Source organism: Phodopus roborovskii, unplaced genomic scaffold (genome assembly GCF_943737965.1).
Source record: "Phodopus roborovskii unplaced genomic scaffold, PHOROB, whole genome shotgun sequence".
Lineage (NCBI taxonomy): Eukaryota > Metazoa > Chordata > Mammalia > Rodentia > Cricetidae > Phodopus > Phodopus roborovskii.
The window spans coordinates 5,125,459-5,195,463 of record NW_026126599.1 but is presented as its reverse complement, the minus strand read 5'-3'; the positions used below and the strand labels follow the sequence as shown (position 1 = coordinate 5,195,463).

Genomic DNA, 70,005 nt, shown 5'->3' with positions numbered 1-70,005 from the left:
TCAATTATTTATGTGTGTGGTGTGTGTGTGTGTGTGTGGTGTGTGCACTTGTGTGTGTGCATGTGTGTGCTCACAAGCATGCACCATGGTAGGTATGTGGACAGCAGGGGACAACTTACAGGAGTCAGTTCTCTCCACTGTGTGGGTTCCAGAAGTCAAACTGAGGTTAGTAGTCCTGGCAGCAAGCATCTTGTCGGGCAGCCAAAGCTGCCCTCCAAGCCCTCACCCTTCTCCCTCCTCCTCTCAAATGTTGGGAGTTCAGGCATTCACAATCACTTCCAGATTCCCAGTTTTTGTTTGTATGTTTAGAAATTATCAGTGGCACCTCAACCAGGCAAACTGTGAAAAGAAAGAACCATGTGTCATGTCATTAGGACACAGGCAGGTCTGGAGAGATGTCTCAGTGGGTAAGAACACTTGTGGCTCAAGCATGAAGACCTGAGTTCAAATCCCAAGCACCCAAGTAAATAACCACAATGTTGTAGAGACAGGAGAACTCTGGTGCCTGCTGGCTCAGTAGATGTCCTTATCTGGCCTCCATCCTGTACACACACACACACACACACACACAAACACACACACACACACACACACACACACACACCATCACCATTCAGGAACTAGCTCCAGGCCTCCTGTAGGTCAAGTGTAATAACACAATTACAACAAAAGAAACTGTTGCAGGACACTCACTCTAACCAAGAGTTTGGGACATTGGGGCAGAAGGATTACCATGAGTTCTGTGCCAGTATAGGCTACAGAGGCTCTAAAACCAGGAAACTAAGGAGCTGGGGCTGTAGCTCAATTGGAGGAGTGTTTGCTACCATGCACAAGGCTCCCACATCCTTCTCAATGTGGTGCACACCTGTTATCTCGGCACTTGGGGAGTGGAGGCAAGAGGATCATATGTTCTTGTGAGTTCCAGGCCAGCCTAGACCCTGTATCCAAAACAAAACCAAAAAGAGATGACTTAGTTCATGGGTGCTGCCTGCACTATGGGGCACCTGGGGGCGTGGCTTGGTGAAGTGGGTGTGTGTCAAAGCTTGTTACTCTCTTCGTGCCAGTTGTGGGTGGGACCTAGGGAGATGGACCAATCTGAAGAGTCCCAGGCTCTGGATGGGCGTGGGGGAACCGCAGAAATAGCTAAGGACATGTGTGTGGGCGGAGCTCGAAGTGGAAGCTGGAGGGTCTCAGGCCTGCAGACTCAGACTCCTGGTTTTCTCTCTGGCCCCATTTCCTTTGTTATGAGTCCTATCTATCTCCACCCTTTGTGTCCCGGTGCAGAGGCCTCTGGGAGTTCAGCAGATTGGAAGTGGCTGCTGTCTGGTTAGGACATGGATGGCTTCTGTGGAATTTGCTTTTCTAAATCCAGTGAGATCCAGAGAAACAAGATTCTCCAACTCCTACAGGCAGGCCGGAGCAGCCACAGTCCCTTCCCTGTGCCAGCATGGTGCGTGGGAGCTCAGAGAAGCTGCAAACTTGTAAAATCACACAGCATTCAAGTAGACTCAGAGCCTCTTAACCCAAAGCAGAGAAAATGGAGTGGGTGTCTTGGGATACATTTGGAGGTAAAAATTAATGAGGAGGAGGCCGAATCAGCTGAAAGATGTATTATCTCTGCACTTAGGAGGGAGGAGGAATGATTATACCAGTTTGAGGCCAGCCTGGGCTACCTGACAATCCCAAGTACACGAGTACACGCCTGTAACTCCAGCACTAGGGAGGTAGAGGCAAGTGGATCTCTGTGAGTTCAAGGTCAGCCTGGTCTACATAGGGAGTTCAGGACAGCAAGGACTACATAGAGAAACCTTGTCTCAAAGAAAACAACAAAGCAGTAGCTAGCAAGCCAGGCTTAGTCGCATACCTTTTAATCTCCACTCAGGAGGTAGAAGCAGGGAGAGCAGGAGTCCAGTGTCATCTTCAGCTACATAAGGAGTTTGAAGCTAATAAAACAAAACAACAAATAAATAGCTTGGGGCTGGGGAGATGGCTCAGTTGGTAAAAATATATGAAGACCCGACTTGAGTGTCCAGCATTCTTATGAAAAGCTGGATGCCTGCTGGATACCCTGTATGCTGGCCTCTGCCTTCTATATGCCCATTTGAAGGGCATATGCCACAACACTGACACACCCAACACAGTGTTTTCTTTTTTGTTTCTTTGTTTTCTTTTTTTTCTTTTTGGTTTTTGGAGACAGGGTTTCTCTGTATTGCTTTGGAGCTTGTCCTGGGACTAGCTCTGTAGAGCAGGCTGGCCTCGAATTCACAGAGATTTGCCTACCTCTGCCTCCTAAGTGCTGGGACTAAAGGCCTCTGCCACCAGGTTGGGGATCTTTTGCCTTTTTGAACCCAGTGGTTCTCCTAAATGGCTTTTCAATGGGTACGAGGGCATATCCCTTGGTGTCCTCAGCCAGCAAATACAGCCACGCCCAGCCTGACCCGGCGGGCTCATCTCTATCGCCACCTGGCGGCTGGCAGGAGCATAGCATCCCATTCAAGAGATGGACGTTCCAAGTCTGGGTTACTTGGGATTCAAGGGTGAGGGCCTCCCTTCTTCAGTCTCTAGGAAGGAGCTGGCCCAGGCCTGTAACTGTCCTCTTGGCAATAGTGAAAGTCTTCCCTGAGGTGAACAAGTTGAATTCAGGACCTAGGAGGTGTCATTTATTTCCGATGAGTATCACACCAAGTTGGGTGTACAATGCTCAGCCTGCCAATCCAACAAGAATCATTCTTGTGGTTATTATGCCCATTCTAATCATCAGAATGGGGCCGAGGTGTCCCTAATGACCTGGTGTTAGCCCCAGAGCTACTGGCTCCCAGTTCCAGACCCACTAGTCCCCTCTGGGCCACAGGATCTGACTACAGACTACATCCCCCAGAGTCCCTGGCATCAAGCTTCCTGTTATATTTTTGCCAACAAGAGGCACCAGAGCTCAACCTGTTCATAACAGACCTCCTTATGGGTCAACTCTGAGTGCTCCTTCACAAAAGCATGCTTTGAAACAATAAATAACAAATAAATGAGTCAATGCATAGATAGATAGATAATGCTGGGCATGGCCTTTAATTCCATAATTCCAGCACTGGGGGAAACAGAAGCAGATGAATCTCTGTAAGTTCAAGTCCAGCCTGATCTACATAATAGTTTCAGGCTAACTAGGGCTACATAGTGAAACCTGTTCCAAAACAATCAACAGTGAAGACTTGCTAGCTATTAACCTGATAGATTTGGTGTGTGCCTGTCATCCACAGCACTTGGGAAGTGAAGGCAGGAGGATCAAAAGTAAAAGCCCAAGCCGGGCATTGTGACACACACCTTTAATCCCAGCACTCAAGAGGCAGAAGCAGGTGGATCTTTGTGAGTTTGAGGCAGCCTGATCTTCAGAGTGAGTTTCCGGGCCAGCCAAGGAAGTTATAAAAAAACCCTGTCTTGAAAAACAAACAAAAATTGCAAGATCAGCCTCAGCTATTACCAAGGTCCAGGACAGCGTGGTCTACATGAGAACCTCTCTCAAAAATCCAAAATGAATAAATAAAAAATAAGCCAGGCACGGTAGCCCTTGCCTTTAATCCCAGCATTAGAGAGGGAGAGGCAAGAAGATCCTCTGGGTTCGAGGCCAACCTAGCCTGCAAAGTGAGTTCCAGGACAGCAAGAACTGAATAGACTAAATACAGAGACCCTGTCTTAAAAAGAATAATAAAAAATGGCAAATGTGGAAGCGCCCAATGAATGTCAACACTAGGCAGGCAGAAACTCTGCTGAGTACAAGGCTGCCTCTCCTAGATGGGGAGTGGCAGGCCAGCCAAGACTACATAGTTAGACCTTGTAATGATGTGTTCTTTTTAAAAAAAAATAGCATTGGAGACATGCAGTGGTGGTGCACACCTTTAGTTCCAGCACTCGGGAGGCAGAGGCAGGTGGATCTCTGTGAGGTCGAGACCAGCCTGGTCTACAAGAGCTAGTTCCAGGACAGCCTCTAAAACCACAGAGAAACCCTGTCATGAAAAACCAAAATAAATAAATAAATAACATTGGAATGTAAAAATTAAATTAATAAAAACATTTACATAACTTATTATATAAATAATATATTTTATATGACATATATAATTTATATTTTTATTATATATATTGTATATATTTTGGGGGGGTGATTTCAAGACAGGTTTCTCTGTGAAGCCCTGGCTATCTGAACTCACTCTGTAGACCAGGCTGGCCTCCAACCTGGAGATCCACCTGCCTCTGCCTCCAGGATGCTGGGATGTAGGCAAGCACCACAGCAGGGATTTATTTTATCTTTAATTACAGTTACCTGGGCTGGAGAGATGGTGCAGAGGTTAAAAGCACTGACTGCTCTTCCAGAGGTCCTGAGTTCAATTCCCAGCAATTCCCTAGTGGGATCTGATGGCCTGCAGGCAAACATGCCAACAGTTCACTGTATACATGATAAATAAAAATTAAAACCTTGAAAAGAATTGCAGGTACCTGTTTCAGTTTGTGCGAGTCAGTGCAGATGCCCACAGAGGCCAGAATGTGGGATCCCCTGGAGCTGCAGTTATAGGCAGTTGTGCTGCGCTCAGTGGGGTGCTGGGAACTGAACTTGATCCTCAGCAAGAGCAGCAATACATGCTTTTAGCCACTGAACCATCTCTCCAGCCCCCGTTTTTATTTAATTAGTTGGTTATTTAGAGACAGGGTCTGAACTCTGTCTGAGTTCAGCCTAGTCTGAACTCCCCACTCCTCATGCTTCAGCTTCCGGAGCGTTGAGACACGGGAATGTGCCACCACACCTAGCTAGAAATACCTTCTACTGAACCGTCTGCACCGAACATACTGTCATTTTTTTTCTTGTCAATAAGTATAGTAACACTTTGCATATCATTTTCATCTTGTACATATTTCAAGTCACTTACAAATGGTTGGGATTTTTTATTATTATTATTTTTATGTACTTCCTGTGTGTGTGCATGAACATGCCAAGGCACTTGCAGAGAGGTCAGAAGACAACTGCAGGAGTCAACTGTCCTCTGTCACTGTGTGGGTGCCAGGAACTGAACCAGGTCAGCAGGCGTGGAACACTACCTGCTGAGCCATCTTGTCAGCCCAGGTTTTGTCTTTATACTAAGGAGTCTCAGGCTGTAGTTCGTAATCCTGGACTCACTATGTAGCCCAGGCTGGCCTTGAATTTACAATGGTCTCCTTCCTCACCTTCCCAAGTGCTGGGGTTATAGGTGTGAACTACCAAGCCTGGTTCTGCCTTGCCCTTAATGCATCTGGCTGGGATAGCGCCATCACCAACTCACCTTGCACGAGGGTGACCAGACAGAAGGCCCCCACTAGATGGCGCCGGAGAGGCACCTCTGGCCTGCTAGTCTTGCCCTGACCCAGCCCTCAGCAGTTTCTGTGCTGACTTTCTTCAGTAGTTTACCTACCTTCACTTTCCTTTCTGCTTTTAGTAGAGTCTCAGCTGCTTCCAGGTCTGCCCCACCCCCTTAATTATTACTGGCCAAGTTGTTTAAACTTTCCTGCACTGGGGGAGACTCTGGGCTGGAGAGATGGCTCAGCGATTAGGAGCACCAGCTCCCCTTCCAGAGGACCCAGGTTCAATTCTCAGGAACCACATGGCTCACAGTCATGTGTAATCGCAGCTCCAGGGGAACCAACACCCTCCTCTGACCCTCGAGGGTATCTGGTGCACAGATATACTTGCAGGCAAATATCCATATAGATGTAAAAATAAAAATGAAATTTAAGCCAGGCGGTGATGGCAGGCAGAGGCGGTGATGGGAGGCAGAGGCAGGAGGATCTCTGAGTAGAGACTGGTCTATGGAGTGAGTTCCAGGACAGCCAGGGATACACAGAGAAACCAAACCTTGTCTCAAAAAAAAAAATACATGTTTAGAAAGAAAATAAAAAATTCTGTGAGGGTCAATGGGAGTCTTCCCTGGAGATTTGGACACAGTGTCAGGCACACAGCTCAACAGAAACACACGTATGTGTGTATGAATGTGTGTATGTAGACGAGGCTGGCCTTGAACTCAGAAGTCCACCTTCCTCTGACTCCTGAGAATTGGAATTAAAGATGTGTACTGCCACTGCCTGGCCTTTTTGTTGTTGTTATTGTTGCTCTGGCCATCCTAGAACTTGCTAGTAGCCAGGCTACTATTGTTCTCACGGAGCTCTCTCTGTCTCTGTCTCCTGACCATGTACCACCACCCACCATACTGGGTCTCCTTGGTTTTGTTTCCCTTGGTCAGACACAGTGGCATACAGCTTTAACCCCAACACTTGGGAGGCAGAGGCACAAGCAAGCAAATCTCTTTGAGTTCTAGGCAAGCCTGGGATAGTGAGACTGTGTCTCAATCTTTATTCATTTCCTCTCTCTGTCTCTCTCTCTCTCTCTCTCTCTCTCTCTCTCTCTCTCTCTCTCTCTCTGTGTGTGTGTGTGTAGGCACACATGTATAAAGCACACATGAGGAGGTCAGAAGACAGCTTTGGAGACTGTCTGCTTCTCTTCTTCTGCCATGGGTTCTGGCCATTGAACTAGAGTCTTTAGGCTTACACAGCAAGCACTTGCTAAGCCATCTTGCTTGCCTTGGCCAGGAGCTTTCTGGCCTCTGGCTTTAGCCTCCTGAGTCTGGAATCCCTGGCATGGGCCACCAGGCCTGTTCCCTTTACTCTTCTATGTCCATGGAGCCCTTTCATAATCCCACATTGTCCTTCCCATCCCAGGGGTGCCCTGAGTACTGCACCTGCCCACAGACGCCCTCAGAGCCCAAACAGGCTGCTGAGGTTCCAGCCACCTGGAATTGGAGTCTAAATGACCTGCCTACTGGGTTCTGCTAAGTGTGCTGGCCTTGAGCCTTACCTGGAGTGACCCCAAGCTGAGGGACAGGACAAGACAGGACAGGACTGGACATACTGGGCCTTGGGACTGGCTGACCCCATTCCTTAGAAACATAAGCCTTTCCAGCTAGCCATGAACTAGCCACAGTCAGCTGTGAGCCACCCAGAAACCCCACACACCTTAACAAATCTTCAGTCCTCCAAGAGGGGTTGACAAGGGTTGAGGCCAAGGGGCGCTTAATACTGCAGACTCCTTTGCTGAGCACCTACAGTGTATATGGGACGCATGCTCACCCTTTGTGTCATACTTTCAAAATAAACAACTCCAAACAACAGTTCTCTACCCCAGGGGTCAAATGAGAGTTACACAGCAGTCACATATCAGATATCCTGCATATCAGATACTTACATTATGATTCATAACAGCAGTGATATTACAGTTTTGAAGTAGCAACGAAAATAATTTCATGGTTGGGGGTGAGCGCAACATGAAGAACTGTATTAAAGGGTCACAGTGTTAGGAAGGTTGAGAACGAGTGTTCCAGAGAAATCAGTGCCTTGTGGCCCTGAAAGAACAGAGAATCTAAGACGCTGCTCATCAATGTAGCCATATTGTCTTTTCTTATTTCCTTCTTGTTTCTAGAAAGTATGAAACTTCTCTTGAGTCAGGGTCTCACTTTTGGCCTGGCTGGTTTGAAACGTGATATGTAAACCAACTGGCCTTGAACTCACAATCCTCCTGCTTCTCTGCCTCCCTAGTACTAGGATTACAGGCATGTACCACCACACCAGGTAAGGTGTCTCTAATCTATGGAAAGGTACCCAAAGAACAGAACTGTGGCACCCACAGACCAACTAATTCATTTCATATTTATCCAGCTGTTTTCTCTGGCACCCACAGACCAACTAATTCGTTTCATATTTGTCCAGCTGTTTTCTCAAAGAAAAGGGAGGCATCCCCTTAGCCCAGCCTGGTGTTTCAGGCCAGCGATTCCAACTGCTCGAACAGAAGGATCTAAAAGTTCAGTGCTTGGGTTTGGAGGTTCAGGGGCTCTGTGGCTAAGAACACTGGCTTCTAGAATACTAGGGTTCAATTCCTAGCACCCACATGGTAACTCACAACTGCCTACAACTCCAGTTCTGGTGCCTTCTGGCCTCACAGGCACTGTCTGCACATGGTACTACGCAGGCACACAGGCATTCATACAGGCAAAACATCTGTAGCAGTTTAAAAAAAAGAAGAAGAAAAAGCCCATGCCTACCTGGATACAGAATGAGTTCAGGCCAGCCTGGGTTAAGAAAAGAAAATAAAGCATGCATTATGGGTCAGTCCTTCAATCCCAGCACTTGTGAAGCAGAGGCAATCAGATCTCCATATGTTTGAGGCCAGCCTGGTCTACCTGGTGAGATCTAGGCCAGTTAGTGCAATAGTTAGTGAAACCCTGTCACAAAATAGAGAAAGAAAATAAAACAAAAATTTGAGTGCAGTGGCAAACATCTGTCATCCCAGCTCTCTCTAAGGTGAAGACAAGAATTCCAGGCCAAGCTGGGCTTGGGCGGCTTAAACCTTTAATCCCAGCACTCCAGACCAACCAAGGTTGCATAGTGAGACCCTGTCTCAAAAAACAAAACAAAACAAAGCAAAAGAGTTCTAGGCCAGCCTGGGCTACATGAGACCCTGTTTCAAAGAAATATGCAGTCTAGAACATTCCGGGTTATGTGTGAGGCACCAGCTTCTACCACTAGCACTAAAGAAAATAACAAAACGAACAAACAATGGCCCCTCCTGATCTTCCTATCCGCACTCCCTCCCTCCTCCAGAGTAACAGCTGTGCCTCCTGGAAACCCTTCATGCATTCCTAAACCCAGAGTAATGGCTCACTCTTGTGATCCCAGCACTTCCAGGCTGAGGCAGGCTAGCCTGGGCTAGGGGTATACAGAGCCCCAGCCCCCTTCTCTCAAACAGGAGCCCGGGTGTGCGCCTGCGGACCTTCCGCGGTGCCCTCTACAGGGCAGCGGCCAGGCATCTCAGGTCCCCAGCGGCCCACAGGTCCCCTTAGGGGAATCGGGGCCATTTCGAAAGGCAGGACCACACCTCGCATCCCCTGCGGGCTCCGCTCTCGAAACGGGAAGTCGGCGGAGGAAGTCGCGCGGGCAGCCGCCGGCCGCCGCCGCATGACTAAGTTTGGCGCGACCTGCGCTCCTTGCCTTTTATGGACGGCTCGTGGGCAGCGGCCGCGGGCGGGGACCAGAGGGAGGGGACACCCCAGCCCCCCAACCCTTCCAAAACCCTGGTCTCCAAACAGCCCAGATGCTCACCACCTTCCCCCATCTGCAGGCCAGGCCCCGCCCTCTTTGAAGTACAGAAAGGGAAACTGAGGCCCTGAGATAGAAGGAGATCAGCTGTGGTCCCTGCCTAGTACTTGAAGCCAGAGGACACCCAAGGGCTCTGCTCTCCAGCCCCTTGGCCTGGGTGGATGACTGACATTCTCAAGGGGGGTGGGGAGTTGGGCAGGGCTGCACTTTAGGGAATTGAACCCAGGGCCAAGAACATTCCATGGAACCATAGCCACAGCCTTCCCTTTTCTTTTTAAAAACAGTATTTGTGGCCAGGCATGCTGACACTGGTCTTCCAGCACAGAAGAGGCAGAGGCAGGCGAATCTCTTGTGAGTTCGAGGTCAGCCAGGGCTACATAGTGAGGCCCCCCTCTCAAAACCACCAAAAACTTTCACAACTTGGGAGGCAGAGGCAGATGGATCTCTTGAGTTCAAAGGCAGCCTGGGTTTCAGAAAGAGTTCCAGAGATGCCCAAGGCTACACAGAGAAACCCTGTCTCCAAAAAACAGAACAAAAAAAAAAAAAAAAAAAAAAACACAAAAAAAGGACAATGAAATTTCACTGTGTAGTCTTAACTGGCCTGGAACTTCATACTCTGTGAGTGCAGAGTTCTGCCTGCATGCCTGCAAAGGTGTCGTGCTGCGGGGTGCCAGTGCACATCTCTGGCAATGTGTTTTATGCTTGCTTCTCTAATGGGTTGGGTGGGTTTGCATTTGGGTGCTCTTTGAGGCCGGAGACATGGGGTCCTTTGGAACCAGAGTTATAGGCAGCTGTGAGCCGCCTGACATGGGTACCAGGAACCAAGCAAGGTCCTCTGTGAGAGCAGCAAGCGCTCTTAACTGCCCAGGTGTCTCTCTAGCCCCTATCGTGCATTTGTGTTTGAGATAGGGTCTCGTGTAGCCCAGGCTAGCCTTGATCTCCCTGTGTAGGCAAGAGTGAACACTGCTTTCTGATCCTTCTGCCTTCATTATGGTCATGCATCATCACATCTGGTTCATTCCACGGTGTGCTTGGGTTCTGAACCCACCCTCTCCTGCATGTTAGGCAAGCGCTCTACCAAGGGAGCTCCATCGCTGCCTCCAGTCCCCTTTATACCTTTCATTTTGAGACAGAGCCACACTAAGTTGGCCAGACTCTCCTGGAACTCAAGGCCTGCTCCTGCTCTCTGGCCCCTCAAGTAGGTAGTTTGAGGGGTATGTGCCATCAGACCAGGCTGCATGATTGAGCTCCCAGGATTTTTATCCTGGCCTCCCAGTCTGTCTTTTATTGTCCTGGAGGGGTAGGCACTCAGCCTCCTCAAAGGGGACTTGGGGTTTGCCCCTTGGCAGGGAGCACCACCAGTTGACAGGCAGGGAGGACTGAAGCTGTGAGCAAAAGCAGCAGAGTTGAGTGTGGTGACTCACCTGTAACCCCAGCACTGGAGAGGTTGAAGCAGGAGGATTGCCAGGAGTTCCAGGCCAGCTTGGACTACATAGTGGGTTGAGGCCAGTCTCTTTTTACAGATCAAGACTGCCCCCCCAAAACAAACACGGCGCCTTGAAGGCAGAGCCAGGAGGATCACTACACGTGGGGCAAGCCTCATCTCTGCATCGACTTCTTAGGCTAGACAGGGCTTCATAGCTAGATCTCATCTCAAACAAAAACATAGAACAACAAGAACAATAGAAACCCAAGTGGGCCTGGTGGCACAAGCCTGCCATCTCTGTTCCTACTAAGGCAGGAAGATGAAAGTCAGAAGCTGGCCCTGGCCTGGGGATATTGCTCAGTGAGTTAGAACTCTTGGTATGCACAAGACCCTGGGTTCAATCTTCAGCATTAAAAAAACAAAACAAAACAAAAACAAAAAGGAGAAGATAAAAAACCCCCAAAAAACTATGTCCTAAGCTAGCTGGCAACCCTGGGACTCAGGACATCTTTTGCTGATCTGTCCGAGGCCCCTACCTGTGGCACCCCAGCAAACACAACTCCACTGCCCAGGCCTGGCCACCCTGGGGCCTCAGTATCTTCTTCAAAGGCACAGACTGGGATGGAGAGAGGAGATAAAGATAAATGGCCTCAAGGTCCTGCACAGGAGCCTGTAGTGGGGGCCCAGACAGGGATTTCATGAGCCCCAGCTGCTCGGGTTGTATCCTGTTTCCCCAGGTTGGTCTACTGCTCCCTCAGGGTATAGGGGACAGCTGCTTCGAGGCTCCCGTGCCCCCTCCCTACCCTTCTCCCAAACCTAGCCTTTTAAGGAGAGGAAGTTAGGCCAAGTGGGCTGGGCCAGCTGAGGGGGTGGGGTAGGGACTGGCCTGGGCCTGCAGGGAGCCTGGGCCAGGCTGCACTGGACAGGGACAGGCAGGGGGCTGCTGACCTTATCTCCAGAACTAAGATAGCCCTGGGACTGAGATAGCTGGAGGACATTCAGGAGGCGCCAAGCCAGGCCTGCCTGAACTGGTGGTATTAGCATCTGATAAGAGTTAGTCACCTGCCCCAAAGCCCTGGACCCGTGCTAGTGAGCCAACTTAAGTGCCTGGCCCTGGGTTCAAAAAATAGAATAACACTGACAGCAAAAATCCAGCTGAGCCTGGTGACCAAAGCCTGTCATCTACTACTGAAGCAGGGCTGGAAGTTCAATGTCAGCCTTGGCAACTTAGTGTGATGGCCAGACCCGCCATCACCTGTATTGTTGGGAGTGCCAGGGTTGAGACTACAGGCCCTGGGGGAGGGGTGTGGTGGTTCTGTTCCCTGAAGCACAAGCACACAGGGCTGTGGGTCCCTGACAAGTACCACCACCAGAATTACTGTCCTGAGTACTTCCAGAAAGGGTTCCCATGGGTGGTCAGTGACAGAGGGCCAAGAGATGACCAGGGCCTCTAGCACTGGACCCAGAGCCACACCCAAGGTCCCAGGCCGTGATTTTTCAGGAGACAGCCCCCATCCCCACTCTGTTCCCACACGCAGAAGCTGTCTCAAGGCTGCCTAGGACTGTGGCTTTCTCCCCTACTGCTGCTCTGCTCCCACTGATCTTGGGGTTCCCCGGGCTTGTCTGACCCCCAGCGGTCTCAGACCACTCAGTCTGAATGCTGTTGCAAGGGGTTACTTGATTTTTGTTTTGGGGTTTTTTGAGACAGGGTTTCTCAGTGTAGCCCTGGCTGCCCTGGAACTCACTCTGTAGACCAGGCTGGTCTCGAACTCACCAGAGATCCCTCTGCCTCTGTCTCTGCCTCTGCCTCCCAAGTGCTGAGATCAAAGGTGTGTGGCTAACTAATCTTTATTATAGTATTTTCTTTCTTGAAACTGTTCTCTGTAGTCTTGTCTGACTTGGTCATTCTAGCTGGACTTTAACCCCCAGCTGTCCTGCCTCAGCTTTTGACTATACCAAAAATACAAAAACAAAACAAAACAAAAAAACCCAAAACTTCTGTGCCTGGACTTTCTGAGACTCTTAGCAAATATCTGCTTCCTGCCCCCAGAGCCTGAGTGACTGGGGTGGGGATGGGGGGGGGGCAAGAAGTGCCGAGCTCTGCTGGAGGCTGGCGCCACACCTGGCACACCCTCAGGGAAGGGTGACTATCCTATCACAAGTGTAGGTAATACCCCACAGTCCTTGGATGACAGGTGGAGGCTACTTTGTGTCCCAACTCTTTACCCTTTGCTCTCTGCCCTGAGCTCAGGGGCCCCTGGGTCTGGATTATCTGTCACCTAATCAGGAAATTTAGCTCATCAGGTGACCCCTGAACACTGTTGTCCCTCCCATCTTTGCCCCTCCTTGCAGGCAGATGGCCTGGGCTCCACCCAGGAATGAGCAGTAATCAAACAGCTTGAAATTTCTGAGGTTTTGCTGACAGCTTTGGGTATGCAATTCAGGAACAAAGAAATGCTAGGCAGGTTCTCTACCTCTGAGCCACACCCCAGGCCCTCACTGGGGGATTCTAGGCAGGTGCTCTACCTCTGAGCCACACCCCAGCCCCTCACTGGGGATTCTAGGCAGGTGCTCTACCACTGAGTCACACCCACAGCCCTCTTTTTACTTTTAATTTTGAGACAGGGGTGGTCTCACTGAGCTACCCAGACTGCCCTGGAACTCATTGTGTAGCTTAGAACTTTTTATCTTCCTGCCTCAGCCTCCTTCTTAGCTGGGATGACAAGGCTTGTGCCTCCAGGCCCAGCCCTTGACAACCCTCAGAGGTATCCGGCCAGCTGCCAAGTGACAGAGATTCTCAGGTAAAACTCAATTCCTCCTTATCTCATTCAGGTGAGCACACCACACCCAGCACTCCACAGCTGTCTCAGACCTCCATGGTGGAGCAAGGAACCCACAACCCTGAAATCCCTGCTTTGCCTACATCTGAGGTTCTCCCGTGGATACCTGCTCCAAATTACAAAGCACAAAAAAAGTGAAGACTGCACAAGACACACTTCTGGGGGTTTGACTACTAACAACAGAAACAGACTTGAACTAGACCACAGCAAAACTCAAAATTGAGGTTTCCTGGGGCTCAGTAGTTGGAAGCCATGGCTGCTCTTGCAGGTGGCCTGGGTTAAGTTTCCAGGACCTACATGACTGCTCACATCTGCCTATAATGCCAGTTCCAGGAAATCGACACTTCTGACCTGTGGGCTCCTGCACACATGTGGTACCCTTACATACACTCGGGCACACAACATACATACAAAATGAAATAAGTACGTGTATCTTAAAACTTTTCATTCATTTTATTTTATGTATGAGTGCTCTGCCTGAGTGCAGGCTTGGTGCCCACGGGAATCAGAAGAGGGAAAGCATATAGGTGCTAGGAACTGAACCTAGGTCTTCTACAGAAACAAAACAAAACAAATGCTCTTAGCCAGCTGAGCCATGTGTCCAGACCATCACATTTTTAAAAACCCAGGATTCCTGAGATCTCTTTAGCCCTATCAACCTTATTCTACTCCTCCTCCTCATTATTATTATTATTATTATTATTTTGCAAACCCAGGGCCTTCCTATGGTAAGCCAGTGCTCTACTATTTAGTCTAATTCTAAGTCCTCATAGGCCATTTTATTACATTTATTTCTTCACTTTTTCTATTGCACAAATGAGTTTGTGCATGTACTGACACACAGAAGGCAGAGGACAACTTGCAGACATGGAGTTCTCTTCTACCATGTGGGTTGTGAGGATTGAACTGAGGACACTAGGTCTTGGCAGCAAGTGCCTTTACCCACCGAGCCCCTCCTTTGTCCCTTAGGACTTTTACGATGTTAACCATTTTCCTGAAACACTAGCCCAACCCCATTCTTCCTCAGATGCTTTCAGCAACTCCCAATTACCATCTAAGAGCAAAGTCCCAGTTGCAGAGAGCCCTGACCAGCCCTGTACCAAAGAACACCCTTGCCCCAGGTATTTGGGGACACCAGCAAATCTCCAGCCTGCTAGAGCACTTTATCACCACCTGGCTGAGTTCCCAAGCCACATTTTGCTGTGTGTCCCGATGTGACAATCTACCGTGTGTGTGTGTGTGTGTGTGTGTGTGTGTGTGTGTGTGTGTGTGTGTGTGTTCTAGAGGACAAAGCTCTTGGGTGGAGGTCAAAGGACAATTTTAAGGAGTCAGTTCTCTCCTTCCACTCTGTGTGTCCTGGGGATCAAACTCAAGTCGTCAGGCTTGTTGGCAAGTTCTCTCACTTAGTGAACCATCTTGTCATCCCGACTCCCTTTCTTTCTGTCCTGGGATGTGGTTTCCAGTTTCCACCAAGTTCTTTGTTTTTGAGACAGGTTTTTGTGTAGCCAAGGCAAGTCTCAAACCTTCCGTGGAACCGAGGGTGATCTTGAACTTTTGGTCCTCTCGTCTCTACCTCCCCAAAGCTAACATTACAGTGGTGTGGTGCTGGAACCCAGGGCTCACTGACTGTTGGGCGATCACTCAACCAACTGAGCCATCACCAGATGCTCTGTCAAGTTCCTGAGGCACTGGGTTCACCTGTCCGTGAGTGCCCAACAACCCAGAGAGCCCCCACCTCTTGATTCTGAAATTTTAATAATTTTGTAGGTATGAGTGTTTTGCTTTCATGCATATCTGTGTACCACTTGCATGCATAGTGCCTGTAGAGGCCAGAAGATGCTGTCTGATCCCCTGGAAATAGAGTTACAGATGGTCATGAGCTGCCATGTTGGTGTTGGGAATTGAACCCAGGTCCTCTGGAACCAATATTCCTACTCTGCTGAGCCATCTCTCCAGTCATACCTCACTCTTACCCCTGTGATCTCTGGAGCCCAGGCTAACCAAAGGCATGGGAGCCTCCACTTCACTGCCAGGTAATGGAACATCAGCTTGAAGTCTAGCACATCCCCTCAGGGCCAAGGGTGTAATGTCCCTTGTCTCTTCTGGCCTTCCTCTCCCAAGCTGTGTCCAGAAATGATCAGTATCAAAAGGCGGGTAGCAGCAGTGCTATGAGGATTCCCCAACAAACTCCTACAACTGCCCGATCTTTGCCTGGTTGGACTCTTTGTCAGGTGGAACCTCCATGGGTATGGATAGCAAGGGTGTTGGCCAACACAAGAATAGTATTGTGCCTGGTCCATCTCAGGAAAGCCCCTCTAGACACTTCCTAAAGTGTCTGTCAACCCCTCCTCCAAATCCACTCCTCGGTGGACTCCTATTCAGACTGTAAAACCCACCCCCAAAGACTTTTGACCTTTAGAAAGGCCCCTTCCCGGCTGCATAGTTCGGGCTGGCCCCTCCCACATTCTGAGATATCAGACTTCATTGCTTCCCTGGGGGCCCCTGAAGAGCAAGGCTAGAGTCTGAGCTGTGAGTACTGTGAGTGAGTCAGTGGCTGCTCACTGAGCTCAGGACTTCCTGTGACACACCCCTGCTCCCTGCTGCCAACATCCGCTGTGAGGCATAAGCGCCAAACTAGCTGGGTCCTTTCCTCCAGTCCTGTGTAGCATCAGCTGTCCCATGTCAAACACACTCCCTGACAGGACTGTGCCACACCCTCCTGGACAGGGACACCTCCCCAGACAGTCACCCCACAGCCTCACCTAGTCCTGCCCCCGCTGGATATCACATTGAGTCAGTTCTTCCTCCCTCCCTCTTTCCCTCCTCTTTTGCTTTGCTTTGCTTTGCCTTCCCTTCCTCTCCCCTCCCTCCCCTTCCCTTCCCCCTTTCCCTTCCTCCCTTCCTTCCTCTCTCCCTTCCTTCCTTCCTCCCTTCTGTCCTTCCAAACCAAAACACAAAATAAAAGTCAGACGTGGTGGCGATAGCCTTTAATCCCAGCATTTGGGAGGCAGAAGCAGGCAAATCTCTGAGTTTGAGGCCAGCTTGGTCTGCAAAGTAAGTTCCAGGACAGCCAGGGCTAGAGAGGAACCCTGTCTCAAAACAAAAGTAAAACTCCAAAGTCTCTTTTAAAAGTTCAACTCTCTCAACCTGGGGCTCTGATACAGTTAAAGATTTCCTGACTTCAAGAGGGAAGAACCAGGGCACCGTCACAATTGAATCAAAGCAAAACCAAATTCCAACTGCATAAATAAATGTCCAATGTCTGGGGTGTACTCAGGATCTTCTGGGCTCTTCCAGAGGGCTTGGGTCTCTTTGGCTCTGCCCTCTGCGGCACACACAGCTTGTTTTCTGGGCTCTGGCTGGCTCCACTCCACCGCCACAGCTCTTCTTGGTGGCTGTCCTGTTGTACTAGCGTCTCCAAAATGCTGGGGTCTGTGCTGCAGCTGGGTTATACTCTCACCAACAGCCTCACCTGAGCACTCTTTAAGGACAGTAATGAACCACCACGACCCTCCCAGAGTTTTGCAGATTGTGTGGGCTCAGAGAGGTCAAGTGACTTTCCAAGGAGCAGACCCAGGTGACATCAGTGGGTAACACAAAATTTACTTCATTTTATGTGCACTGATGTTTTGCCTGCATGTATATCTGTGTGAGGGTGCCAGATCTTGAAGTTATAGACAGTTGTTACCTGCCATGTGGGTGCTGGGAATTGAACCTAGGTCCTCTGGAAGAACAGTCATTGTTCCATCTCTCCAGCCCCAGCTGAATCTTTCTGGACACAAAGCCTGAAGTGGTTCACAGGAAGGAAGGCCGGGATCCACAATGGACTATTCTGTGAAACCTTAAAGGGATGAAGGGAACAGATATGCTCTGGGCTGCCTAGGCTGATAAGGCAAAGATTCTGGCCCTTGGCACTGTGCAAAGCTGGCTTGGTACAAAGACCAATGTGGGTCTGGATTGTTTTTTTTTCCTTCCTGGTCCCTCCATGAACTGGTCCGCAGCCTCAAGTACATCTGTGGCCCCTGCCTGAGCTACACATTTGAGTGGTTGGCTTTGGTTTTTCGAGACAGGGTTTCTCTGTATAATGGCTCTGGCTATCCCAGAACTCACTTTGTAGACCAGGTTGGCCTCAAACTCTGTGATCCACCTGCCTCTGCCTCCCAAGTGCTGGGACTAAAGGTATGCCACCAGTGCCTAGTGCAAATTGTTTTTTTTTTTTTTTTTTTTTTGTTTTGTTTTTGTTTTTTGTTTTGTTTTGTTTTTTATTTAAGCACTTTGGAGGGAGACAGAGGCAAGCATATCTCTCTCTGTGAGTTTGAGACCAGCCTAGTCTACTTAGTGAGTCCCAGGCCAGCCAGCATTAAATAGTGAGAGTCTGTCTCAAAAAATCAAAAACAAACAAGCAAGCAAACAACAAGAAAACCCTACAAAGCCAACCAAGATTGAGTTCTGCTAAGCAGTGTATGGCTGTGTGTTCCCGAGGAGGTGTATATAGACAGCATGGTGGTCCCCAACAGCTGGCATGGGACCAGGCATTCTGGAAGCCTTGATAGCCAGGTCAGGCTGGTTTTCCACCAGTCAGCTCCAGTTCCTGGCCAGCCCAGAAACAAGCTGAGATTTCTGGCTGGGAAAGGCCTAGTTACAGGGTGACCTGCCTTCCGTGATCAAGTTTCCAAACTTGGGCCAGGCCCAGGCCCTGTGGCTGCAGAAGCCAGCACTTGCAGAGCCTCTGTGCACCCATTGAACTGAGCCTCAAAAACAGCACACCCCCCCCAAAATCCAGGACTTTGTGAAGGGACCAACGGCTTGCTATGGTACTGTGCTAGACCCCAGACAGTTAAATTCCAGTACATTCTGGTCAAAGCTAGACACTGTGTTGTGTATGGTTTTTTTTTTTTTTTTTTCTGCTTCTTTTCCTTTTTTTTTTAAGTTTCTGTGCCCATGGGTGTCTTGCCTATATGTATGTCTGTGTCTCACATGTGTGCCTAGTACCCTTAGAGGCTAAAAGACAATTTTGAGCTACCATGTGAGTACACCTGGCCACTGCCTCTGCCTCCTGAGTACTGGGATTAAAGGTATGGGTCACCACTATCTGGCTTTGCTTTTTTATTTATTTATAATTTTGTGTGCATTGGTGTTTTGCCTGCACATATGTCTGTGTGAGGGTGTTGGATTCACTGGAGCTGGAGTTACAGAGCATTGTGAGCTGCCACGTGGGTGCTGGGAACTGAACCAGGGTCCTCTGCAAGAGCAGCCAGGGTTCTTAACCACTGAGCCATCTCTCCAGCTCCTGGCTTTGCTTTTTAAAATTATGTTTGTATATTATATGAGTACTTGAAACAGCCATGGTGTATGTCTAGAGATTAGAAGACAGTTTGAAGGAGTAGGTTCTTTCCTTCCATCATGTGGGTCCAGGGGATTGAACTCAGGTCCTTAGGCTTGGTGCCAAGCACCCCTGAGCCATCTTGTTGGCCCTTTTTTCTTTTCTTTTTTTTTCCCCTGCTTTTTTGTCACAGGATCTCATGATGCGCATGGTGTCCTCGAACTAGGATTTAAGCACAGGGCTGTTATATGCTAGAAAAGTGCTCTACCACTGAGCAACATCCTCAACATCTTAAAGTTTTGTTTTCTAAGCCAGGAATAGTATTGAAGGCCTTTAATCACAGCACACAGGAGACGGAGGCAAGCAGACCTCTGTGAGCTCAATGCCTAGTTAATTTTTTTTTTTTTTCTTCTTTTTAGAAAGTCTAGCCTCCAATTCTCCCAATCATCTTGCCTCAGCCCCTGGAATAGTTGGAGTGATAGCCTATGCCACCATATTTGGTCTTATACTGTCTCATTTGTTCATCTAAGGAACAGGGAGATTCCGACTGACTGAGTAGGGGTGTGGTAAACTAGAGGTAGCACTCAGTACCCTATAGGACCTCAGCAGGCTGGCCGGCTGGGATTGAGGCACAGGCTGACCCCTAGGGCTCAGTTTATGAGTCAGCTGTGGCGAGACACACCTACATCTACCCAGCTCTCTCCTTCCCAGGCTCACTTCCTCCAAGGCCTGCATCCCCCTGGGTAAACTGTACTTCTCCACTTGTGAGGGCCATTTCCAAATAAACCCTAAAAACCTGGGGCAGGCAGGGGTTTTTGTTGGTTTGTCTGTCTGTTTTTTGAGATGGTTTACTGTGTAGCTTTGGCTTTCCTGGAACAGGCTGGGCTCCAACTCACAGGGATCCACCTGCCTCTGCCTTCTGAGTGCTAGGATTAAAGGTGTGCACCATCCTGGTTAGGCAGGATATTGTTAAAGCTAAGCCTTCTCTACCAGGAAAGGGGCAAGCCCCTCATACTGACCAAATGGCTCAGCAATGGCCTGACCTTCAAACTTTGGTTCCCTATACACTCCAGACTGCCTACCTGTTTTATTGCTTGTTTGTTGTACTGGGGATGAGAGGCAGGATTTTGCATGAGTTAGAGACTACTTTTTTTTTTTTTTTTTTTTTTTTTTTTTCTTTCTAAACAGGGTTTCTCTGTGTAGTTCTGGCTGCCTTGGAACTCAATCTGTTAACCAGGCTGGCTCCAAACTCATAGAGATCCACCTGCATTTCAAGTGCTGGGATTAAACATCTGAACCACAAAGGCTAACATGAATTAGGGACCACACTTTTCGGAGCCACACCCAAGTCCCTCATTGGGGGATTCTAGGCAGGGCTCTACCACTGAACCACACCCCAGACCCTCACTGGGGGATTCTAGGCAGGTGCTTTACCACCCCTGAGCTATTTCTTCCAACTCTTTGAGACAGACTTTCAATGACCCTAGGAAGGCCTTGAACTGGTGATCATCCTGATTGAGTATTCTAAATACCTAGACAACCTGAAGAGACCAAGGTCCCCAGGAGTGCCTTAGCCTTTGGGTGACATCAAGCTGGTTGCCACCTCTTGCAGGTTGTTAATTTGGATCCAGGGATAAGTGGATAACCCACCTCTCTCTATCCCCCTGACTGCCTTTCCTCTGAGCATGGGATGGTGTTTCTATCCATAGGCAGGGACAGGAGTCCTGCCCACCCAGGGACAAGCAGACAGACTGGTATGTGTACAGGGGAAGACCTGGAAGTTTCTTTTCTGTTTCCGAATAAATCACTTTGAATTTGCAAGTATGGGAACTCCCCAGAAGGGTGGGTTGGTTTTTCCTGGTGCCCTAGGGGACCAAGACAGAAGGTAATTTTTAAAAGGATTTTTCAAAACTCTCCCAAGAAGTCTAAAAACTTCCCCAGTTCCTGGCTTGGGGCATTGATGCATACTGCTAATCTCAGTACTGGGTGGTGAGTTTGAGGCCAGGCTGTACTATAGTATGAGAACTTGCCTTAAAGAAAAGCAAACATGTCTCAATAGGTAAAGAAGCTTGCTACCAAGCCTGATGAGCTGAGTTCAATCCCCAGCAACTCCTCATGTGATGGAGAGGAACCTGACTCTGACTCTTAAAGTTGTTATGTGTGGCACACACACATGCACATACACACACAGACATACATACACACAGTTGATTAAGCCCGTGGAAACTGAATGTGAGTGTGTTAGTGTTCTCTGTGACGGCAAGGTGGATACTAGCAGACCAAGAGTTCAAGGTCAGAAGTTAGAAAGATGACTCAGTAGTTAAGAGCATTTAATTGCTCTTGCAGAGGACCTGGGCTCAGTTCCAGCACCCACATTGGGTGGCTCACGACTGTGGGTAAGTCCAGTTCCAGAGGACCTGACTCCCCTTCTGATGTTCAGGGACACAAAATAAATCTTAAAAAGATAAAAGAGTTCAAGGTCATCGCCCTCCCTACACAGCTGGTTCAGGTCAGCCTTGTGAGACTTCAAAACAAAATCAACAGCTGGGCATGGTGGGGCATGTCTGTGTCATCCAGTGGTGGAGGCCCAAGAATCAGGGAACCCAAGCAGTCCAGACAACGAGATACTGTCTAAACAGAGAAAGACAAAAAGGCAGGTGAGATGGCTTGGAGTTCCAGCTCTTGCCACAAAGTCTGAATTTGATTCCTGGGACCTATATGGTAGAAGGAGAAAGCCTCCTCCCCAAGTTGTCCTCTAATTTCCACAGATTCACTGTGGCACACACATAAATAAATAAATGTAACATAAGTGACAAAAATTGAAAAAGCACCCTCACCATCTACCCTTCCTAAGGAAACCTCATTGATTGATTGATTGATTGAGATAGGGTCTCTGGACAGCCCTAGCTATCTTGAAACTCACAATGTAAATCTGCCTCCCTCTGCCTCTCTTGTTCTGGGCTTGAGGGCTTGCACCACCATGCCTGGTGGAAACCTTTTAAAAAATGTTTTTTGTTTTGTTTTGTTTTTGAGGCTGGAGAGATGGCTCAGGGGTTAGGAACACTTACTACCCTTGCAGAGGACCTGAGTTCAGTTCCCAACACCCTCATGAGGTGGCTTTCAACTGTCTGGCATCTGGCATCTGCATTCATGTGGTGCCCTTAAACTCCTGCAGGCACACATACACACATAAACAGCAATAAATACATCTTTAAAAAATATTTTAGAGAGCTGGACAGTGTGGCGCATGCCTTTAATCCCAGCAGTTGGGAGGCTGAGGCAGGTGGATTTCTGTGTTTGAGACCAGCTTGGTCTACAGAGCGAGTTCCAGCACAGCCAGGACTACACAGCCTGGTCTACAAGAGCTAGTTCCAGGACAGCCTCGAAAACTACAGAGAAACCCTGTCTCGAAAAACCAAAACCAAAACCAAAAACAAAAAAAACCTAGAGCTGGGCAGTGATGGTCCATGCTTTAATTATAGCACTGGGCAGGCAGATCTCTGTCAAAGTTCCAGGCCAGTTGGAGATACACAGTGAGACCCTGTTCAAAAGGCAAACAATATCAATAAACAAAAAACCTACATTGATTTATGTGTGTGAGGGCATGCAAGGCACAGTTCTAACATGGAGGCCAGAGGACAACTTGAAGGAGTTGGTTCTCTCCTTCCATCATGTGAGTTCCAGAGACTGGACTCAGGTAGTGCACCTTGGAGGCAAATCCCTTTAAAAGCTGAGCCACCTAACTAGTCCTAACAAAATCTTTTGCTTTCCTTCTTAGTACCAGCAAACATTCTCTTATTTGAACGCTAGCTCAAGGCCCCTGCTTGCTTTATTCCCATTGCTCAAAACAGGGCCTGATAAACCATCCCCCATGCCGCCCTGCTCCGGAGCTGCTGCAGAGTAGGCAGCAGGTACAGGTACAGCACTGTGTATGTAACTCAGCAGCTGCTTGGGAGGAAAGGTCCATCTGCTCTGACCCCAGGCTATTCCTTTTCTGGGTCATTTTACCTGGGTCACTTGCTCTCTCTGGGCCTGGAGAGGGCAGTCCCAGAGGCTGACAAGTTAGAGGAGCCCCACACTCATTCACAAACCTCCTGTATTCTAAAAGCCCTGAGGGAGTCAGTACCATGAGAGCATGGGTGGGGAGGACCTGCCAGTAGTTTCTTCCGGCGGTACCTTATGACCAGGAGCCTTCGGCTTGCCTTCACTGAACCCCAGGAGTTAGAAATATGTACTAAGGAGGGGGTGGGGCTAGGAATTCCAGCTTCAGAGCAGCCCTTGGACCCAGTCCCCGGGGACATTCCAGAGGCCACTTTACGCAGGGAGGGGCCCTGAGTACAGAGGCCTTATGGCTGGATTGCAAGGCACTAGACACGCTGTCAGTCCTACCTCAGTTTCCTAGTCTGTAAAAAGGGAGTATGTTTTCCGGGACGCTCCAGGGCCTCCCCCATTAGTAGTGCCCTCCTGACAACTGACATCCCGCTGTCCCCAGGAAGCTGCCCTCTGGACAGAGACCTTGCCAGTGTAACAGGAAGTTCCCTTCTTCCTCAATTTCTTCCCTAAAATGTGCAGCTTAGGGTCTTCCTGCACAGCTGGGCTTGGATGTCCCCAGCAGAAGTGACATGTGGCTTCTGAGAGGAGCACCAAGGAGCAGGCCTTGAATGAGATTGTAAACATTCTCTTGTCCCAAGGTCTTTCCAGGGCAGGGGACCCTTGCAGAAGAAAACAAAACGAAACAAAACAAAACTAGAGCTACAGGTGTCATCCACCGGCTGGGCCACACTGTGCCTGCCAGCTGGGCGCCTTCCTGACGGTGACAGCACTTTGTCAGGGCAAAGTTCTCCACAGAAGACCAGCTTCACTTCCTCTGCCTTCCCCTTCCTCCACTTCCTCTTTCCACCCACCCCCACCCTGTTTTCTGTGCTCTCTCCTGTCTGCACCCCAAACTCAACAACTCAGGCATCCCCCTCTGGCCCTGCGGTCTTGTCCTCTCAGGGTCCTCTCTCGTCTTTCATGGCTGGGGACACCCAGGCCAGGCAGTCTCTTATTCATCAGACAGAACAGAGCCCCTCAGTGTGTGTGTAGTGGGAGGAAGTGGGGGTGACGGAGCCCCTCAAAGGGCTGGCTTGTTTGATGTTGTGGGGGTTGGGGGCAGTCCCAAGTTATTAAGACTAGCCTGAATAGGCACCCTGACTATCTGCATAGATACTCAGGAAGCTGAGGCAGGAAGATCAGGGGTTGGAGGCCAGCCTGGGCTCTACAGGGAGGCCTTGTTTCAAACAAGCAGGCCTTGGGCATGGTGGACACATGCCTTTAATCACAACACTCAGGAAGCGGAGGCAGGATGATTAGGAGTTCAAGGTTACTTGGCTACATAGTGAATTTGAGGCCAGCCTAGGTTGCCTGAGACAGTTGTCAAAAACAAAAGAACAAAACCACACACACACACACACACACACACACACAAACTTCCCGACAAACCAAGAAAATCTCAATCTGCCTATCTCTCCCCCTTCTCAAGAATGCCTAAGAGAACACTGGAAAGTGGCTATTGCAGACAAGACAGAACAATGAATCAGTGGGATAGATCAGAACTGTTCCAGAGGTGGGGTGGGACGGGAGAGCCTGCCCCTTGACCAGCCCAAGGACAGAGAGAGAGAGAGAGAGAGACAGAGGTGACAAAGTGGCAACACAGGTCCTGCCTGGGAATCTGGTCTGCTCCTACCTAGTAAAGCTGCCTGGTGTCCCATAAGATGTTCCAGCCTCATCCTGCACCCCTGGTGCAGGCAGCATTTTCTCCCCTGCACCTCACCAGGGCTCCCCTGGGAACACTGCAGGCAGTCCTCATTGACAGCCAGTATTTGCCCTGCCCTACCCCCACCTGTGAATTGCAGGCCTGGCAGGTCCTCAGGCAGCTGGCAAACTGCCTGAACAACTGAGAGATACAGGGCCAGGGCCAGGGCAGTCCCGTCCCCCGGAGGCAGGGAGGGAACAGGCTGGGAAAGTTCTCCCAGGCCCAGGTTGGTAACTGCAGAAGGCTTTTGTCAAATCTGTTTTGTGGGAATGGAACGACACAGTAGTCCTGAACCTGGGGGTGTCCAATATATGCTGGGGTCACCCTTTCCATACTGGAGGCTCTGCAGCTTCAAAATGCTGTGCTACCAGCCTAGCACAAGGAAGCTGGTCCAGCCTCCTCATGCAGGGCCACTGCTGTAGTCCATATATGGATGAAGCCTTTCTTGGTTTCAAAACCTACACCCAGTAAGCCCCTACTATGTCTATGCAAAGCCGTGACAGGCCCAGAGCAACTCACCTGAAGCACTCTTGCCTAAATTCAATTTTCTGTTACCTTCTCCCAGGAGGTGTGTGTCCCTCTAAATTAAGCCAAGGATCCCTCATCCCCCATTCCTGGTGTAATTATCAGCAGAATAGCTTCCGGAGCAGAACAGTTTTGGGTGCTGAAGTTTTGCCTGAAGTTTGATAAATAGACCAATGTTGAGGACAGCATGGGGGCATCTTCTCCAGTGGATTAGGGGCTCCAGGCACCACCAACTCCTCTCTGAGAACACTGTCCTTCCCAGAGTCCCCACAGCCTCCAGATGGACTAGAACACAGTTTGGCTGTGGCTGCACATAACAGAGGATAGAGGGTGGGCCCCAGCCCAACGGTGCCTGGCAATCACCCAGAGCCACCAGCTAACGGCCCAGACTTAGCTTTGCCTGGGTGTGATCAGGCAACCCTCCAAAAGTGCCCGGACTCCATGACAAGTTTTGCTTGTTCTATAGAGCAGTTCCTTTCTAGGTCTGGGGCAAAGGACATCGGGAGACATCAAGGCTGGCCCTGTTCTTGGAGTGTGGCCCTGAGTCTCCAAAGTGGCCCAAACCCGTTAAGACCCCTCCAACCACAGTTTTGCTTCTAAATTGTACCCCAAACCACCTAGTAAATTGGAACCCCCACCAGAATTCCCCCAGATCTGACTTTCGGGCTATTGCCGGCAAGGGGGAGTGACTCCCTGCCCATTCAATCCAGGCCCCGAGTGTTCCTCAAACAAGAAACCACGTAAACATGGCCGGGGTCTCCATGCTGACCCTTGCCCATGGAGGTATTAAATGTTCACGTGACATCCACACCCAGAGGGGTCCTGGGGTGGGTGGGTGTGTGGTGACCCCGAGAATGCAGGCCTGATAACTGAGACCCTGAATCCGGCAATGTCCACAAGGGCAGAGGCTATTCGTGCATATTCGGGCCTATGGGGCCAGCACCCATCGCCAAAACTCTCCATCCTCTTCCTCAATCTCGCTTTCTCTCTCTCTCTCTCTCTCTCTTTTTTTTTTTTTTTTTTGCAAAAGGAGGGGAGAGGGGGCAAAAAAATGCTGCACTGTGCGGCTAGGCCGGTGAGTGAGCGGCGCGGAGCCAATCAGCGTTCGCCGTTCCGAAAGTTGCCTTTTATGGCTCGAGTGGCCGCTGTGGCGTCCTATAAAACCCGGCGGCGCAACGCGCAACCACTGTCGAGTCCGCGTCCACCCGCGAGCACAGGCCTCTCGCAGCTCTTTCTTCGCCGCTCCACACCCGCCACCAGGTAAGCAGGGACAACAGGCCCAGCCGGCCACAGCCCTCCCGTGGGCAGTCACCTAGCTGCAGGGTCGCTGGAGACACTCGGCGCGGACACCGGGAAAGGGTGGAGGGTGATGCCGGGCCGCGGAGCGGACACTTGCAGATCCAACTTTCAGTGCAGGGTGTAGACCCTTTGCAGCCGCTTTGTCGCGGTGTAGACACTGGTGGACCCGCTCTGGCTCAGAGCATGCGGCTCGGGGAACCCGCGTAGGATCGCAGTGTGGGCGCTACAAGAGCCGATGCGACTTTTGGGTGTTGGGCCGTATCTGCCCACCTTGAGGGAACACAATGTTGGGAGCCAAACGCCACGATCACGCCTTGGTGGCCCATGGGTCTTTGTCTAAACCGGTTTGCCCATTTGGCTTGGCCGGCTGGCGGGCGCGGCGGGGCCGGCTCGGCCGGGTGGGGGCTGGGATGCCATTGCGCTTGCGCGCTCTACGGCTGGTTATTGGGGCGCGTGCACGCTGGGGAGGGAGCTCTTCCTCATCCCCCCCCTCGCAAGTTAAACTTGCGCGTGCGTATTGAGACTTGGAGCGCGGCCACTCGGGGTTGGGAGGGCGGGGCCGTTGTCCGGAAGGGGCGGGGTCGCAGCGGCTCGGGGCGCCTGCTCGCGCTTCCTGCTGGGTGTGGTCGCCTCCCGCGCGCGCACCAGCCGCCCGCCGGCGGGGCGAAGGCGGGGCTTACGCCCGTTTGGGGAGGGGGCGGAGGCCTGGCTTCCTGCCGTGGGGCCGCCTCCGGACCAGCGTTTGCCTTTTATGGTAATAACGCGGCTGGCCTGGGCTTCCTTTGTCCCCCGAGCTTGAGCGCGCGCCCCCTGGCGGCCCGAGGCCGCGGCGTGCCGGAAGTGGGCAGGGCGGCAGCGGCTGCGCCTTGTGGCTCCGCGGTGATCGCGACCCTCTTTTGTGCCCCGATACAGTTCGCCATGGATGACGATATCGCTGCGCTCGTTGTCGACAACGGCTCCGGCATGTGCAAAGCCGGCTTCGCGGGCGACGACGCTCCCCGAGCTGTCTTCCCCTCCATCGTGGGCCGCCCTAGGCACCAGGTAGGTGACCCTAACCCTTGCGGGTAGCGATGCTGGGGTTTCCTGGAGGGAGGTGGCCATATTGAGAACACCGTTCTCCGCAGGGCGTGATGGTGGGTATGGGCCAGAAGGACTCCTACGTGGGTGACGAGGCCCAGAGCAAGAGAGGTATTCTGACCCTGAAGTACCCCATTGAACACGGCATTGTCACCAACTGGGACGACATGGAGAAGATCTGGCATCACACCTTCTACAACGAGCTTCGTGTGGCCCCCGAGGAGCACCCTGTGTTGCTCACCGAGGCCCCCCTGAACCCCAAGGCTAACCGTGAAAAGATGACCCAGGTCAGCAGCCGGAGTGGCCACCTCCATCTTTGCTAACTTCTCAGCCACGCCCTTTCTCAATTGTCTTTCTTCTGCCGTTCTCCCATAGGACTCTCTTCTATGAGCTGAGTCTCCCTTGGAACTTTGCAGTTTCTGCTTTTTCCCCGATGAGGTCTTTTTCTCTCGATTGCCTTTCTTACTAGGTGTTTTAAACCCTACAGTGCTGTGGGTGTAGGTACTAACAATGGTTCGTGTGACAAACTTAATGAGGCTGGTGATAAGTGGCCTTGGAGTGTGTATTCAGTAGATGCACAGTAGGTCTAAATGGAGCCCCTGTCCTGAAACTCCCAGCACTTACCTTAGCTGTGTTCTTGCACTCTGCATGTCCCAAATCTGTCCTGACAGTCTTACCTGCCCTATTTATGGCTTTTGGGAATTTGACAACGCTCTATTTTCCCCTACAGATCATGTTTGAGACCTTCAACACCCCTGCCATGTACGTAGCCATTCAGGCCGTGCTGTCCCTGTATGCCTCTGGTCGTACCACTGGCATTGTGATGGACTCCGGAGACGGGGTCACCCACACTGTGCCCATCTATGAGGGCTACGCTCTCCCTCATGCCATCCTGCGTCTGGACCTGGCTGGCCGGGACCTGACAGACTACCTCATGAAGATCCTGACCGAGCGTGGCTACAGCTTCACCACCACAGCTGAGAGGGAAATCGTGCGTGACATCAAAGAGAAGCTGTGCTATGTTGCCCTGGACTTCGAGCAAGAGATGGCCACTGCTGCATCCTCTTCCTCCCTGGAGAAGAGCTATGAGCTGCCTGATGGCCAGGTCATCACTATTGGCAATGAGCGGTTCCGTTGCCCCGAGGCTCTTTTCCAGCCTTCCTTCTTGGGTGAGTTGAAGTGACCTAGTTTCTTCATTTTTAATGGCAACCAACTCTTGAGACCATGCTATAAGCCTGCTCTCTCTCCCTTTCCCCTCAGGTATGGAATCCTGTGGCATCCATGAAACTACATTCAATTCCATCATGAAGTGTGATGTTGACATCCGCAAAGACCTCTATGCCAACACAGTGCTGTCTGGTGGTACCACCATGTACCCAGGCATTGCTGACCGGATGCAGAAGGAGATCACTGCTCTGGCTCCCAGCACCATGAAGATCAAGGTGAGCTAAGCATCCTTAGTCGTGGGCCCATGATGGACCCTGTGGTTGCAAGATCAGCCACCTTGGCTGCGGGTGAGGCAGGCATCCAGCACACTCACTTGTCCCTGTTTCTTGCCTTCCTCAGATCATTGCTCCTCCTGAGCGCAAATACTCTGTGTGGATCGGTGGCTCCATCTTGGCCTCACTGTCCACCTTCCAGCAGATGTGGATCAGCAAGCAGGAATACGATGAGTCTGGTCCCTCCATCGTCCACCGCAAATGCTTCTAGGCGGACTGTTACTGAGCTGCGTTTTACACCCTTTGACAAAACCTAACTTGCGCAGAAAAAAAAAAATGAGACAACATTGGCATGGCTTTGGTTTTTTGTTTTTGTTTTTTTCTAATTTTTTAAAAAAATGTTTTGTTTTTTGTTTTGTTTTGGCGCTTTTGACTCAGGATTTAAAAACTGGAACGGTGAAGGCGACAGCAGTCGGTTGGAGCAAGCATCCCCCAAAGTTCTACAATGTGGCTGAGGACTTTGATTGTACATTTTTTTTTTTTTTTTGTTTCTTTTTTAAGTCATTCCAAATACCCATGAGATGGCTACAGGAAGTCCCTCACCCTCCCAAATGCCACCCCCATTCCATAGAGGAGGATGGCTGAGTCCATGCCCTGAGTCCACACCGGGGAGGTGACAGCATTGCTTCTGTGTAAATTATGTACTGCAAAAATTTTTTTAAATCTTCCGCCTTAATACTTTTTGTTTTTGAATGGTCAGCCATCGTGGCCCTCTTTTTTTTTTTTTTTTTTTTTTTTTTTGTCCCCCCAACTTGATGTATGAAGGCTTTGGTCTCCCTGGGAGTGGGTTGAGGTGTTGAGGCAGCCAGGGCTTGCCTGTACACTGACTTGAGACCAGTTTAATAAAGTGCACACCTTACAAACACTGCTTGTTCTGTGGCTTTGATAGATGGGAAGCAGGTAGAGGAGGGAAGTTGCCATCTTTGCTCCAAGAGGGCATCTAGAGTGGGTTGGGCCTAGTAGCTTATAGTGGGAGGGCACAAGGTTTAAGACCTTCAACCAGGTATCTCAAATCCCCTGTCCATTGAGTTCTGCAGTCTTTGTGTCTTGGTTGGAAGGGTGCCCTTCCTGAATTGGGAATACCCACCCTGGGCCAAGTTGGGTTCCTTTTCTCAGCCTTTATGCACCTAGAATGTTTTTTCCTGGAAATCAGCCCCTTTGTCACCTGGGAAGCAGGGTACCCTATCTTCTGACTGGAGGGTAGCTTTACTGCCTATGGCCTGTGCCCTCCCTTCTGTATTTCTAAGAATATCAAAGGCCTCATTTATATGTTGGTCACCTTTTGAGTTTTGCAAGACAGAAGTAAAAGCAGTCTTGGCTGCTCTTTACCAGATCTATGACCACAGAAAGTTCAAGGGTGTAATAATGCTCCCTAGGAATGGTTATCTTTCCCGGTACTTTGTGAGAACCTTGAATTAAGGATCACCAATGACAAGTTGCTAAAGAAAGATGTGGAAGGAGGTAGTACCTGGAAAATAAGTCCCTTTGGGGTGGGGAGTCTTCAGGAAGTGCCCTCCTGAGACAGTTCAGCTGTGATAGATGGACCCTGATGTTGCAAGTCACTTCTGCCTGGACCACGAAAACAGGTGGATCAAGAATCCCATTCATTTGCCCACCTAGCTGTATTCCTACCAATCTGTTCATCAGCCATTCACCCACCCTCTCTCACCAAGTAACCACTTGGGCAATAGGGTAGAATCCAAACCAGATGTCCCCCCTGCCTTCAGGAGGTATTCAGTGCATGGTAAAAAGCATTGAAGGCAAATTGCATACACAAAAGGTTCTGGGCTAGAGATATAGCTTAGCTCTGAAAGGCTAAGGCTCAAGACCAAAACCAAGGAGAGCAGAGACCAAGTGGTCTCACTAATGTAGATATCAAAGGCTCTGAGGCTGAGGCCAGCGTGGGCTGCATGATGAGACCCTGTCTTAAGGGAATGAGTCTCATAGATGTTATTTCAGAGATGAAGTTAGGAAGATGAGTATGAGGCCATCCCTAGCTACCCATTGAGTTTGAGGCCAGCCTGGCATACATGAGACACTGCCTCAAACAAAAGTCCCTAAAACAATAAACCACCTCAGGTGAGAACAAAATCTAAGGCTGGGCATGATGGTGCACACCTTTAATACCAGTAGTCTGGAAGCAGAGGCAGGTGGGTGTGAGTTTGAGGTCAGTCTGATCTACTGTGTGAGAGCTTTGACAGACAGAACTTCATAGTGAGACCTTCTCAAAAAAGAGACCAAAGCAAAGGCAATGCAGGCTTATACATAGACCTAGGCAGAGAGGCTGGAGGGAGAGTGACCAAGGCAGACAGTGTGGTTGGTTGGAATCTAGGGTTGACTGGGGACAAAGCTGGAAGACAACACTACCCTCTGGACAGAACAGGACCCAGGTTGGTTGCCAAGTCCCCATTTGAGAAATGGACACACCAGTAGCAGCTGTTGCTCCTTCAATCTTTGCCATTAAAGGATCCAAAGTGTAGCCTCCAGAGTATCCAGTGTATCCTCTGGCCCCGCCCCCTTTCCTCCCTGGTCTAGCAGGCAAACTGGCTATTCAAGGCCAGGTTCACAACAAAGGCCTATCACTGTGCATGCCTCCCCTCCCCCCTAGAGATTGTACCAGGGCCTCACACATCACCAGAGAAGTCTATCTCCAACCCTTTTCTGGTTCTCCTGCTCCAGCAGCAGCAATAATGATAATAACAGCAATGATAGCTATAGCTCAGTTGACAAAGTGCTTGCCTAGCATACACAAAGGCCTGGGTTTGATCCCCAGCAGAAGGACCAGCAGTCCAAGGTCATCCTTGGCTATATAATGAATTAGGCCAGCCTGTTTCAAAACAAAAAGAGGAAAAAAAAAAAAAAAAAGTGGGAGTGAGTGGGTAAAAGTTCCTGCCCTTGAGTCTTTTCTTTCCAGAAATGTGAAAACTAGACAGATTCTAGCTGGGTGTTGGGTGGCGCATGCCTTTAACCCCAGCACTGGGGAGGCAGAGGCAGGTGGATCTCTGTGAGTTGGAGGCCAGCCTAGTCTACAGAGCAAATTCCAGTACAGGCTCCAAAGCAATACAGAGAAACCCTGTCTGGAAAACCAAAACCAACCAACCAAACAAACAAACAAAAAGCAAAAAGAAAACAAACAAAAAACAAAACCAAAGACAGTGGGGGAGGTTCTCCTCTGCGCTCTCCCCACTGCAACAGGGCAGCTTCGCCTCTGCAGACTCCACCCCTGGGACAGTTGGCTCTGGCTTTTTCAGGTCACTGGCTCCCCCATGAGGCAGCTCCGACTCCAGTAGTCACCTTTGCAGACTTGAATCCAACTCTCCTTCCACAAGTCATCCAGGTCCTGCCCCAGCACAGGTGGGAGGGTTGGAATTCCGGGGCTTCCTTCATGAATCCCCATCAAGAGGACAGAGGGAGCCTGCTCACGATCACACTACTGTCTGCAGAATGGCCATCTCACCTGTGGAGAAACAGGAAGCTCTGGGGAGGCAGTGGCAAGATTTGAACACATGCCAGGCTGGGGAGGGACGGCTGGCAGAGCATTCATTGTCCTAGCACCAGAAGGGCAAGTGTTGGGACAGAGCAGAAGGAGGGCCCTCCCAGGGCACACTGCTTCTGATCTGCTGGTGGTTACAACAGATAGACATGAACTATCACTGCCCATACCACTGACTAGATTCCTCATTCAGTCACTTATAGACCAACAAAATAAAATTTTGTGTGTGTGTGTGTGTGTGTGTGTGTTATGGACAAAGCCTCTTGTAGCACAATCTGGTAGTAAATTCAGCATATAACTGAGACTGGTTTGGAAAGAGTGGTACAGGGCTGCCATTTCAGCATATGGGAAGTAGGAAGGAGAATCAGAAGTTCAAATTCAACCTTAGATACTTGAGACTCTGTCTCAAAAAAGCAAAACAAACAAACAAAAAAGAGGCGAAGTAAGCCAGGCAGTGGTGGTGGTGCACAGTGAGTTTGAGACCAGCTGGTCTATCAAGTGAGTTACAGGACAGCCAGAACTGTTACACATAGAAGCCCTGTCTCAAAAACAAACAAACAAACAAACACCCAACAACAACAACAACAAAAAAAAAAAAGATTAAGTCTCACTGTGTAGTTCTAAATAGCCAAGAACTATGTAAATCAGGCAGGGTCCTTTCTGGGGATTCTAGGCAGGTACTCTATCACTGAGCCACATCACAGCCCCTCACTGGAGGATCCAGATGATCATTTTGCCATTAAGCCATATTGCTCACCAGTGAAGTTTACTCTTGTTGCTCAGTTCAGTTCTATGTGCGACTTGAGTTTATTTAAATTTAAATTTAGTACAATGAAGAATTCAGTTCTTAAGTCCCACAAGCTGCATTTCAATTGTGCAATAGCCAGCAGCTGCAGGGCTGGGGAAATAGCTTAGTGGGCTAAGCTTTCACTTCCCAACCATGGGAAACTGAGTTTAGACACGGTCTTAGGGTTTCTATTGCTGCGATGAAACACAACAATCAAAAAGCAAGTTAGGGCTTATTTGGCTCACACCTCTATAGCACTGTTCATCATTGAAGGAAGTCAGGACAGGAACTCAAACAGGGCAGGAGTTGAAGCAGAGGCCACTGAGGGGTGCTGTTCACTTCTCCTGGCTTGCTCAGCCTGTTTTCTTATAGAACCCAGGATTAACAGCCCAGAGATGGCACCACCCACAATGGGTTGGGCCTTCCTCCATCCATCAGATTAGTATTTGAGAAAATGCTTCACAGCTGGCTCTGGTGGAGGCATTTCCACAGCTGAGGCTCCTTCCTGTGATAACTCTATAACTTGTGTCAAGTTGACACAAAACCAACCACTACAGACCCCCAGACATGTCAGGCTAGACATAGAGCACATCTATAACCCAGCCCGCCACGCCACAGCAGGATGGGAGGTCGATTCAGGGGAGTACCTGGAAGCTCAGGTCAACTGTCAGGGCAAACAACAAACAGAGCCTACCTTGAACAAGGTGGAAGGTGAGGCCCACACTCCCACCTCATTGTTCCCTGGCCTCCACATGAGCACACGTATGTACACACCCCCCACATTCCCCACCCGCACACACATAAACATTTTTTTAAAAAATGTTTTTCAAGCCAAGTCATCATGGCACATGCCTTTAATCCCAGCTCTCAGGAGGCAGGTGGATCTCTGTGAGCTTGATGGCTTGAGGCCAGCCTGGTCAACATAGCAAGTTCTAGGACAGCTAGAGCTACACAAAGAAACCTTGTCTTGAAGCACCATCCACAAAAAATAAAACATTTTTCAAATTTATTTTGTGTGTAGGGGCTAGCCTATCAAAATGTGCTATATGTGTGTGGAGGGCATCTCCTTGCGTTCTCTCTGCCCTCCAGAATGTTCCTCATCTGGTAGCCCTGCCTAGACTTCCTGTGTGGCTACTGACCAATCAGTGCTTTAGTCCTCAACCAAGAAGAATACAGAATAACATCCCCCATCAGACAACTTATGGGCGTCAATCCTCTCCTTTCACCATGTGGGTCCTGGTGTTGAACTCAGGTAATCAGACTTGGCAGCAAGCATTTTTACTTGCTGAACCCCACTACCTGTATTTCCTCAGATTAAAAAAAAAAAAAAAAAAAAAAAAAAGGTTGTGTATGTGCAGCCCAGTGGCAAAGCACTTCAAACTTCCCCAATCTGTACCCAGCACTGGGGCGGGGGGGGGGGGGGAATCAGTATTCTTTAGAGCAGTTTTTAGGCTGACAGTGAGATGCCTGTCCTCATCCACCCACAGCCGCCCCCACTGCCAGCATGGGGAAGCTGGGTGCTCCATTTGTTACAAATGATGAGCCCATATCTACACCTCCTTTCCTGTTGCCAGAGCTGAGGCTGCAGTGCGCTGGGGTTCCCTCTTGATGCTGCGCCTGCCCCTGTAGGTTTGCACACTTCTAGTGATCTGAACTGACCACTATAGTAGCTGATGGTGTACTTGGTCCTGCAGTGAAAGCACTCTGAGCTTCGGGGTGGAAGCCATGGCTCAGCAGTTAAGACTACTCTGCTTTAGCAGAGGACTCTGGGGTTTGAGCTCCAGCACCTGAATGGTGGTTCACAACAGTCTGTGACTCCAGTCCCAGGAGATCGTACACCCTCTCCTGCCCTCAGTGGGCACTGCATGCATGGTACACGGATACACACGCAGGCAAGACACTCATACCCATGTGAATGTTTGTCTCTGTGCATTTATGCACATGTATGTACCAGGGCCAGAGGAAGACTGAAGAGGGTGTCAGATGCTCTGGAGCTAGAGTTGTAGGTGGTTGTTGGTGCTGGAAACCAAACTCAGGTCCTCTGGAAGATCACCATACACTCTTAATGACTGAGCCATCTCATTAGCCTCTTGAAAGAACTTTTTTTTTTTTTTTTTTTTTTTTTTTTTTTGAGACAGGGTTTCTCTCTATGGCTTTGTAGACCAGGTTGGCCTTGAACTCATGGGGATCCACCTGCCTCTGCCTCTCCAGTGATGGGACTAAAGGCATGCTGATGCGAGATATCATGCCTCAGTGGGACCAGACTGGCGTCGGGGGGTGGGGGAACGTACTTGTGACAGCATGCACCACCACCACCTTGCTTAATTATGTTTTTTTTTTTTTTTTTTTTTTTTTTTTTTGTGTGTGTGTGTGTGTGTGTGTGTCTGGCTGGCCTGACACTCATTGTGTAGACCAAGGTGGCCTTGAACTCAAAGAGATCCACCATGAAGTGGCCTTGGAGTCAGCACAGAACACACTCAGATACCAAGTTCTCAGCACAAAGGAGATTTATTATTCCAGGCGGGACAAGCTGGGGTGGTGATGCAGGGCTGGGGTGAGGAGGGCTGCCTCTGAATTGGACAAAGATAGCAGGTGTTTCTGCGCAAGTGTTTTTAAGGAGAAAAGGGGAAGTCTGTGCTTGGGTGAGTTGGTAAGTCTTGATTGGACAAGTTAGCCAGTGTAGCCAAATAATGAATTTTGATTGCTGGACCTTGGTGTTTTGATAGCTGGACCTTGGAGTTTTAGTCAAGCACAAGGAAGTGTCCAAATAAGGGAACAGACCTTGGTGGCTAGCTTTAGGAATATAATGTAACGGTTTCACAAGAGAGAGGGAAGGGGAGAGGACAAGACCTATTGGCACCATCTTTGCTGTGCTTGGGCCTGTTAGGGCCCTTTACCCTGGGTTGAAGAGATGACTAAATGGTTAAGAACACCGGCTACTCTTCCAAAGGACTTAGGTTTGATTCCCAGCAAGCATAGGACTTCTTTTGTACTGTACTTGTATAAAATCTTACTCAATTTAGCAGATCTTTTGTATTAAGTAGTACATTTTGATTTATATCTTTTCCAATTCTTTTAGTTTATGTTTAGTGTATATAAATATTAGTTACTTGGGTTAATACAGCAGATCATGGTCAGGGTCACAAAAACACCTAATAAATTGCCAAGGCCTATGTGGCCGTTGGGGATTAGGGGGCTGAGAATATCTGCAAAGATACAAAATGAGGTCAGGATATGGTGGCATTATCTTGTCACCTCAACACAAAACACTGTTTGCATGTGGAGACCAAAGGACAGTTTTAGTTTCTTCTCCTACTTTCTTTGTTTGGTTTTGCTTTTCCAGACAAGGTTTCTCTGTGTAGCCCCAGCTGCCCTGGGATTGTCTATAGATCAGGCTGGCCTTGAACCTGGTGACCCACCTGCCTCTGCCTCCAGAGCCCTGTAGTAAAAGGTGTGCACCGCCGTACCTGGTCAATATCCAAGCCAGTGATATCTTCATCACATACTGTTACTGTTGTCTTTTCTCAGAAGTCCTCGAGTTGGAATCCCACAAGGGAGCCTTTTCAGGTCGGCTCCCTTTGTTGACTAATGTGTATCCAAGTTTGAGGACACACATTTGTGACCCAGCCTTTGGGAAGCAGAAGCAGCAGAAATCTGAGACTGGCCTGAACTAAATAGTAAGTTTCAGGTCAGTCTGAGCTATATGATAGATAACCTATCTCAAACAAACAAAACAAAATAAAATTCTGGAAAGGGCCTTCAAGATTGTTTGTCAAGGAAAAGCACTCCCCACACAAGCCTAATGTCTTGACCTCGATTTCCACAAACCATGGTGGAAGGGGAGAACCAACTCCACAGGACTGGCCCCAACCTCTCCATGCTTCTTCCTTTTTTACTAAGCTATACATTCCCCCCCCACTCCCTTCCCCTCCTCCCCTTCTTTTTAAATGGTGTTTTGCATGCATGTATGTCTGTGTGAGGGCTTCAGATCTACCGGAACTTCACTTACAGACAGTTGTGAACTGTCATGTGGGTGCTGGGAATTGAACCCTGGAACTCTGGAAGAGCAGACAGCGTTCTTAACCACTGAGTCATCTCTCCAGTCATCTGCATGTGCTTCTTGTCACATGAACCCATACATATACATCATGCACACACGCACACACACATACTCACACAATAAATAAATAAAGTAATACAAGTAATTTAAAAATTAAAAAGAGAGCCAGGTGGTGGTGTACACCTTTAATTCTAATATTTGGGAAGCAGAGGCAGGCAGATCTCTGTGAATTCAAGGCCAGCCTTGTTTATAAAGTGAGCTCCAGGTTAGCCAGGACTATTACACAGAGAAACCCTGCTTCAAAAAATAATAGATAGATAGAAAGAAATTGCTGGGTGGTGGTGGTGCATGCCTTTAGTCCCAGCACTTGGGAGGCAGAGGCAAGTGGATCTCTGAGTTCAAGGACAAGCTGATCTACAGAGAGTTCCATGACAGCCAGGGATACACAGAGAAACCCTGTCTTAATAAAAACAAAACCCCAAAAGAAAAAACAACCCCTCTCCACAAAAAAGTAGAAACCATTGTGTATTGATGGCTGTGATGAGCGTCTGTGGTTTCTCTGTATTGCTTTGGAGCCTGGCCTGGAATGAGTCCTGGGACCAAACGCCTGGGTTGTGGTAGTCTTTATCTGGCACAGGGAGAACCAGCTGAAGTGGAGTGATCAGGCTTTCTCCTGGACTCCACCCCTTCCTCCCACCACTCCTGTGGTTTCTTCCTTCTGTAGTTGCTGACTATGCTGAACTGGAGGGCTTAACCAGGGGCTTGAAACCCAGCTTTCCCATTGTGTTCAGGGTTATTATTATTATTAAAGACTTATTTATTAATTATGTATACAGTGTTCTGTCTGCAGGCCTGAAGAAGGCACCAGATCTCATTACAGATGGTTGTGAGCCATTATGTGGTTGTTGGGAATTGAACTCAGGACCTCTGGAAGAACAGTCAGTGCGCTTAACCTCTGAGCCATTTCTCCAGCTCCTGGTTAATTATTTTTATAATTAACACTCAAATTATGTGTTTTGTTCCAAGGAGATAAGAAGGATGTTTGTTTTTGTTTTTTTTTTTTCAAGACAGGGTCTGTGTAGCTAGCCCTGGCTGGCCTGAACTCAGAGATCCACCTGCGTCTCCCTCCTGAGTGTTGGGATTAAGGCATGAGCCACCACCATCAGGTTTTGAGGAAGTAAAAAAGATGTATTCCCATTCGGGAGGCAGAGGCAGGTGGATCTCTGTGAGTTCAAGGCTAGATCGAGTTCTAAGACAGCTAGAACTACTTAGAGAAATACTGTCTCAAAAAACAAAGAAATAAACAAACAATAACAAACAAATAAAAAGATGTATTCGTTCCCCAGTAGCCTTGGCTGTCCTGAAACACACTATGTAGACCATGATGGCCTCCAACTCACTATGTAGCCTAGGATAATCTTGAACTGCTGGTCCTTCTGCTTCTACCTCTTGAATGCTGAGGTTGCCTCCATTTGGTTTGGTTTATATAGGGCTGGGGACAGAACCCTGGATTACATGCCTGTTAGGGAAGCACTCAACTGAACTATATCCCCCAGCTCCTTCTAAAATATTACCTTAATGTAAAAAAAAAAAAAAAATCGTCCTTCCTTCCTTTCTCTTTATCTGTGTGCACTTGGGCAAGGGCATGTGTGCATGGCAAGGTGCAGACACAGATGCCACAGAACAGCTAGCTTCTGGGGGTTGGTTTTCTCCTTCTAGCTATATGGGTCCTGGGGACCCAGCTCAGTTCAGGTGGTCAGGCAGGGTCAAGCCCCTTTTCCTGATTAGCCATTTCACCAGCTCTAGCAAACCATTGTTAACTGCAAATTCTGTGGGAAAAGTCATTATTCATCTATTCAACAAATATTTATTCAGTGCAAGAACAGTTCTGGCTGGCTAGAGTCTCTGCTTAGTTATGGGGGATGAGTACTGGCAGTGCACGTTTATGATTTATTTATTCTTTTCCCCAAGATTTATTTTTAAGTGCATTGGTGTTTTTGTCTACATGTATGTTTGTACGAGGGTACCATATCCCCTGGAACTGGAGTTACAGACAGTTGGGAGCTGACAAATGGGTGCTAGGAATTGAACCCGGGCCTTTCTAGAAGAGCAGCCAGTGCTCTTAACCACTGAGCCATTTCCCCAGCCCCCATAACACTTACCTATCACGATTGAGGACTTAGGTTCAATCCTCAGTAGTGGTAAACAAAGAAACAAACAATAATAAGGTGTAGTAGTCTAGGCATAGAGGGGAGGTGGAGGCAGACGGATCTCTGTGACTTTGAGGCCAGCCTGGTCTACATAGCTAATTCCAGGACAACCAGGTCTACATAGTGAGACCTGTCTCAGAAGAAACAAGAAAGATATAGTAAGTCAGATGGTGCACAGAGCTATTGAGAGTTATAAAACAAAAGAGGAGCAAGTTCAGGGGCGTGTGCACCTGAAGGTTGCTATGGTTATGCAGGATGCCTGAGTCCTGCAACAGGTGGCTTGCAGCACCATGTGCAGCGCGAAGGGCAAATGCAAAGGACAGGAGCTGGACGCTAGCTGGAGTGACAGCAGGAGACTACCGACGTATCTTAGAGACCAGTCATTTGTGACCTTCTGGGCGCCCCTTAGCCCTGATAGTACTCATGACACACCCAATATGGCGGCGCCACCTGTCCATCCGGGCGCCAGCGGAAGTGCGTATCAGGGGCGCCGAAAGTGAGGCGCAGCCACGCCCCTTACCGGGGTTTCTGTGGAGCTGTGGCGGTGCCGGCTTCGAGCATCCCTGCCCTGGCAGGCTGGGGGACTACGAGACTGTAGCTCCGGCGGCCAGCTCCGGAGAGGTATGACCCGCGCCTCTCCCGCCCTGCCGGCTGGGGTCCCCTCGGTGCTCCCTCCCGACCCTGGCCTTGCTCCGAGGCCCATCCTTGCCCCCTCCTACTCTTCTCCCAGGCCCTCCGATCTTCTGTCCCCATCCTGTTCCCAGGCTCACAATCCGGATAGTCAGAATGGGCCTTTTCACGTTGCCTGCTGAATTTCTAGGCCATTTCCCCATGTCCCTGTGCATTGGCTCGGCTCTCGCAGCTCTACGACGTTGTCTTGTTTGGTAGCTCAGACTTGCCTGGAACTCAGTGTGCAGCCCACACTATATTTGAATTTACAGCAATTCTCCTGTTTTAACCTCTGTATTGCTGGGATTACGGGTGTGGTTCTCTACACGGGTTTTTATGCGCAGCTGAGGATGGAACCTAGGCCTTCATTCTTGCAGGCAAGCACTCTCCCAACTCGGCCACATCCCCAGGCTCTCCCCCCCCCCCACCCCCGCTTCTTTTTTCCTATCAGCATAAGTGCAGCCCACTTCTTTCTGGAGCCTGGTTGTGGTGTGGGGGAGGGTAACCCCAAAGCTCTGTGATCTAGGTCCTCTGGAGAATCCCACTGCGTCCTGCTATATGGGTGTACAATATTTCCTCTGCAGACAGCAGTATACGGGAAGGGAAGGGTGGAGGATTTGGCTGATACCCCATTGCTGCCTGCCCAGCTTAGTTTATATTTGTTTTTTTCCCCCTAGGACTCCTAACTGTGGCATACTTCTTAAATTATATTAGTGTGTGTATGAGTACGGTATGTTCATGGCATGCAGGCGTGTGGAGTCCAGAGGATCGATTTCTTGCCTTTCACCCTGTTTCAATGACTTATTTTTCATTATGTGTATGAACTGTGTGTGGGTATGTGCACATGAGTGCAGGTGACAGAGGGAATCACATGCACCTGGAGGTGGAGTTGTAAGTGGTTATCAGACCTGGTGATGTGGGTGCTGGAAACTGGACTCAGGTCCTCTGAAAGAGCAGTAGTCACCTCTAACCACTAAGCCTTCTCTCCAGCCTCTGCCTTCCGCTTTGTTGCTTCCACCATGGTGCATGCTCCACAAGGAGCTGGTTTCTGAGCTTCTGGCTGTTTGTCCTGCCCCCCCCCCCCTTTCTGTAGCAGTACTGGAATGGCAGATGTGGGTCACTGCATCCAGCATTTTATGTGGGTTCCAGGGTGTGAACTTGGGCCATCAGGTTTGCATGGTAAGGCTTTTTTGCTCACCTAGCCATCTTGCTGGCCTCCGGGCACACTTTTAAGTCTTAGGAGTTTCCTTGCTTTTGTCCAGTGAGACTTTCAAATGTTTTCTAGAGAGATGGAGCATGGTTATGAGAACCATGGCTGGGATCTTTGGGTTCTTCTCTTTTGAAGGCAGCTGGGTTCAGAAGTGTCTCCTGGATTGACAGGAAGAGTGTGCAGTCCAGCTGCAGATCAGTGAGTGGGATGCTAGAAAGCTTGTCTCCAGCAAGAAGAGTTTCAGGGTAGCTTTGTTGTATTAGCAGTTCTCAAGGAGTTGTATGGGTTAGAGATTAGCCCCTCCCTTTCTGGAGTGGGCAACATAGCCAGCCAGTAAGGTTTGAGCCATTGAAATTAGATTTTGTGCCAGGCGGTGGTGGCGCACACCTTTAATCCCAGTACTTAGGAGGCAGAGGCAGGCTGATCTCTGTGAATTCAATGCCATGCTGGTCTACAAAGGGAGTTCCAGGACACCCTTTGTTACACAGTGAAACTCTGTCCCCCAAATAAACAAGTAAATAAAAATGTGCTGTTGGCAGATGTTATTCTGTAAATATGTTTCTCTTATTGGTTAATGAATAAAGCACTGTTGGCCAATTACTAGTGTTTCTTATTGGCTAGCTCTGTCTTAAATATTAACCTATTTCTATCAATCTAAATATTTCTACATGGTCTTATCTTACCGGAGAGAGGGTCCAGAGTTCTCTCTCGGTCCTACATTTTGAATCTTCCTACCTCCTCCTCGAATCCTCCTTGTCTCCTATTCCTGCCTATCTTGCTTTTTCTATTGGCCAAACAGGGCTTTATTCATCAACCAACAAGAGAAACATATTTACAGAATGACATCTCCCATCATTTCCTCTTTTCTGTCTAAAATAAAAAGAAGGGTTTTAACCTTAACATTTTATTATTATTATTAATTTGGTTTTTCAAGACAGTGTTTCTTGGTATAATAGTCCGGAATGTACTTTGTAGACCAAGCTGGTCTCGAACTCAGAGATCCGCCTGCCTCTGCCTCCAGAGTGCTGGGATTAAAGGCTTGTGCCACCACTGCCCAGCCGTACCTGGTCTTTTACTATGGTGCCAGGGATCCAAACTCAGGTGCTTGTGCTTGTGCTTGTGTGGCAGGCTCCTCAATACTAAGCTGTTGCCCTAAAGAAAAGGAGAGACTGCCAGTTTAAGGTCAAGCTGACCAGCTAGCACTGAAATCCATGCTGAGAACTGGTGGTTGGAAGGACTCAGGAGAGAAGAGCCCATTGGAAACCTTAAGGATAGTTCTCTCTCTCTCTCTCTCTCTCTCTCTCTCTCTCTCTCTCTCTCTTTTCTTTTTAAGATTTATGCACGCCTTCAGTCCCAGCCTTGGGGAGGCAGAGTCACGCTGATCTCTGTGAGTTCAAGGCCAGCCTGGTCTACAAGAGCGAGTTCCAGGACAGCCTTCAAAGCCACAGAGAAACCCTGTCTCAAAAAACCATAATAATAATAATAAAAGATTATTGTGTGTAGTGTTCTGCCTGCACATCAGAATAGAGCACCAGATCTCATTATAAATGGTTGTGGGCCACTGTGTGGGTGCTGGGAATTGAACTCAGGACCTCTGGAAGAGCAGCCAGTGCTGTTAACCTCTGAGCCATCTTTCTAGCCCAAGAGTAGTTCTTTTCTTTTCTCTTTCCTTTTTGATTTTTGTTGGGATAGGTATAGTCATCCTCCTAGGTGTTGGGATCACAGGTGTGTGCTGTCACACGGGTACACGGGGTAGTTCTTCACTTATGGCCTCCCCCTTTGCTCTGAGACAACACAGGGTCTAGTGAAGAAGGGAATGGCTGGGGCTGGAGATGAAAGCAGAGCTTTGGGCTCAGGTGGAGAAGGAGCCACTTGGAAGCATAGGATCAATGTGTCCCAGTGCCTCTGCCTCCCGAGTGCTGAGATTAAGGCGTGAGCCACCACCGCCTGGCAGCAAGTTGTCTTAACACCCAGGAAAAGCCAGAACATCAGGAAGTTGGCTGAAGGTGACCCTCGGTGGTTCTTCCTTACCTGTGTTCTGGTTTGCAGTTCTCAGAGGGGATTCTGGGAACTGTGTTCTTCACCCCTTGGTGAAGAGTTGGTAAATTTTCTCCACTGTGGAGGTGGGATCCTCTTGTTTGTGCATCGCCAGTGCTGGGATTCCAGACTACCTTGCACGGTGGGTGCTGAGGATCCAAACTCAAGTCCTTCTGCTTGTCCAGCTAGCATCTAATGACTGGTCCAACTTTCCTCTGTTGTCCCTCACTTCCAGGACATGTCCAACGATGATGCTGCTGCCCCCACAGCTGCAGAGGCAGAGGGTGACACCCACCTGCTGGGCTTCTCGGATGAGATCCTCCTGCATATCTTGAGCCATGTCCCCAGCACAGACCTGGTTCTCAATGTGCGGCGTACCTGCCGGAAGCTCTCAGCCCTGTGCCTGGACAAGAGCCTGGTGCACACTGTGCTGCTACAGAAGGACTACCAGGTGCCTCAGGCATGGGTGGAAGGTCAGGGTCAACTAAGGTGCTAGCTGTGGGTGCTGATGTTTGCACTGAAGACTATGTAGTTGGGAAGAGTCACACATTAAGATACAGTGACAGACCCAGGGTAGAAAGGGGTAGGAGGTGTATCCCATGGCAGGATGGCATAGAATGTGTGCATGTAGTTCTGAGAGGGAGGGAGCCTGGGCCTCAGATACAGGGGTCATCTCGAGGCCTCCTTCCCCATAGGCACCCTAGGGTGGACTTATTGCACCACAGGGTAGATTGTAGAAGGTCCTTGTGAAGTGACACAGTGGGTGGCACAGTTGACATTGCTGCATAGAGGCTGTCCCCATTGCTCAAGGCGGAAGTAGAAGTATCTGATTAACCTGAGACATGAGCACACTGAGGTCCCAGCATGCAGGAGGCTGAGGCAGGATGATCAGAGCACTTTAGTAAGGCCTTGTCTCAAACAAACGCAGATAAAGACCCCAGACAGCTATACCTGATGGCATAGGCCTGTAATCTCAGCATTCAGGATCCCAGGCCACGTCTGTATTCAAGGCCAGTCTGGTCTACACAGAGTTCCAGGCCAGCCACGGCTACAAAGTGAGGCCTTGTCTTTAACAAATACCCTGCCCTGTCGCATTCTGCAGGCCAGTGAGGACAAGGTGAAGCAGCTGGTGAAGGAGATTGGCCGGGAGATCCAGCAGCTGAACATGGCAGGCTGCTATTGGTTGTCTGGCTCCACCATCGAACACGTGGCCCGCTGTCACAGCCTGGTGAAGGTGAACCTGTCCGGCTGCCACCTCACCTCCCTGCGGCTGTCCAAGGTGCTTTCAGCCCTGCAGCACCTGCGCTCCCTGGCCATCGACGTGAGCCCCGGCTTTGACGCCAGCCAGCTGAGCAGTGAGTGCAAGGCCACGCTGAGCCGCGTGCAGGAGCTCAAGCAGACGCTGTTCACACCATCCTATGGCGTGGTGCCCTGCTGTGCCAGCCTGCAGAAGCTGCTGCTCTATTTCGAGATCCTGGACCGCACACGTGAGGGTGCTGTCCTCTCCGGCCAACTCATGGTGGGCCAGAGCAACGTGCCCCATTACCAGAACCTGCGTGTCTTCTATGCACGCCTGGCCCCCGGCTACATCAACCAGGAGGTGGTGCGGCTCTATCTCGCCGTGCTCAGTGACCGCACGCCTGAGAACCTGCATGCCTTCCTCATCTCTGTCCCTGGCAGCTTCGCGGAGAGTGGGGCCACCAAGAACCTCCTGGACTCCATGGCCCGCAACGTGGCCCTGGATGCCCTCCAGCTGCCCAAGTCGTGGCTGAACGGCTCCACCCTCCTCCAGCATATGAAATTCAACAATCCCTTCTACTTCAGCTTTAGCCGGTGTACGCTGTCGGGTGGCCACCTGATCCAGCGGGTCATCAATGGGGGGAAAGACCTGCGCAGCCTGGCCAGCCTCAACCTCAGTGGCTGTGTGCATTGCCTGTCTGCGGACTCGTTGCTCCGGAAGGCAGAGGACGACATTGACAGCAGCATCCTGGAGACGCTGGTGGAGTCCTGCTGTAACCTGCACCACCTCAATCTCTCAGCCGCCCACCACCACAGCTCCGATGGCCTGGGCCGCCACCTCTGCCAGCTCCTGGCCCGGCTCTGTCACCTGCGTTCCCTCTCCCTGCCCGTCTGCTCTGTGGCTGACTCAGCACCCAGGCCTGACCGTGCGCCTGCCCCTCCGGCCATGCATGCTGTGCCCCGTGGCTTTGGCAAGAAGGTGCGCATTGGGGTGCAGACCTGTCCCAACCCCTTCCTGGGCCAGTCAGCCCCCCAGCCTGCCTCTGTGTTCTGGTCTCTGCTGAAGAAGCTCCCTTATCTGGAGCACCTGGAACTGATCGGGTCCAATTTCTCCTCAGCCATGCCCCGCAATGAGCCTGCCATCCGCAACTCCCTCCCGCCTTGCAGTCGGGCACAGAACGTCGGGGACTCAGAGGTGGCTGCCATTGGCCAGCTGGCCTTCCTGCGGCACCTGACACTAGCCCAGTTGCCAGGCATGCTGACAGGCTCTGGACTAGTGAGCATTGGCCTACAGTGCCAGCAGCTGCAGTCTCTGTCGTTGGCCAACCTGGGCATGATGGGGAAGGTGGTGTACATGCCTGCTCTTGCTGACATGCTGAAGCACTGCAAGCGGCTGAAGGACCTGAGGTGAGGGTGTGAGGGGCTGAGGTGAGGGTGTGAGGGGCTGAGGTGAGGGTGTGAGGGGCTGAGGTGAGGTGTGAGGGGCTGAGGTGAGGGTGTGAGGGGCTGAGGTGAGGTGTGAGGGGCTGAGGTGAGGTGTGAGGGGCTGAGGTGTGAGGGGCTAAGGTGAGGGTGTGAGGGGCTGAGGTGTGAGGGGCTGAAATGAGGTGTGAGGGGCTGAGGTGAGGTGTGAGGGGCTGAGGTGAGGGTGTGAGGGCCTGAGGTGTGAGGGGCTGAGGTGAGGTGTGAGGGGCTGAGGTGTGAGGGGCTGAGGTGTGAGGGGCTGAGGTGAGGTGTGAGGGCCTGAGGTGTGAGGGGCTGAGGTGAGGTGTGAGGGGCTGAGGTGAGGGTGTGAGGGGCTGAGGTGTGAGGGGCTGAGGTGAGGGTGTGAGGGGCTGAGGTGTGAGGGGCTGAGGTGAGGGTGTGAGGGGCTGAGGTGTGAGGGGCTGAGGTGTGAGGGGCTGAGGTGAGGTGTGAGGGGCTGAGGTGTGAGGGGCTGAGGTGAGGGCCTGAGGTGTGAGGGGCTGAGGTGAGGTGTGAGGGGCTGAGGTGAGGGTGTGAGGGGCTGAGGTGAGGGTGTGAGGGGCTGAGGTGTGAGGGGCTGAGGTGAGGGTGTGAGGGGCTGAGGTGTGAGGGGCTGAGGTGAGGGTGTGAGGGGCTGAGGTGTGAGGGGCTGAGGTGTGAGGGGCTGAGGTGAGGTGTGAGGGGCTGAGGTGTGAGGGGCTGAGGTGTGAGGGGCTGAGGTGAGGTGTGAGGGGCTGAGGTGTGAGATGTGAGGGGCTGAGGGCCTGAGGTGTGAAGAGCAGAAGTCTCAGGCTTCTCTGTGTCGTCTAGGGTTCACAAATGCACTTTGCCTGTCAAGGTGGAGCTCAGAGCCAACACAGGCCTATCCTGGAGGTCAAAGGCTTCGGGAAACAGGAGTAGTTAAGCAAAACCTTGGGAGCCGTGTGAGGCAGGGATCCTGGGGATCCTGAGATCAGGTCTCGAGTTGCTAGTCATAACTTCTTGCATTTACTTAGTCCTTGCTCCATGCTCCACATGGTGCTACCTCATTCATGGCCTGATGGTCTTAAAATGTTTTTTAGACTAATTTACCGTTATTTTTACTTTTACCTTTACTTTTACATGCGTGTGTTTTGCCTGTATGCCTGTTTGTGGCACCACGTGTGCACAGTGCCCATGGAGGCCTGAAGAGGATGTTGGATCACCTGGAACTGGAATTACAGAAGGTTGTGAGCCACCATGTGGGTGCTGGGAACCTAACCTGGATCCTCCGCATCAGCAACCAGTGCCCCTAACCAGGGAGCCTTCTCTCCAGTGCTGTGTCCCGTTTCTCCCACCCTTACACCCCCATTTTTTTGAGACGAGGTATGGCTGGCCTGGAACTTATATAGACCAGGCTGGCCTTGAATTCCCAGATCTTCCTGTTTCTGCCTCCTGATACTGGGATTAAAGGTGTGCTCCACTCTACCCAGCCCCAAATTATCATTATTATTATTATTATTGTATCTGTGTGTGAGATACATTGCCATAGAGCACTTATTATTATTATTATTATTATTATTATTATTATTATTATTATTATTATTATTGTGTGTGTGTGTGTGTGTGTGTGTGTGTGTTACATTGCCACAGAGCACATGTGGAGGTCAGAAGACAACTTTGTGGAGTTGGTTCTGTCCTTCACCCTTGTGTGGGTTCTGAAGATTGAACATAAGTCATTGAACTTTCACAGCAAGTCCTTTTACTCTCTGACCCATCTTGTTATTCCAAACCTTATTTCCTTAGAAAAGGTGTCTCCCTCCCTGAAACCGGGGCTCATCATTCTGGCTGGCCAGGGAATTCCTGGAGGATTACAGACATGTATGGCCTACCTGGGTTTTACATGGTTGCTGGGGATTGGAGCTCAGTTTCTGTTCTGTTTTCTTCCTTCGTTCCTTCCTTTTTTCCTTCCTTCCTTTTATTCTTTGTTTTTGTCTTTTTGAGACAGGGTTTCTCTGTATAGCTCTGGCTGTCCTCGAACTTCCTCTGTAGACCAGGATGGCCTCAAACTCAGAGATCCACCTGCTTCTGCCTTCCAAGGGCTATGATAAAAGGTGCTTGTCACTATGCCTGGCTAGTCCTTGGATTTTTGAGATAGGTTCTGTCTAGCCCAAGATGGTCTCTGATGGCCTCACCCCCATGAACAGCGAGGGCCTTGTGTATTCCAGGGAAGCACTCTACCCCTGATCTGTCTCCAGCTCTCATTTTACTTAGTTTAAAGCAAGTTGTTTCAGCTTGTTTTGAACTCACTACTGTCATCCTCTAGGGCCTTTAACTCCTGATCCTCCCACCTCAACCTCCAGAGCATCTGGGGCCACAGGTGTGCCTCATCATGCTCCCCCAGTTGTAAGAATTTCTTTTTTCCTTCTGGACAGGGTCTCATGTGCCCTGGGCTGGCCTACTTTCCTTGTAGCTGAGGATAACTGGAACTTCTGATTGGCCTGCCTCTGCCTCTGCCTCTGTCTCTGCCTCTCAAGTGCTGGGATTATAGTGGGTTCCACCACACTAGCTTTATGCAGGACACACCATGTAGTGAAGTCCATGGCTCTGGGCAGGCAAGGGGACCAGTTCTTAAGGATCTGCCAGTCGGTAGCTGTTGGTTGGAGGGCAGGTAGAACCAACATTGGGGCCACAAAGTCAGGTCTTAGCCTAAAGGGACTTGTACGTGGCTGTCTCTCTCTAGTACAGTTACTGCTTCTTGGGTGCCTATCTCAGGGTTACTATTGCTGTGATGAAACACCATGACCAAAAGCAACTTCAAGAGGAAAGGTTTATCTGGTTTACACTTCTAATCCCTGTCAGGACAGGAACTCAAACAGGGCAGGAACCTGGAGTCTGGAGCTGATGCAGAGGCTGTGGAGGGGTGCTGCTCACTGGCTTGCTCCTTGTGGCTTGCTCAGCCTGCTTTCTTATAGAGAACCCAGGACCACCAACCAGCCCAGGGATGGCACCACCCACCATGGCTTGAGCCTTCACCATCAATCGCTAATTAAACCCTATAGTTTTGTCTGCTTACAGCCCAGTCTTCTCAACTTAGGTTCCCTCCTGTCAGATGACTGTAGCTCGTATCGAGTTGACATAAAACCATCCAGGCACAACATCCATGGATGCTGATGTGAACTCAGAAGCAGGAAGCCTCTCACCTGTCAATCTGAATCAGAGCTTCACTTTGGCCTCAGGACCCATGGGGAGGACAGGGTGTATCCTTTCCCTCTTGATCCCCTCCTAGCTTCAGTGTGACAGGAAGTCAGCAGGTCCTGTGCTGCTCATGACCCAGAACCTTCCAGAGCTGCTTGGCCAGGCTGTGGCCTCTGCTTCCTGTCCTCCTTGGAACAAAGCCATACTAAGGCTGTCTGGGTCTGAGGCCTCTGTCTTATCTGGTCACCTGCCCTGCTGCTCCAGCTTCACCCTCAGCTTAGCAGACCTAGTGGGGCTCTGTGGACAGAGCTGGTACCCATGCCTGGGTGTCCATGTGTGTGGGTCCTGTGCCCTCTGTCTATATTTGCTTTGGGAACCTGCCCCTGGGCTTTCTTACTCCCCCAGTTTAGAGGTCCCAGTCAGTTGATTGTGGTGGCATATGCCTAAAATCCCCCAACTAAGGAGGCTGAGACAGGGAATCGCCTTGAGTTCAAGGTCAGCCTGGGCTAGAGTAAGACCTTGTCTTCAAAAGCAACAGCACCCCCCCACACACACACACAAAGAAACCAGATGTGACTGCATGCCTGTCTGCCTCCCCAGCACTCAGGAGGTGGAGGCAGGACTTCAAGGTCATCCTTGGCTCCATAGTGGATTTGAAGCCAGCCTGGGCTACATAGATCCTATTTAACAACAAAGACAAGATTAATGTGAGCCCTGGGCTCTCCTCTGTATCAAGAGAAAGCTTTGTAGCTGTAGTGGGAAAATGCTGCAGCAGCCGCCCCTCCTCTCTCCCACATCTGCCTTTTGCCTTTCCCAGGCGCACAGATGGACGACTTCCTCCTTGGCTGCATCTGCTGTTCCCTGTAGTCACCAGGCCCTCCATTTCCTTGCTGCTTCCTTTGTGGTGTCTCTCACACTTGTGTCTTCCTGTGCCTGTCCTGTCACACCCCTGGCCTTTCCTGAAGCCACAGTTAATGCATGGATGGCCATTGTTTGCCAGAATGGCAAATGTGTCACAGATAATGGCTAGGGAAGCAGCTCAGTCAACAAAGGGATTGCCTAGCACATTGGAAGTCTTGAGTTCCATCCTTGATCCCATACAGACTGGGTGTGGTGACACACCTACAAAGCCAGCATGGGGGAGGGGGCAGGGCGAGGAGGATCAGAGATTCAAGACCATCCTTAGCTACATAGTTTGAGCCAGCCTGAGCTACATGAGACTATCTCAAGGGAAAAAAAGGAAGAAAAGATGGATTAGAGAATACTAGGCCACTGCTGTTGTCTACGTCCTGTGATTAAGACTGTTTCCTAAATTCAAGGGTACCACATCAACCTTTGAATCTTTCAGAGCCAAGTTCTTTCTAGATTTTTCTGTCTTGCTTCAAGTTTTTTTTTTCCATCGGTCCATCAAGCCCTGTGGTTTTGCAGTAGGTATGGTGGTGCACACCTATTGTACAGAGAGGCTGAATCAAGAGGATTGTGAATTCCAAGCCAGCCTGGGCAATATGTTGGTTTGTCACTGGGACCTGGCATCCTGGAGAGAGGCAGGACCATGTGTGCCTCATGGGAGGCCTGGAGGACTGGGGTAAATTTGTCTCCCCAAGAGCTTGATCACAGTTCATAGTGGCATATCTACTCAGGCTCCAGCCTGTGCCCACAGCCACAGAACTGTCTGCTGTGTGAGGTACTGCCTGTTCTGAACACACTCAGGCTTCCAGAACAGCCAAATGGCGCCATTCCTCTGGATCACTGCCTTGTGAGTCAGGCGAGCCCAGAGATGATGCAGCAGGTGGCAGAAGCTAGAGTAGGCTCAGGAGGCTTTGCTTGCTTGGGTTGTGGGGGCTGTAAGGGCACCTGCATTTTCGGGGGGAGTGTTCTGATGGCAGCCTTGGGAATCGCAGGCCCACCTGCTGCCACCTCCCCCTGAAGCCTGCCATGAACCTGAGCTTGTACCAGCCTGGCTCCCTGTGCGGAGGAGGTGCCACAGGGACAGGTTGTTCTGGTTGTGGGCTTGGGGCGCACCCCTGTGGTGAGAGGATCACATGTCAAGCAGAAAAGGGTGCCACCTTTCCCAGGGCTGGAGGCGGGGTGTTACCCTGAGTCACCCTAGGCTGCCTGGGCGGAAGCAAGAGAGCTACTTGAGCCAGGCCTGGCACAGTCTCAGGAGCAACTTTGAGCTCTCATTCTCCCTCATCCTGCCTGGCTCAGAGTGCAGCGTGAGCCCCTTAAGCCAGAGGGGACAGGTGCTGCCACCCCAGTGAGCTGAATGGCAAGGGCAAGTCTGAGCCTTTCTGGCTGGTAGTTTGAAGCAGCTGGGAAGGGTCAGGGTTAGGATGAGGTCCGATCTGAGTGGATCTCATTTCCTAGTTCCTTTGTCCACCTTCAGATGCCTCAGGTGGCACCTCCGTTGGGTCAATTTCCCATCCATCCTGGGTGCTGCTGACCAGCCTTGTGCACAGGGGAGAGGGTAAGGGCTCACTGGCCTACAGTTGGAGGGTGAGAGAGATAGGATATTCACACCAGGCTAAACGCTGACAGATGACTTTTTTCAGGGCAAGGTTCTGTAAGTGACTGTCTAATTGGAAAAGGGTTAAAAGTTTGTACCGGACACATTACTACTACTGTCTGTAACTAAGCTGGCCTGAGGGCTCTTGGGCCTGTAGTGCAAGTTCATGCTGCCACCTAGTGGTAAAGGTGATTCCATCTATTGCTGTTGGAAGCATCAGGCAGGAGGAGGACTCTCTCTCTCTCTCTCTCTCTCTCTCTCTCTCTCTCTCTCTCTGTCACTGCTGCTGCTGGTAACTCCGATGTTCCCAGGGGCCCTGCACTCCTCCTTCTTGCCACTTTCACATCCTGTAAAGAAGCACTTGGGAAGCTGAGGCAGGTGGACCACTGAATTCAAGGCTAGCCTTGGCAGCAGAGAGAGACCCTGCCTCAAAATAGAAATTGAGGGATGAGCCAGGCAGTGGTGGCACACACACCTTTAATCCCAGCAATTGGAAAGCAGAGGCAGGTGGATCTCTGTGAGGTTGAGGCCAGCCTGGTCTACAGAGTGAGTTCCAGGACAGGCTCCAGAGCTACACAAAGATACCAAAGTAAGAAATAAAAAAATTGAGGGATGAAAATGACTAATATACATGATGTGCATATGCAAAATTGTGAAAAAAAATAAAAACAGATTTAAAAACTAAAGGGCTGGGAATATGGTTCAGGATAGGAATGCTTGCCTATCCTAGCATTTCTGAGGCCTAAGTTCAATTCCCAGCACTTCAAAAAGCCAGGCAGTGGTTGTGGCAATATACCTTTAAAGGCAGCACTTGAGAGGTAGAGGCAGGTAGACCTCTGAATTGTCTGAATTGGAGACCAGCCTGGCCTACAGAGCGAGTTCCAGGCCAGCCAGGGCTACACAGAGAAACCCTGTGTGTGCGTGCGTGTGTGCTTGCTTGCTTCCTTCCTTCCTTCTTTGTTTTTGTTTTTTGAGACAGGGTTTCTTTGTATATAGCCTCTGTATATAGTCTTACTCTGTAGACTAAACTGGCCTCAAACTTAGAGATTCACCTGCCTCTGCCTCTGGAGTGCTGGGATTAAAGGCTTGTGCCACTACTACATGCCTGAGAAACCCTGTCTTGAGAGGAAAAAGATCAATCTAAAAAATGTAAAGGGCTAGGGTTGTAGCTCAGTGGTAGAGCCTGGCCTGGCTGGTGTGTTTGAGGGCCTGAGTTCAGTCTGTGACGTCATAGTAACAAAAATGAACAACAAAAAAGGGTGGGGCTATGGAGAGGTGGCTCAGTGGTTAAGAGCATACAGTATTGATGCAGAGGATCTGGGATCAGTTCCCAGAGACAAGTGGCTCACAAATACTGGTAACTGTTTCTAGGGAATCTGACATCTCTTCTGCCCTTCATGGGTACAAGGCGCACGTATGGTACACATACACGCAGGAATTCACACCTGTATGTATAAAATATAAATATTTTTTTTAATTTAAAAAGGGTGAGGCCTGTCCACTTTGTCTAAGAACAGTAGTGACCCTTCCATGGAGCCTATGTGGTGGGGCTTGTGCTCTGGGCTGATGACAAGATGCTGTCCTCAAAGCAGCCTTGAGAGACTTTCTTCCTTTTCTGTCCCTTTCCCACTACTCTGGCCTGCTGGACCTGTACTTTCTCCTTTTGTCAGCTGACCTGTCTCAGACTGGCTCCCCAGGGTAGCATCATGTGTGAGTCCTCCTAAGGGCCAGCAGGTGTGACAGTATGGGGGTGGGATAGCATACTGAGGAAGGCAGATGGCCTTGAGCCAGTGCGTGCTGGCAGGGTTTGTAGACAGTTACCAGCCATATCTTATCCTTGGAGTCAAGATCTCCTCGGGAGATCCAAGTCCCTGGCACTCACACCCTTCTCTCTGCAGGCTGGAGCAGCCCTATTTCAATGCCAACGCACAGTTCTTCCAGGCATTGGGCCAGTGCTCGACTCTGCAGCGCCTGTGCCTGGTGTCTCGAAGTGGCACTCTGCAGTCGGATGCTGTGCTGGACTTCATGAACCGTTGCCTGCAAGTTGTTGTGTGTCACATGTTCACTGGAGAATCCCTCATCACCTGCAAGAACCTGCAGCAAACACTCCTCCGGAGGTGAGTAGCATGGCCTGGCATGATCAGTTGGTGGCTGGGAGGTCTTGGACAGTACCAGTGTCCTCAGTCCAGTAGTGACTTTGGGGAGATGGAGTACCAGATGCTGGTACATGACCAGAGGGCCTGGATTCCCGAGGGGGACGAGTTCCTATAGATAATTTCTATAGGGGCCCACCCTCATCATTGTGAAGGCTTTGTCCTCAGACCTCCCGAAGCGCCACCTTTTGTTGTTGAGAAAGGGTCTCTCTGTATCCCAGGCTTCTCCTGCTCCTGCCTCTGGAGTGCTGGGATCTCATGCTGTGAGTCACTGTGTCTGCCTCATCCCTTTTGCTGGCAGTATGTCAGGAGTTAGGGTTTCAGCTTGAGGACTTTGGGGGCACAGCATGCAGTCTCTGGTCATTGCTGATGGCTTTGTTTCCTATCTACACACTGAATGCCACCATGAGAAGACCTGCTCCTGGCTCCCCCAGTTCACCCATGGTTCTGGTCATTTTATCAAGGACCAGAATGGACTTACGGTATTCAAGTTTTGTATTAATTTATACATTTATTTATTTTGTGTGGAGAGGTCAGAGGACAGCTTTCAGGGATTAGCTTCCCTTCTACCACAGGGGCCTGAGAAATGGGTGTACTAGCTACAGCTTACAGATGAGGGACGGAGGAAGAAAGTGCTGGAGCCAGTTGGCAGCATGCTGGATGGAACTGCACATCGGAAGGGACAGAGAAGCTAGGTGCTACGAACCTGGAATCCCAGCACTCAGAAGGCTGAGCCCAAAGGTCAGCCTGGCTACATAGTTAGTTCAAGGCAACTTAGGCTATATAGCAAGCAAGACCATTTCAAGCAACAAGTAAGGTAGAGAGTTTAGCTCAGTTGGTAGAGTGCTTGCCTAGCAGGCACCAAACCCTGGGTTCAAGTCTTGCAGCATGGGGCTAGAGAGATGATTCTGCATTGAAGAGTGCTTACTGCTGTTGCCGAGGAGCCACCACCAGATCAGGTGGCTAACAGCTGCAGCTGCCTGTAACAGTAATTCCAGGCTACCTCTTGGCCTCTCCTGGCCACTCTGGACACCTGCATACATGTGGTGCATATAAACACATGTAGGATCACTCACATAAACGCACAAACCTAAATAAATAAATCTCAGTCTTCTGTAGCACTACAGATGTGTTGGCACATGCTTACACTCTCCGCAGAGGCAGGATTTAAGGTCATCCTCTGCTGCATAGTGAGTTTGAGGCCAGCCTGGGCTACAGGAATCTTAAGAAAATGTAAATCGAGTGAGAGGGAGCTGTGCGGCTGGTGTCAGAAACCCTTCAGGGTAAGTGCTGAGTCCTGACCCAGGCCAGCAGGAAGCCTTCTCCTGGATTGTTGGCAGCCTCCAGCCACAGCAGAGCCCAAGAGCCTCACAGAGGAGGCTGTTCTGTAGATGCTTCTGCTGCATCCTTGCCATTGGCAGACTCCCTCAGCGTGACAGCAGCTTTTCTGGGTCCTTCAGGAGCGCTGCTGCAGTGTTCCAGTAGATGGCGCTGTTGCTTTCAGCAGCTCGACAGGGTGTTTGTGAAAAGTAACAAGGCGGCTGTCCTCTTTCCTGATGCTTTTGTTGTTTGTTTAGCTTTAAAACTTTGTAGACAGGATTTGTGTAGTTCAGGCTGGTCTTGAGGATGACCTTCAACTTCTCAACCGCCTACCTCCCTCCTGAGTATTGGGATTAGAGACATGTCACACCACTTTTGGGGTAGCCCAAGCTGGTCTTAAATCTTCTCCTTAGCTACATGGAACAGCCAGCCCCCAGTGCTCTCATCCTCTTGCCTGGAGAGCTCAGGGGAGCACTGAACTTGTACTCCTGAAAACCCCGTCCCAGCTGCTGTATGTTTAGGGGCCCCCTGCCAACGTGGAGGTCTTAGCCAATAAGGCTGGGGTCCCTTCCTCCCTGCCACTGTAATGGGGAAGTGTTGGTTCTTTCCAGGGTCACCCTTTGTGTCTGCCCCCAAGCTGGCTGCTTGTGTGCCTCAGGACCCGGGCAGTTGCCTCTTTCTCCCCTCCATGTTTGGCTTTGTGTGTGTGTGTGTGTGTGTGTGTGTGTGTGTGTGTGTTTGATGCCAAGACTGCAGCTCAGGTCCTTCATGTTTTGGAGCTTGGACTTGGATTCCCCCCATCTCACAGGAAACAACTGGATTTAGGCTGCCCCTGTGTCTAATGCCATGCACAGTAGCATAGACTTCATTTGTTCTCTGAGTTTTGTGTCCCAGGTCTTTTGTTTTTTTCCGATAAGGTGTCGTGTAGCCCAGGCTGGTCTCTAATACGGTGAAGGATAACCTTGTATTTCTCAAGTTTTGGCATTACAGGTATATGCTGCCACGTTAGCTTTACGCTGTGCTGGGCCTGTGCATATCCTATAAATACTGTGTAGCTGAGCCATGTCCCAGCCTTGGGATTTCACGTGTGCAGTGCTGTTGTAGGGGTGACATCTTAACCTCCCTGGAGATGCCGGGCATGCACTCCCATGCCTGCTTCCTTTCTCGCCTTTTGTACCATGCGGCTCCACTAGGTGTATGTTCTGCATGTCCCTCCCCTGTTTGGGCCTTTGGCCCCATATGAGATCTGAATTCACGGCCTGGGAACCAAACTCGGTGACAGAGCTTCCTGGTAGACCCTGGGGGCTTGTGGCCTCCCAGGGTGATGAGCAGAGAAGTGTGTCTGCCCCAATTATCCTAGTTCCTGCCAGTGCCCCAGACCTTCCGGCCTCAGGCGCACACACCTGCCCTGGACTCCTCTTTCTCACCTCTACTTCTGAGACCTGGCGAGCAGGGCAGCCCCCTGGGTTTTCCCCTTTGGGTCTGTTTCTTGTCAGGTCTTGTAGCCCTGGGAATGGGGAGGACCACCTGTCACCTAGTCACTGTGGCACTGCTGAGGTCTAGCCTGCACCATGTCTCACCAGTCCCGAGACCCTAAGTGAGCTTCTCCTGACTTTATCTCTGGGGAGCAGCATCTTTCAGCCACAAATGGAACCTTTTGGTGATAGACCAGCTCTGTTCCCAACCCTGGGTGAGCCATGATGCGGGTATTATTGCTGATCATCCCACCCAGTGCCATCTTCCCAGGGGTTGAGATCGATTTCCTGGCTTTCCTCCTCACGTTCTGTCCAATGTAGGCTCTCCGTAGCATTTCCACGTGACTGATTTAAATCCTGTGTAGGATTTTTCCAGGTTCTGTCTCCTCTCTGCAGCAGGGCCCGAGCTTAGGAGCATGCATGATAGCCTCTGGTACAATCACAGCCAGTAGCCAAGCCAGTGAAGGCGAGAGCAGAGCCCCTGCTTCCCTGGAGCAGTAGACCTGACATCTGTGAGCCCAGAGAGCCCAGCCCTGCACTCTGTCATAGCCTCCATCCTAAAGACTCAGAAATCCCAAACCTGACAGGCTGGTGTGTCAGAAGAATCTGCTGCCAACTGTGGTAGCCATGCCAATCTCTCTTGAGGCCCAGTTGGCACTGCCTTCCCATGTGGGGTCTTAAAGTGTGTTTGTGGCCTGTTGCCGTATGTTGGGGCATATGGCCCTGGGAGGCTGACTGGCTGCCGCAGCCCCTGCTGTGTCCCGTGTAGACACAGGGGCATTCTTCCCGTAAGTTTCCAGCTTGCCAGCACCATAGTTACCAGCTTGTCCTCTGATGCTGCATTCTGGCAAGCTCTGGCCCACGGCTGTCCCAGGGGCTGCACTCAAGGCCGAGTGAGCAGATATTGGCTCTCCATGCCAGGAAAACGGCTCGGTCTGCGTCTGGTCTGCAGACGTGTGGAGAATAGAGTGTTCTCAGGTGGAGCAGGGCATTGCTTAAGTCTCCCCAATGCCGAGAGCCATGGACTTGGGTATCAGTTTTCAAGAATGGATTAGGGGCTGGGAATATGGCTCGGTTGGTATAGTACTCGCCTAGCATGCACAGCCCTGGGTTCCATCCCAGCACGGTAGAAACTGGGCACAGTGGTGCAGTTTTATAATCCCAGCACTTGGGAGATGGGGGCAGGAGGATCCAAAATTCGAGGTCATCCTTAACTGCATAGCTAGTTTGAGGCCAACCCGGGAAACATGAAATGTGAAATTCTGTCTCCAAAAATTAAAAAAAAAAAAAAAAAAAAAAAAAGGGAAGCTGACTGTGGTGGGTGGCTCTTGCCTTTAATGCCAGCACTGGGGACACAGAGGCAGGTGGATCTCTGTGAGTTCAAGGCCAGCCTGGTCTACAGAGTGAGTTCCAGAACAGCTAGGGCTACACTGAGAAGCGCTATTTCAGATGGGAAACTGTTGTCTGTTTCATTTGGTAGGTCTGTCCATCTGGGTGTGGAGCCAACGTAGTGTGACCTAGGGATTCTATTCTTTTATTTTTTTAAGATTTATTTATTTTATGTATATGAGTGCTGCATCTGCAGGCCAGAAGAGGGCATCAGATTCCAGATGGTTGTGAGCCACCATATAGTTGCTGGGAATATAAACTCAAGAGCCCTGGATGAGCAGCCAATGCTCTTAACCACTGAGCCATCTCTCCAGCCTGGGGATTCTGTTCTTATTCCAGAACCTCCAGTTGTTTTTATTTTCACGTGCTTGTGTGTCAGTGTATGTACATGTGGGTCCAGTTACCTGCAGAGCCAGTACAGAGTGCTGAGTCCCCCTGGAACTGTAGCTACAGATGGCTGTGCACCACCATGTGGGTGCTGGGACTCCAACTCAAGTCCCCGCAAGAACAGCCAGTGCCTTTGACCACTGAGCCATCTTTCCAGTCCTCCCAGAGCCTCCAGTTTTCCAAATGGTTACAGTGTCAGGTCACACTGTCACTCGGTCAGCAGGGCTGGTTTGAGGGTGACTAGGTTGTGTAGGTATCTTTCTCCAGTCCCTACTCAGTGCCCTCCTCAGCTTTGGCCTGAGCCCCGCCTTTTCTGATGTCTCCTAGGAGAACAGTACAAGGGAATGTTTAAGCACAGTGGGGGGGGGGGAGGTGTTTCCAGCCTGGGGCTGTGAGGCTGCTGACAGGGGCTCTGGGCAGAGAGGAGGTGACATGAACATCAGGCCAAGCAAGGCATTTTGCTATCCCTATCCCTCATCTCACTCCCAGTGAGTTTTGCTCCTGCTTAAGTTTTTGTTTTGTTTTGTCTGAGACAGGGCCTCCCTATGTGGTCCTGGCTGTCCTAGAACTCACTATGTAGACCAGGCTGACCTCAAACTCACAGTTTGATCCTCCTGCCTCTGACTCCTGAGTGCTGAGATAAAAGGTATGTATCACCATGCCTGGCTTGTTTTATTTTGAAACAGGGCTTTTTGTAGCCCAGGGTTGACATCAAACCTAGTCTGTAGGTGAGGATGACGTAAACCTCTGACCCCTGCCTCTGTCTCCTGAGTGCTGGGACTACAAAACTATACTTGGTTAATGGGGTGCTGGGGACTGAACCCAGGGCTTTGGGATACTAGGCAGGCACTCTACCCACTGAGCACACCCAACCTGGCAGTAACTGTTTCTTCTTTTTCCTTTTTTATGTGCCTTTGTGTATGTCTGTGCTTCATGTGCGTCTCTGGTGGCTGCAGAGGTCAGAAGAGGGTGTTGGATCCACTGAGACTAGAGTTACAGACAGCTGTAAGCCATGGGAACTGAACCTGGGTTCTCTGACAGGGTTTATCTGTGTAGCACTGGCTGTCCTGGAACTCACTCTATAGACCAGGCTGGCCTTGAACTCACAGAGACCCACCTGCCTCTGCCTCCCAAGTGCTGGGATAAAAAGTGTGTCCCACCACTGCCTGGCTGCAGCCAGTACTCTTAACTGCTGAGCCATCTCTCCAGCCTGTCACTGTTTTCAACGTGTCTATTCATTTCTACTCTCTGTTCTTAACCCCTTTGTGTTCCACACAGATGCTCCATAGTGTTATAGTATTAAGCACTTACAGCCCAGCCCCAGGCCCTGGTTCCCTCCAGTCTACTCTGGCTCTAGGAATCTGATGACTTAAGTAGGATCAGAAGTAAGTGTGCTGGAGACTGAACCCAGGCTCTCCTGTGGCTCGCCAAACACTCCATCTGCTGAGCTGTATCCTCAGCCCCCACATCCTCTGTTAATGGCTGATCTCTGGTTCAGTTTCCAGGCTGAGAGGCCCGCCTTGAACGTCGTCATCTTCCCCCTGCTCCACGAGGGCCTGACAGATGTCATCCGAGATGTCCCCATGGTGCACCTGGACGAGATCACCTTATTTAAAAGCAGAGTGGCTGAGGAGCCACCGAACCTGTGGTGGTGAGAGGGCAGCCTGGCTCCCCACCCCGCCACTCCTGCCAGCAGAGCCTCTTTTTGTCCAAGTTTCCACAAGGGTCCAAGAAGCCAGCGGACAGTGGGTCCTTGTTTTGTGACAGGAAGAAAGTTTCCAGTTGTTCTGAGACATTCACCCCAGTCTCCCTGGGTTTCCTCTCACTAACTCTTAGGAGTACTTGGGCTCAGTGACGAGTGACGAGGTGGGCCATGGATGTGGAGCAGTGGTCGAGCCATACTGGCCTTCAGGGCCTGGTCACACTCCCGGGGGCTTTGTGGGCTTCAGGCCTGGGGACTGTCCATGTCATCTATAGTTGAGCTGTATCCACATGGGGTCAGGGTGGGCCGGGCTCTCACTGTGAAATACCCACAATGACATCTGCGAGCCCGCGGCTCTTTTTCCTACTGAGACAGATTTAGGACGTGGTCCACTGGTACAGCATTCGCTTAGTGTGTTTGAGGTCCTGGGTTCCATCCTACCACAAAGAAAAAGAAAATGGTTTTTTTTTGTTTGTTTGTTTTTTGTTTTTGAGACAGGGTTTTCCTCTGGCTTTGGAGGCTGCTCTTGTAGACCAGGCTGGCCTCAAACTCAGAGAGATCTACCTGCCTCTGCCTCCCAAGTGCTGGGACTAAAGGTGTGTGCCACCAACACCTGGCTGAAAAAAAAAAAATGTTTCAACCCAATGATGTCTCTGGGATGTTTCCAGCCCAATGATACCAGGGCCAGAGGGTTCCCTGGGGCAGCAACTGTAGGATGGCACCATCCCCAAGCAGAGCCTGAGGACTCGGTCCTGTATCTCACAACCCCATGGGATTCTGCTTAAAAACTTTAGGTGCTGTGGAGGTCTGAATGCTTCCTGAGGAGTCTACAACCACTAGCCTTGTTAGGATAGCTAAAAACAGTAAAAGCCAGAATGGGCACAGGATGCTGGAGCAGGGAGCACAAACCTGTTTAGTCTTTACAAAGATTCACTGAGAGCTGTGGGTATGGCTTTAGTTTTTATGCAGGGGCCCTGGTTTCCATTCCCAATGGCATACTTCTACCTGGTGGCTGAAACCTGTAATCATAGCATTCAGGAGGTCAAGTCAGGAGCTTACGGCATCCTCAGCCACATAGTTGAGGTAGAGGCTGGCCTGGGCTACATAAGACCCTGTTTTAATCTCAACAATAAACAAACAAACAAAACAAAACAAAAACAAAAACAAAAAAAAAAAAAAGGAAAGTTGAGGGAGGACCCAGTGTCTGTGGCCTCACCTTGTCCCTCACACTAGTTAGACTGAGTTAGTACCCCCTAGAGGGGACTTGTGAGAGCCTGTGTGGTTGGACTCCTGCCTGGGCCTTTCATTGGTGGGGCCCCAATACACTGTGATCATTGGTCCAGGTAGCTTCCAGTATGGACATCTCAGTCCATGCAGGCCTGCCAGGCTTCACCCACTGCTAGTGACCTTCAGAGACCCAGCCTGCTTTCATTCTCTGTCTCCTTGGCAACAGGTCCTCCTAAGCTGTGGTTTCTTCAGCTTCCCTTCTTCATAAGGAGCAGAGTGAGCTGGCTTCTGGGTGTGTGCCCTGTTGTCTCTGGCAGGTTATGCCTGGCACTTGGAGCCTGGGGGCCTGGGAGCTTCTGAACTGGCTCTGGGGACAGTGTTAGGGAAACAGCCTTCAGTCCCAGGCCCCAGATGTACCTCTGCCTGGCCCCCTGCTGTACCAATCTCAGTGTTTACATACGAGTGGTCTGCAGTGCCAAGCCCTTCCTTCTCATCCAGTCTCTTGCCTGAGGGAGTCATCCATTCTATACAGAGCCCAAGGTGCTCCCTCCCAGAGGGATCCTTCTATCTGTAGGCTGATCCCAGGAGATACCTACCCACCCCACACTCGGAGCCCTCACCTTCACAGACCTAATGCAGTTTGAGAGAGTTATGAACCTGTCCTAAGTTTTCTGGGCATTGCAGGCCATGGGACTGGCTGCCAAGGTTCCAGGGGGCACACTGAGGCCCCACAGCAGTAGACAGGGGTCCCAAAGGTGGTGGAACTCCATGTCTTTAGAGCATTAAACTGACACCTGAAAGCCACCATGTAAGCTCTCCAGGACCAACTGCTGCTTGTCCTTCAAATGAGAATGTAGCTGTCACAGCCTATGAGGGAGGCAGGCTGCTTGGAGGTAGCAGGTCCCAAGAGTCTTTGTGACTTCTTCATTTAAAGGAAGCTCCACTTAGCTGGGTATGGTGGCGCAGGGTTTAATCTCAGCACCTGGGAGGCAGAGGCAGGTGACTCTATGTGAGTTCGAGGCCAGCCTGGTCTACATAGAAGCTCTGTCTCAAAAAACAACAAAAGAACACGAATGTCAGCTCCGTTCAGACGGAGGAAATCACCTTTCTGCTGGGATTTTATTCCAGAGGCCAGAGCTGTCCCTGTGAGTCCTGTGAATAGACTTGGAGCCAGCAGTTTTAGCCAGTGGCATCATTTATGCCCAGAGACTGGGCGGACAAGGAGAGACCTGGTCAGAGGAGCCTGGGGTACAGACTGCCTGAGGAAGCACCCTCAAGTGGTAGGCCTTGTATTCTTAGCGTCTCCTGCAACATTTCTTTGACTTCAAGTGAGAATTTTCTCTCCTTCGCCACTGGGGACAGGATCCACCAGATGTCAATAGCGTGCTTATTTTTGCTAAGTGCTATTTTGGCACTGGTGTTAATCGCAATTTATAGCCTGCAGCATTTGACGCTGGGAAAAGAACCCACCCTAATGGTCCCCGATTGGCAGGACTCGGCTGTTAAGTGGTAGACCATATGCTGCCTGCCGAGAAGACGGTGAGTGCTTGGGCCTGCGAGTGTGTGTGCCTGGTGTGTGTGTGTGTGTGTGTATATTTTTGCACCTGCATGTGTGTGCAAGTATACCTACGTATGCCTGTGTGTATGCACATGAGCTTGCGTCTTCTGGTGTGTGTTCTCTGTGTTAGAGACAGTAGAAAGGAAGGAGATGGGTGAATGTATCTTTGTAAACACAATCCCTGACCTCCTCTGGCTGCCTGTGTCCCCGCCTCAGCCCAGCTGTGGCTGCTCTTGCCTCTACCTCCTGCTCCAGACCTTGTGTTGTTTGTCTTGTTTGTTTTGGTTTTTCAAGACAGGGTTTGTCTGTGCAGCCTTGGCTGTCCTGGAACTTACTCTGTAGACCAGGCTGCCCTCAAACACATGGAGATCCTCCTGCCTCTGCCTCCCAATTGCTAAGATTAAAGGCGTGCACCACCACTACCCAAGCAGCCCTTGTGTTTTATGTCCTATCTTTGATGCCTGTCTCCTAACCCTGTGGCTTGACACATACCAGCAAGCCATTCTGGGCTCACCAAGTGGCTTTCCTCTTTTTCTCTCTTATTAAAATTCTACATGCATTGTATGTGTGTGTGCAGGTCTGTGTGTGCCAGGGCCCATGTGGAGAGGGCAGAGGACAATCGTGGCTGTCTTTTCACCTTCCTTTTTTGTTTGAGGCAGGGTCTCTTGTTCGCTGTTGTATACACTAGGCTAGCTGGCCCATGAACTTCCAGGGATTTCTGTGTTGACAGATGTGTGCTACCATGTCTATCTTTGTGTGGGTTCTGGGGACTTGAACTCAGGTCCTCACGCAACAAGTACTCTACCCACTGAGCCATCTCCTTAATGTGCTTTCCTGACCTTCATAGGGAGGAATTTTATTAGTCACAGTGAGGAGTGCTTTGCTCTTATATGACAGGGACAGGCTCTGTCCTGCCACTGACCCTTGGAGGCTGTGAGGTCTAGACTTGGTCTGGACACAGCCTGTGGCCAGTGGAGGGCTTGGCGCAGATACTGAGTCCAGTGGATGCCTCTCACATTTGGGCATTTAGAGCAGATTCAGTGTCCATCAACCATATCAGACCCAGAGTTAAAGCCTGTACTTTGCAAGATGATGGGGCTTGGGCTGAGGTAGGTCCAGAGGGGCCTGTGGGAAAGATGAGCCCAAGTAGTGAGGCTGTGGGTACCAAGGGCCTGGCCTCCCAGCAAAGACAGGGTCTCAAGGAGGATAGACAGCCACTCTAACACCCCTTCTAAGAGGTGCCAGCATGCCACCTCTTCCTCCAGCCTTTGCTGTGACCTGCCCCTGTGAAAATCTGGAAATTGCTGAACGCTTACAAAGAAAAAAGCCAAGTGTGATGGAGCGTACCTGTCATCTCAGCCTGCAGGAGGTGGAAGCAGGAAGATCAGGAGTTCAAGGTCAGCTTCAGCTATACAATGACTTTGAAGCCAGCCCTGGCTACACGAGACTATGCCAGTAGAGATGAGAGAGACAGAGAGAGAGAATGAGATGAAATTCTGAATGGGGTATGAAGTATGACACAGTGGGTCCTATATGCTGACCTCTTTTTGTGGGTGTGACCAGTTCATTGGTACTTGCAATTATTAGTGGCATCCACTGCATTGTTGTAGGGGTTTTGTGACTGGTCTCATCTACATTTGGGGCTGCAGGGTACAATAGAAGTTACTAGGTTCTATGTTAATACTGCATGGGAGTCTGGACCAGCCGTGGGTCCTATGTTAGCTGCTCAGTGGTTGCACCTTCATCTCTTTGGAGGACCATCAGTGGGTGGGCTTTTCTTTGAATCATTGGACTAGGAGCTTGGCTACACCTGCCCCACCCCAGCCAGACCTGGCAGGCTGCCATAGGGCTGCCAGCAGCAGTGCTATTCAGGGAGGCCAGGGTCCCTGAAACTGCTGCTGCTAATGCTGGCCTGGGATCTGCCTCAGAACCTGGGGGGGGGGACAGATGGGGCAGACTCAAGTTCAGCCAAAACCCTGACCTCTGTGCTGATGAGGTGAGGTGTTCACTGGTCCCTGTGCAAGGAATGTGTGTACGAACAAGGGTTTCCATAGCAGGAGTGTGCAAGCATCTGTATGTGTGTCTTGTGTGTGTGTGTGCACAAAAGCTTGTGTCTAGGTAATGGCATGAAGCCTCTCCTATGCCACTTCTGACCATGACACATTGTGCATGACTTTACCTGGCACCGTATGAGTTGAGTGTTTTGGGGCATGGGGTGTGGTGTGGCCTTGTGACCAGGTGCTAAGTGACCCCCCCCACTTTGATGACTGACCGCCCTGACTCCTGTCTGTCTGGGAGAACTGCCTGTAGTTAGTATCTGGTAGTGACACCCACTGCGATGTCACTGTGGTGCTGACAAACTACATTCTGAATGGGCATTTTTATGTAAATCTGTGGCATGTGGAAAATCAAATAAAATGAACTTATTTGGAAAACCAGGCAGCTATGTGGTCCTTCCAGTAGGGACCCTTAACTGTTCAAGTGTGGTCTGCTTCATAGGCTCAAGTGGGGAGGCTTCTCCATCCTTTTCTCTTTTAATCATTTATTTATTTTTACATGCATTGGTATCTTGTTTTGCCTGTGGAAGGGTGTTGTAGCTACAGACAGCTGTGAGCCACTATGTGGGTACTGGCAATTGAACCTGGGTCCTCTGCAAGAGCAGTCAATGCTCTTAACCACTGAGCCACCTCTCCAGTCCCCCCCCCCCCTTCATTCTTTTTTTGAGACAGGATCTCAAGTGGCTTAGACTGGCTTCAAATTTTATATGTAGACAAGGCTAGCTTTGAACTCCTAATCCTGCTTCTGCCTCCCAAATGCTGGATTACAAGAGCATACCACCATTCCTTTCTGGTTGTGGATTTCAGTGTTGACTTGACCTCACCAGAGCCTGTAGCAAAAACACCGAAATGTGGCCCCTTCTGGGCTAGTCGGGCTTCTTTACAACATGGCTACCAAATTTAAGCACAACTCATGGCAAGAAAAGCAGCAAGATGTGTTCAGCTTTGGTTCTCACTATTCTTGTCACCTCCACCTTGACAGGCAGTTCACAGAAGTCCACTACATTCCTCAGAAATGGACACAGACCCCCCCACAAGTACCCAGGAGGTGTGGGGGTCTCAGTTCAGAAGGCCTGATGGGGTGGGAGGCAGTACTGTGCCCATATTAGGAGGGCATCCGTTTGCACCCTGAGGTTTCCAGCCTAAGCAAGGCAGAGGCTATAGCCTGGCTGTGAGATGTGTATTGGGGGGACCGATGCCTCATGTTGGGAAGGCCTTACATTACATGCCTCCCTAGCCAGTGTCTATTTGTGGCAGCCCTGGGTCCATGGACTGTTTGCAACACTCCAAGAGGCCAGCTACCCTTAGGGTTGGCTGGGAGGGTGAAGCTACTTGACCTTTGTCAAAAAGGAAGAAGAAGAAAAAAAAAAAAAAAAAAAAAGCTGGGCAATGGTGTTGGATGCCTTTAATCCCAGCACTTGGGAGGCAGAGGCAGGCGGATCTCTGTGAGTTCGAGGCCAGCCTGGTCTACAAAGGAAGTTCCAGGACAGCTTGGGCTGTTACACAGAGAAAACCTGTTTCAAGAAAAGTAATAATAATTGAGCTGGAGAGATGGCCCAGTGGTTAAGAGCACTGACTGCTCTTCCAAAGGTCCTGAGTTTAAGTACCAGCACCCACATGGTGGCTTAATGTCATCTGTAGCTTCAATCCTAGAGTATTCCATTCCCTCTTCTGGCCTCCTTGGACAATGCACACACACACTCACAGACAGCACACATAAATAAGGGACTGGAAAGATGGGTCCATAGTGAAATGCACTTATTGCTCCTACAGAGGACCTAGGTTTGGTTCCCAGCACCCACATGATGGCTCACCATGTATACGTCAAATTCCAGTTTCTTTGATGCCCTTTTCTGACTTCTGTGAGTAGTAAGCACACATGTGATACACATGCATGCAGGCAAAACACTCATACACATAAAATAAAACCAATAAAAAACAGTAAATCTTAGAGGGGGAGCTGAGTAGTGTGTCGTGATAACAAGAACTCCTAGAGATCTGCCAGAACCATGGCCTTCATAATGAAGTTTCTCAGAGTTCAAGGATATCCATCTAATGTCTGTGTTTAGCTTTGGACTGGTATAACCCCTGTGGTTAGGGATAACTTTTAAAATAACTTGGGTGGCCTCATTTTATCTTTAAAAGTCTCCCTTTAATGCTGGGCATTATTAATCCACTCAGCCCACTATGGGTGGCATCATTCTCTAAGCAGGGGACCCTCCTGAACTGAATGTATAAGAATGTATAATCCCAGCACTCAGGAAGGTGAGGCAGGCAGATCTCTGTGAGTTCGAGGCCAGCTTGATCTACAGAGTGAGTTCCAGTATAGCCAGGAATACACAGAGAAATCCTGTGTCTAAAAACAAAAAACAACAAATACTAGTTCTTGGGCTGGAAAGATGGCTCAGCAGTTAAGAGCACTGGCAGCTCTTCAAGAGGGCCCAGGTTTAATTCCCAGCACCTACGTGGCAGCTCATAATTGTAACTCCAGATCCAGGGCATTCAATGTTCTTACACAGACATGCATGCAGGCAAAATACCAATGCACATAATAAATAAATCCTTTAAAAAGTGGCAGACAGTGGTGGCACACATCTTTAATCCTAGCACTTGGGAGTCAAGGCAGGCAGATCTCTGGGTTCCAGAGCCTGGTCTACAGGGTGTGTTCCAGGACAACCAGAAATACACAGAGAAATTCCATCTTAGAAAAAAAGAATTAAGCCAGGCGGTGGTGGTGCACACCTTTAGTCCCAGTGCTTGGGAGGCAGAGGCAGGCGGATCTCTGTGAGTTCGAGGCAAGCCTGGCCTACAGAGCAAGTTCCAGGACAGGCTTCAAAGCTACACAGAGAAACCCTCTCTGGATTGTGGCTGTGGTGTAGTTAGTGCTTGAGTTTTGCCTTGAATCCCAACAATGATACTAGTCTGGATTTGTAAGCCACATCAGCCCTTTCCTCTGCTTTCTGTTTGGAGTTTTTAATCACAACAGAGATGAAACTGTAACAGTGGTGCGAACTGTCTGTCATCCCAGCACTTGGGAAGTGGACGCAAGGGGATGAGGAGTTCAGGGAAGGTCAATTGGAGGCCAGCCTGTGCCATACAAAACTCCAAATAACAAAGCAAGAAAAATGTTTCCATTTACTCTCTCCCTTGAATATACTCATAGTTTCTATGACAAACAATCTTTCCTGCTTGACTCCCAGGTAAATATATAACTTTGTTTCTGAGTGTTGTATGTGATTCTGGGGGTGAAACCAGGCCCCTGCACATGCTATGCAATTGTGCTAGTGCCTAGCTCTGCCCTCAGCCCCTCACTGGGGGAGTCTAGGTGCTCTACTTCTGAGTCACACCCCAGCCTTGAGCTAAGAGGCAGGCAGATCTCTGTGAGTTTGAGGCCAGCCTGGTCTACATAGTGAGTTCCAGGACAGCCAGGGAAGGAACAGAGAAACCCTATCTTGGAAAAAAATCAGGTGTAATGAGACATGACTGTCCACACCTTCAGTCCCATACTCAGAAGGCAGAGATTGATGGATCTTTGTGAATTCGAGGCCAGCCTTACCAACATAGTAAGTTCCAGCCTAGCCAAAGCTATATCATTATACTATGCCACAAACAAAGGAAAAAGGTGCTAAAAAGCTGGCTCAGTGGTTAAGCGCACTGGCTGCTCTTAAGACCAGGTTTGATTGCCAGCATGTAGGGAATCTATAACTTCAGTCCATCTATAACTTCAGTCCCAGGGCATCTGATGCCCTCTTCTGACATCAGGGGCACAGGCATGCACATGTCCACTCACATACATGCAGGCAGGAAAGATGAAGAGCAACTGAGGAAGATGTCCAATGTCAACTTCTGACCTCTAATTCACATACATGTACGTGAACACACATGCACACCTCCAGGCACACAAAAAAGAGAAGACCTTTTACTGGCAGGACTACGTGGGCGACAGGAGCTCTTGTGTCCTGGGGGTGGGAATGTCAGTGGGCTCTGCTAAGTCATGCGGAGGACACTGAGCTGCAGTGGCTGTGATTATGAAGTCATGTCTACTTGACACAGCAATTCCACCTGGGGGATTATTTCACAGCTCACTGAAGAGACACAAAGTGACAGATATATGATGTTCATTATCAACTTCACATGTAATTGCCAAAGTCTGAAGGTATTTTAAGTGTCCAACCACAGGGGATGAGTTAAATAAACTATCACACGTCCATCCATCCAGATAAAATGTATGACGGAGGAGAGAATGAATGCAAAGAAATAAAATGGTGGACAGAGAGAGAGAGGAGACATTTGAGGGCTGGACTGGGCTCTGTGGGAGACCACAGGCCCTGGGTTTTATCTCCAGCACTATCAAAAAAGAAAAATAAATTTAAACATTTCCCTCAGGGCAGTTGAGATGAATCTGAGGGTAAAGACACCTGCCGCCAATCCTGACAATCTGAGTTCAGTCCCTGGAACCCGCATGGAATCAGTTATGAAAAGTCCTTGAAACTCACCCACGTGCCTTGGTATAAGTTCAAAGCCAGCTTGGGATACAGAAACTAAGCCTAATGCCTTGCAGTGGTGGCGCACTCGGGAGGCAGAAGCAGATGGATCTCTGTGAGTTTGAGGCCAGTCTGCTCTACAAAGTGAGTTCCAGGACAGCCAAGACCACACCTGTCTCAGAAACTTCATTTCTCAATAAAAATACAGAAAAACTTCCATAATTTCCTAAAAGCCACTTTTTTTTTCCTCCAGATTTCTGGCTACAAACCAGAGACTAGCTGTACACTGAATATGTATGGGGGGGGGGGGAAAACACAGCGGAATCTTTGCTATCCCATCAAGCTTTGTGGCATTTTTTTCCTTTGTCTTTTTCTGTCCCTTTTACTCCAACTCAACATGAAAGCCACATCCCTAGCGTAAGGAAGTGATGGCTCTGGAGCCCTGACACCCCATTCCCCAAACCAGACACATTTAGT

General features: G+C 50.1%; 2 protein-coding genes across 3 annotated transcripts; both read left to right on the top strand.

Moving 5' to 3' along the window:
• The first annotated feature begins 26,166 nt into the window (after positions 1-26,166).
• On the top strand, positions 26,167-29,810 carry Actb (actin beta). Of its 2 annotated transcripts, none has more exons than XM_051205325.1 (6): positions 26,167-26,330; positions 27,282-27,410; positions 27,494-27,733; positions 28,177-28,615; positions 28,707-28,888; positions 29,013-29,810. In XM_051205325.1, exons 2-6 carry the CDS (start codon positions 27,288-27,290, stop codon positions 29,154-29,156), a joined length of 1,128 nt encoding a protein of 375 aa, XP_051061282.1. In that variant the 5' UTR covers positions 26,167-26,330; positions 27,282-27,287; the 3' UTR covers positions 29,157-29,810. The 2 variants fall into 2 exon arrangements, with proteins under 2 accessions (XP_051061282.1, XP_051061283.1); XM_051205326.1 differs by lacking the exon at positions 26,167-26,330 and adding an exon at positions 27,105-27,123.
• Positions 29,811-39,903: 10,093 nt separating this feature from the next.
• Positions 39,904-65,422, top strand: Fbxl18 (F-box and leucine rich repeat protein 18). Its single transcript, XM_051205133.1, has 5 exons — positions 39,904-40,116; positions 43,647-43,862; positions 44,514-46,057; positions 53,675-53,893; positions 59,999-65,422. Exons 1-5 carry the CDS (start codon positions 39,919-39,921, stop codon positions 60,153-60,155), a joined length of 2,334 nt encoding a protein of 777 aa, XP_051061090.1. The 5' UTR covers positions 39,904-39,918; the 3' UTR covers positions 60,156-65,422.
• The last annotated feature ends 4,583 nt before the right edge of the window (positions 65,423-70,005 follow it).

What these genes read in the sequence shown, in the direction of transcription:
- Actb (XM_051205326.1), top strand. An exon ending in TGGGCCGCCCTAGGCACCAG is followed by an intron (nt 27,411 to 27,493) that starts GTAGGTGACCCT and finishes CGTTCTCCGCAG; the next exon opens with GGCGTGATGGTGGGTATGGG. An exon ending in ACCGTGAAAAGATGACCCAG is followed by an intron (nt 27,734 to 28,176) that starts GTCAGCAGCCGG and finishes TTTCCCCTACAG; the next exon opens with ATCATGTTTGAGACCTTCAA.
- Fbxl18 (XM_051205133.1), top strand. Translation starts at nt 39,919, where the DNA reads ATGACACACCCAATATGGCGGCGCCACCTGTCCATCCGGGCGCCAGCG. An exon ending in AAGCGGCTGAAGGACCTGAG is followed by an intron (nt 46,058 to 53,674) that starts GTGAGGGTGTGA and finishes TTCTCTCTGCAG; the next exon opens with GCTGGAGCAGCCCTATTTCA. An exon ending in CAGCAAACACTCCTCCGGAG is followed by an intron (nt 53,894 to 59,998) that starts GTGAGTAGCATG and finishes TCTCTGGTTCAG; the next exon opens with TTTCCAGGCTGAGAGGCCCG.